A 71,402-nucleotide genomic window follows, 5' to 3' on the forward strand; every position below is an offset into this window, starting at 1 on the left:
GGGGGCCAGACCCCTGCCAGGGCTGGGCCCTATAGAACCCAGGCTTATCCTCCACCTGACCCTGCCAGGACCTCCAGCACTGAAGAACAGCGAAGTCTGAGGTGGTGGGGATCCCCCACTGGAGAGCAGGAAGGCCTGGGCCCTGAGGGGCTTGGGGAGGGGTCATCACCCCCTCTCCTAATCCATCTTCAATATGAAGAGGTTTGGGGCACACTTCCTGGGGAGGGAGCACAGGCCTGGAGGAGAAGTCCCAGTTTGGGCCTTCCCCAAACTTCCATCTTCTGGGCCACAGCCTAAGGCCAGGCATCCAAAAGTCCAAAAGTCCAGCCGGCTGGTCAGAGTCCCTGCACAGTCCTTGGGGGGCACCCACCCAGTGGGAGTCGGGTGTCAGACCTGCACGGGCAGCGTCTGGTTCATCTGTAGCCGCATGTCCTGGATACTGCTAAGGATCTTCTTCTGATGGCCAGCCAAGGTGACCCCGATCCGGAGCAGGTCTCTGCAGAGGGACCAAGGCCAGGGTCAGTCCCTCCCCTCCTGCCCACCGCTCTGGGCCCTGCCCCTCCAAATCTGAGGCACACTCACTCTGCAGTCATCTGAGCCACCAGGTCAAAGGTTGCAAACCCCGCGCTGACAAAGCTCTCCTTGTACCGCCCCATCTTGATGGCATCTAGCCAGTCACCAACTGTCGTGAAGGTTGTGTAATCCGGGACCGTGCGGTCCAGGAGGGGCTGTGACATGCTGTGGGGAGAAGACAGAGACTTGGGTGAATCCTAATGGCAAGGGAAGCAGGGGTGGGGCTGCTGGCCCAAGAGCAGAGTGGGAACATGGGGTGCCTGGATGGTTCAGTCGGTTAAGCGTCCGACTCTTGATTTTGGCTCAGGTCATGATCCCTGGGTAGTGGGGTCGAGCCCTATGTCGGGCTCTGTGATCAGCAGGGAGTCCGCTTGGGATTCTCTCTCTCCTTCTCCCTCTTCCCCTCCCCCCTGCTCATGTGCTCCCCCCCCAATAAATAAATAAATCTTCAGAAGCAGAGTGGGAGCAGAGGCAGAGATACTGACCCAGACTGGGCACTGGCAATGACCTTGAGGCTGGCAGCATTGCGGATGAGCTTGTCCAGGGTGTTGACAATCTGGGAAAATTTGGGCCTGAGGTTCCGGTCCCGCACCCAGCAGTCCAGCATGAGCTGGTGCAGTGCTGTGGGGCAGTCCATGGGTGGGGGCAGCCGGTAATCCTGCTCTACGGCATTGATGACCTGAAGAGAGAACAGGGAAACCTGGAGTGAGCCACCACTTCGCTCCCCAGCTGACTCCCACCCACCTGGCCACTCTGGCTGGCCCCACTCACATCCTGGTTGCTCATGTCCCAGTAGGGTCGCTCTCCATAGCTCATGACCTCCCACATGACGATTCCATAGCTCCAGACATCACTAGCAGAGGTGAACTTCCGATAGGCTATGGCCTCTGGGGCAGTCCAGCGGATGGGGATCTTCCCGCCCTGGTGGGGGGGGCACACGCCCTTCACCCTATGACTCGGGGCTGGTCCCCAGCCCCGAGCCCCTGCCTGGTTGGCCCCGCCCCCGGTCTCCCTCCCAGCTGCTTCCTGTACCAGGGAGCTGGTGTAGGTAGGATCAGAGGGATCATCCTCCAGGAAGCGGGAGAGGCCGAAGTCTGAGACTTTGCAGACCAGGTTGCTATTGACAAGAATGTTGCGGGCAGCCAGGTCTCGGTGCACGTAGTTCATCTCGGATAGGTATTTCATGCCAGCAGCAATGCCCCGCAACATGCCCACCAGCTGGATGACCGTGAACTGTCCGTCGTTGAGCTGGAGGCAACGAGCAGGCTCAGGTGGGCCCATCACCTCCCTACTGGCCCAGGGCCCGCCCGAGACCTTCATGCCCGCCCCCCTGTGCCTCCACCTACCCTCTCTAAGGCCTTGGAGACCATGCCTCACCTATCCCTGTGACTATGTGCCGAGTGCACTGAAAGTAAGCGGCCCACTGTGTGGCGGGTATCTGTATACAACATCCCGACGGACCCCGGTGAGGATCCAAATAGCTCTCACCGCTTTCATTTTATAACTAAGGCAGCTCAGACTCAGAGAGGTTACGTAAAGCCTGAGCTCACACAGGCAGAGTCGGGATGGGAACTTGGGTCTTTCTGGCTCTGAGGACCTGGCTGTTTCCCTGCACCAGCTCTGTGGGGCAGGGCAGGGAGAGGGGCTGGGGGCTGGCTCTTACCCGGAGGAAGGAGTCCAGGGCACAGTTCTCCATGAACTCGGTGAGAATCATGACTGGCCGACTTTTAGTGACCACGCCCTCTAGTCGGATTATGTTGGGGTGGTCAAACTGACCCATGATGGAGGCCTCACTGAGGAAGTCCCGCCGCTGCCTCTCTGTGTAGCCCACCTTCAGCGTCTTGATGGCCACGAACACCTCCCTGCGGCCTGGCTGTTTCAGCCGACCCCGGCACACTTCCCCAAATTCCCCTGCAGGGCAGAGGGCACAGGTAGGAAGGGGCTTCTGGGATTGGCCTTGTATCCAGTGCATGCTGGCCCCTCCCTGGGGTAACACCCCCCACCCCCGACACCTCTCCTCTCCACTGTACACTAGGGGACTCACCAGCTCCAATCACCTCCTCGATCTTGACACAGGAGACATCGATTTCCTTGGCAAACTCTCGCACAGCCTCATTAGGGTCCTCATACGTAAAAGGGTCAATATAAACCTTCATTCCAGGAGCAACTAGAGGGAGAAAAGGCAGGCATGAGAGAGGCCAGATCTTTGGCCTGCAGTGGGGGTCAGTGAGGGAACTCCTCAGGCTGCGCTCTCAGGCCCACCGTACTGCCCTACTGCCCCTCCCCCCCAAACCCTGATGGGAGCACATTTCACACCCTCCCTCCTAAGTCTTTCCTCCCTGCTGGAGTCCCAACCCGCCCCTTCTCCACCCCCTCACCATTCCCTCCATGAGAACTAGTGGCCATAAAAGCTAGACACCTAGGATTCTTATTCTTCTTTCTCCCTCATCTCTCATCATGTCAAAACATCTCTCAGATTCATCCCTCTCCTCATTCCCACTGCCCCTGACCTTATCCAGGCCTTCAACACTCAGACTATTGCAATAGTCTCCCAGCTGGGCTCTCTGCCTCTGGACTTTTCCCACCAATCTATCCTGCATACCTGTCTCCCTAAAACAATACTCACATTGTATTACTCCCCAGCTTGAGAGCCTTTTGGATTACCTATGGTGGAGTCAAGTCCAAACTCCTCTGCCTGCCTTTCACGACCCTCCAAGGACTGGCCACAACTACCCAGTCTCGCTCCCCAGCAGCTGTCAAACCAGTCTTCTCACTGCCCCCACAGTCGGGCACTCTCCCCACCCCACCCACTACCTTCCAGAGGCTTCTCTAGCCAGGAATGCTCTCCCCCACCTCCCTAAACCCTGTTCAACCCGCCTGGCTCAGCTCAGCCCAGGCCACCTCCTCCAGGAAGGCTTCCTTTTTTCTGAACTCTTACTGCCCTTTGTAACAGGAACACCCAGCTTAACACTAAACTGTCCTCTCATTTTTTCCTATGTGTATGTATCTTGTCTTTCTCCTAGGATTAGCTGCCTTTGAGGAAAGGGGTCACTTCTCATGCATCTCTGGGGCTAGCAGGAGGGAGGTAGGGGCTCAGGAAATGGCACTTGAGTGGAAGCAGGAGGGGCTATCCGGGATAGGAGTACGAGGGATGAAATCCCAGGCAGGGGAAAAGGGTATCTCCAAGCCCTGCAGGGACCAAGGGAACTGGGGGGCGGCAGGATGAGGATGAAAAGACAAACTCACCGTACTGCTGCAGCTTCTCGGTATACTCGGAGTCAGAGCCGCGCCGCTGCTTCCTGGAGGGGGCAGGGCAGGGGTGCGGCCTGAGACAAGCCCGACAGCTCCCTCTGTCCAGGGGACCCTCGGGCTCCCAGGAGGGGCAGGGTGCACAGGGGATGGCCTGCTGCCTGGCCCCACAGGTAGTGGTAACAGCAGCTACTAGGTCTCTGGGCAAGGGACTCAGTGGACTCAGTCCCCGAGGGGATCTGCCAGGGGATGGGCAGGGGATGGGATGAGGACAGGGGTGTGGACTAGAGACGGCCTGGGCAGCGAGGAGAGTCTGGGCCTACCAAGGGCCTCTGTGGCATGTGGGCTCTAGGGTGCTCCAGGGAAGCTCTCGCCAGCCCGAGGGAGCAAGCCGGGCCTGGGAGTACCTGAGGCAGACGACAGCGATGACCACGACAGCCACCACGAAGACAAGCCCAGCCGTGGCAGAACCCACGATGAGGGGAAGCTGCTCCTGGAGCTGCTGGGCACCGGAGCCTGGAGACCGGGAGGGGACTGGGTAAGTGGAGGGACAGAAAGTGAGGAGGGACGGAGGTGAGCAGGAACAGGGGCAGTGGGGTCCGTACCTCTCTCGCTGGTGGTCTCAAACTCAGCCGGACGGCTGTACTGCCCGTAGCCGGCTACGGTGCGGGCACGGACCTGGACCACGTAGCGGGCGTCAGGCCGCAACCCGCCCAGCTGCACCGAGTTCTTCTGGCTGGTCACCGTGGAGGCGATGCCCTCACTCTGCAACACCGCGAGAAATGAGGCGCCTCAGTGGCCCTGAGGCCCATCGCCCCTGCCGCCCCCCAGGGCCCACCTGTGGCTGCCTCAGTACCCAAGAGGTACTTGCTCCCAGGGGCCCCTGACGCTATCTGGGGGTCATCTTCTCACCCCAAGGCCTCCGCCTGCCCCCCAAGGCTCTGACCTTCTCAAAGTACTTCATCTCGTAGTCCAGGATGACTCCATTGGGCCGCTCTGGGGGTGCCCAGGACAGGGTCAGGCTGCTGCCGGAGCTGCTGTGCAGATGTAGTGTAGGCACTTCGGACGGGGCTAAGGGAAGATGGGGGCGGGGCTCACAACGGGCTTCTCGGGCCCTGGCATCCTTCCCAAGGACCCGGTGCCCAGGGGACCCCTGGTGGTCCATTGGCAGGCCCTGGGCAACCTAAGCTCCGTGTGGGAGAAAATGACCCAGGCCCTACCCTCCCGTGCCCCCTCCTCACCAGCCTGGTTGGTGGTGATATTCACAGCCGCGTAGCGGGGGGGCAGTGGGCTCTTGCCCGAGACACCGTTGACGGCCTGCACCTCAAAGGTGTAGCGTGTGTGGGCCAGCAGATGGCTGATGTGGACCCGGCGCTCTGTCAGGCCCAGCTGCCGAGGCACAAACTCCACATTGTCATCACAGCGAGAGCAGGCTGAGGCGCCCCCGGCCCCAGGGCCCCCGTGGCACTTCTTGCAGATGACGTTGTATAGGAGGTCGTCCCGGCCACCCAGGTCCCGGGGCTCGCTCCACTCGAGGATCAGTGAGGTCTCATTCACATTGGAGATCACACCCCGGGGGGGAGATGGCACCGCTGTAGGGAAGGTGGAGGGAGAGGGCAGTAAGCTAGGGCCCCAGCACCACCCTTCCACCCAGGGTTCCTGCGTACCGCAAGCAGCTTCCTACCGCCTTGCTCTTGACTCCGCGTTCATAAGCAGAATAGCTTTCCTACAATTCTCCACTGGGAAGACGCTAGTTAGCCTTCAAGGCTCAACCTGAGATGTCACCACCTCTTGGAAGCCTTCCTTGATTCTTCTCCTTCCTGTCCTCTGCACCCCCATAGCACAATTCCTGGGCATCCTTCCAGCCCGGCACTTAGCACATTATATGGTCATTATCTGTTTTTATATCTGTTTCTCCCACCAGGTGGCAAGCTCCTTTAGGACAGTGACTGAATCTTATTCTCCTCCACATCACTGGCACCTGGCACAATGCCTGGCACCAAAGGCCAGAGCAGGGAGGAAGCAGGGCACTAGGCTGCCCCAAGGACGTGAGGCCCCCTCTATGGTTGGGGTTGGGCCAGGAGAACAGCAGTTCTACACAGTGGGAGGAGTGAGGGGCTAGAGGCCCAATGGCTCCGGACGCCTGGCTAGGAGCTGGTGGGCGCTTCCTCAGTGTTGGTGGAAAGGCTGAGGCGGCTGACCTAGATTCTGGCTCCGGGCCAGTCACTTCTCAGCTGTGCCATGTTGCGCACAACATCGCACCTCCCCAAGCCTCAGTTTCCCTATCTGGAAAGCGGCCGTTCATAGCGACCGTCTCGGGCCCCCGAGCGGGGCCATGAGCTCACTTACTGGTACAGGCACTGTCTGCAGAGTCCGAATCCGCACGGTAGAAGTTACTGTAGCAGGTGCAGATGCTGGCAGCTGGCGAGGCGGTGCGGCTGTGGGGCGGGCAGGGGAGGCAGGGCCCCTCTCCCTGCTTCGCCTTGTAACTCCCAGGGGGACAGGCTGCGTGGGAGAAGAGGATGGGCATGCCCTTCAGATCGGTGAGACTCTGGCCCTCCCCCAGCCCTGGTCTTGGCCCCTCCAGCTCCTAGACTGTGGGGGCTACGCTGGGATTGCCTAACTCCGGTACAGCTACAAAAGGCCCTTTTGCCCTGTGGAAACCCCACGTCAGCGGATTCCTCCCCGCCCCGGCCCCCCACCCCTACCCCAGGGCCTCACGGGCGAAGACGTCAGCCCCATCACCTGGGCAGCCTGGGCTTGTTGAGGCACGGAAGGGAGAGAGAAGGAAGAGGAGGGGTGGGGAAGAGACCACTGGCAGGTTGGCAGCACCCTCTACTCTGCCAGGATGCTCCCGCCCCCTCCCTGAAAGTGGAGGAAAATCACTGCTAGGACCCTCATGGCGGCCCCGGAACAGCCAGAGGCGGGGCCTTGCTCCCAGGACCAGCCTCTCTCCCCACCCACCAGGAGCAGGGCAGCGGCTCCTTCCTGCCCTTGGGCAGGGGTGGGGGCTGAAGAGGGCTGAGAAAAGGAGAAAAAGACAGCAGGCAGGAAGGCTGGGGTCACCAGGAGTTCAGAGGCCTCAAAGCATCCACAAGGGGCACCCCAGGCCCCAAAGAGAGCCCAGAGCTGGGTACCTGAACATCCCTTCTCCTCAGTTTCCTCTCTTGTCATCTACACTGGGGCCCCTGGTCCTGGGCTGTGGGGTTCTGCCTGTCTATGACAGCCATAGGATTTATTATTCAAACTGGCATATTTTGAGAGCGAAAGGGGCCGCTAGTAATAATCATGTGATAATGAGCATAAGCCAGGACTGCCCCAGACATGTGAAAGCATATGGTCACTCTATCCATATATGACTGCCCCTGGGGAGGTCATCCAGAGTGTGGAATGCCCAGAGTTGGGGCTATGCTTTTCTCTGGGATTTAATCTCCCCCTCACTAAGGTGATATTCCACCCAAGCTCTTTTGAGCCAGTGGGGGAGGGGGCAGAGGCCAGGCCAGGCTGGTTGCTATGGGAACCAGCATGCATTTCCTGCCAAGGACCTGCAGAGTGTTAGCCCCTCTTCAGGCTGTCAGGCTCATCACCCCCACCCCCTTTCTCCACTTAGGAAGAGGAAGTCTGGGGCAGGTTCCCATAGAGAAGTGGAGAGGGGCCGGGCAAGGCACTATTCACCTTGCCATGCCAACACCCAACACAGGGCATCCCGGCCAGGTGGGGCAGCCAGCCCCTCTCACACCTCGCGCTGTGCTAAGAGCCAGCCCCCACCCTTCAGAGTTACAGGCTGCAAGTGCCGGGGCAGAAGGGATAGAAGGCAAGGCCCTTAGCATCTTGCCCTGCATGGTAGAGCACTGGACAAGGCTGTAGCCCCAACTCCCACATTCCCAGCTATGACACTTTGAGTATAGTTGTTCTCGGAGACTCCGTTTCCTTACTGGCAAACGGAGGCTCGAATGAGAACCCTTCGTGAATGGGTTTTAGAGCCGGAAGTCTAGTACACTGTAAGGTCTTAGGAGTTTCGGCAAGCCACCACGGACAAGCCTCCTGAACCTCCTCCTATATGAAATAAGGACAAGAGAATCCCTGTCCCCATGCATCCCCTGGCTCCCGAGAGAGTCATGACTGACACTTAGGTGGTGATGGTGTTGCCATGTGCCAGGCACTTTTCCAAGAGCTTCACATGCATCGACTCACTTAAGCCCACTACGAGTCCATAGAGGAAGCCCCACGATTGTCCCCATGCAGCACACGAGGAAACCGAGGTTCCAAGAGTTAAGTAACGTGCCCAAGGTCCCACCAGTGCTAAGTGACAGAGTTAGGACTCAGACTTCAGGGACTGGGCCCCCGACCACGGTGCTGTAAACACCGCCTCTCGAGGAGCAGATGAGACTTCAAGGTAAAAGGGCCAAGCGTGAGTGCCCACAGCCCCTGTCCCCACAGCTCGGAGGCCCAACTAGTACTTCCAGGGCGGGCTGTCCACTTGGGGCCAAACAAAGCAGGCATCTCGGCCGGCTTCCTGCCTCTCTGCCCAGGGGCCTCCTTACCAAGGATTCTCCATGTTTCTCTTCCTGTCTCTTTAGTTTCTTTTTTATCTCATGATGCTGGTGCGTCTCCTCATTGTCTCTCCTCTCCCTCCTCGCAGCACATTCTATGCACTCGATACCCCTCTTCCCTTCCCTCCCTCTGCCTCAGACCCGAAGCCAGAGCTCCTTGACTGGCACGCAGGAGTCCCCCCCACCCCCGGCCCCAGGCCAGCCCCCACTCACGGCGGCACTGGGACTCCTTGGCAGCTGGCTCGTGGCCGGTTGCACAGGTGCAGGCTCCCACGGGCACCATCCACTCCCCATCGCCGTTGCAGTAGAGCTTGAGTGGTACGGACACCTCCACAGCGTTAGCGATGCAGGTGCCAGGGGCAATGACCAGAGAGGTGGGCTCGGCCCCAGTGAGGGTCTCGGGGAAGAGGGCGAAGCCTGCGGTGGTGGACGCACACTTCTTGTAGAAGGCCCGCACAGAGATGAGCGACATGCAGGCGCCCTGGTCCTGGAAGGCCAAGTAGAAACCGGCCTTGGAGAGCGGCCCAAAGCTTCGCACCTTGGTGTTGACGCGGCCAGCGTCAAGCCGCGAGAAGCTCTCATCGGGCGCGATGGTGTCCACCTTCACGTAGGGGTTCTCCATCCAGAAGGGGGAGGAGGCCGAGGCCACATCACTGTCAGCCTCGTAGTAGAAGAGGTTGAAGGTCTCTTTGCAGGAGCCAGGGATGTTGGGGATGCTGTTGCAGTCACGCACGGTGAACTTGAGCTCCACGTAGACGCGCTGCACCTCTCGCCGCCAGATGAAGCCCGTGCGCAGCCAGTTGTTCTGGCTTGACTCCCGCACGTTACACACCTGGTACGTGCGGATGGGGTTCATGGCCTCATCGTAGCCACTCACCTCTTCCCACTGTGCATAGGCCAAGTGAAAAAGACAGAATGAGCGCCAGCACGTGCCAGGTGCTTACCACGTGCCCAGATCCGTGTTTACTTCACAGGGATGCTTCTGTGGTGTACTGGCTGGGCATGCAGACTACATGGGTTCAAATCCCAGTCCTTGCTGTGTGACTATGGGTCAAGCCACTTAACCTCCCTGTACCACCGTTTCCCCATCTGTAACGTGGCGAGAATAAAGCCATATAAGGAATAAATGAGTTTAAGTGAATAAAAAACTTAGAGCATTTGATAAGTATTATGGGACTATAATATTTATCTTTGTGCCTCAGTTTCACTGTCTATAAATGGGGCTGATTGGATGTAAATGACATGGTAGGGAATCAAATCAGTTTAATATATACAATGGGCCTGTAACAATGTCCCATACAGAGCACGCATTCAATGAACACTGGCTGTCACTATCACATTTAACCTTCACTACAACCCCATGAGAAGGTACATCTGTTGTCTTGCCCCCACTCTACAGAAGAGGAAGCCAAGACTCTCAAAGGTAGAGACTTGCCCAAGGTCACACAGTCAGGTCTGGTGAATGAGGGCCTGGAGCGCCATCCCACCCCAGTGTTCCAGAGCTCAGTGGAGTTGTGAAGGCCATCTAGGGAGGTTAATTAGAATATGTTAGAAATGTCAGAACTACAGGAATTTAACTGTTTAGAAATGGAAGCCCAGAAAAGTAAGTTGCCTTGCTAAAAGTCACATAGCAAGTTAGAGATCTGGAGCCAAGGTTTCCTGGTCCCCAAGACAGTGCCCTACCCAGGGACCCAGGAAGGAGGGAGATGGTTGGAGAAGATAGGCAAAGAGCTCTCAGGCAGGAGAGGGATGGTGACAGGCTGAAGGCAGGCTGAGGGGTGGGCAGAGGGAGAGTGGGACAAAGATGGTGTGTGTGGGGGAGGAAGACACAGACAGGCTGAAGGCTGAAAGGGTGAGAATTACCCATAGGCAAAGAAGGAAGGTGACAGGTGCAGGGATGGGAATGACGCAGAAGGTGAAACTGATAGGCAAGGGGGGCAGAGGCAGCCCTTCTCAAGCCCCGGTGAGGCGAGGGGAATGGACGCTGGTGGAGGAAGTGGCCTACTTGACAACCAGCACTCAGGGGAGATGGTGGGGAAGGCTTACCCCACTTTCTGGATGAGATGTCCATGCCAACTCCGATGTCACCCATTTTGTGTCCATGAGGGTTTCTGGGGAGCAAGAGAAGAACAAAGGTCAGAAGCCATGCTCAGGATGGGGAGAAAGAGGTCGTCCAAGAAAGGCCAGGACACCAGAGAATGATTCCCACCAGGTACCAGCCCATCCCATCCCACCCCACCCCCAAGTCCTCGAAGCTCTCAGCCACCCTGCCCTGGAGAAGAGCCTGCAGCCATCCCCAGAAACGTGATAGCCCCAGAGACGTGAGCCGTCAGGTCGGCCAGTCGGAGGTGGGTGAGTGCTACCGACACCAGCCGGGGTTCCAGAGGTAAAAGCCAGGCCCAGTTCACACACCTACAGGCTCGGCTAATCTCCACACAAGGGGGTAGCAGGCCCTTTATCCTGGAACAAAGGACCGTGTCCTTCAGACGCTGCTGCCCAGGCCTCCCCTGACTCCATTCCCAACACAAAGGCCCGGCACCACACATGCCCAGGGGAATGGGAGGGCAGCTACACGGCAGAGCCTGCTCCCACCCAGCCTCCCACTCAAACACCTCTGGGGGATGGGGCACGAATACTCTGAGGCTGGGCTGAGGGCCACCAAGACAAGCTAGTTCAGTTCTTTCCACAGTCCTTGGATAAGGACTGTTGGTGTACCCCTTTTACAGGTGAGAAAACAGAGGCCCAGATAAAGTAAATATACGGTCTAAGGTAAAACTGCTAGGACTTGGGGTGAAGGGTTGAAAGGTAGCAGACTCCATAACTAACCCCTTAACCAGAGCACTCTGACTACAGTGTGAAGGGAAGAAGAAAGAAAGCCTAGAAAGCTCCTGTATATCCTATAAGTCCCAATCCAGCTGTCACCTCCTCCAGGAAGCCTTCCCTGAACCACCAAATTAGGGTTAGATTCCTTCCTCTGTGCATCCAGGGCCAGGGGCTTTGTCATAGCACCGATCCTGTTCCAAGCTTCAGTTTCTTATCTGTTTCCCCTTGCTCACCCATAGGAGGGGCCCGTTAACGTTTCTGACATAAACTCACTCCCTTAGGAATCAGGTTCTGGGTTCTGACTGAACAATTCTGCTCTCTGAGAGGAGAGAGACGCCAACTCCTTTCTTAGAGCCTGGGAGACAGGGCAGCAGCAGTTCTCCCCTCTGCCCTGAGCTGGAAGGGGGCAGGTTGGGGCTGCCCAGGAGGAGAAAGACCCAAACCCCACAGGTTCCAGGCTTATGGCCTTCACTGGTTTCCTGCAGTCTGGGTCTGAGCTGAGGATGGTGGGTGAGGCAGCTGTGGCCCCAGACCCTCATGTAAGGCAAAGGGGGAGTGAAGCTCCCTCTTCTTCTATTAGAGGTGGCTGGTCCCTGGAGGACCTGGCTGCAGGGTGAGCCATCCCAGCCTCATCGGTCGGTGGCCCGACAGGCCTCTCTGGCAGACAGACAGACAGACACAGACATTTGGCAGGGGGCTAGGAGGCAAGGAGAGATGGGCAGAAGCAGGGGCCCAGAGACAGACAGGGAGAGAGGTGGTGGAGCAGGGGCCTCGCCAAGGCGGACGGTGGGTGGCTCCGAGCTGGAAGGACGCGCAGAGCCCGCTGGCTAGGACCAGCCGGTGGGGTGGTCAGCTGAGGACTACAGAAGACGGTGAGCTGGAGAGACAAGGAGGCCCGAGGAGACAGAGACAGAGAGGGAGGTTTCCAAGTAGCCTCTTCCCCAGCCAGCAGCCCAGAGTATTCCTGTCCCTGGAGCCAGTCGAGCCCAGTGCACCCCCTCCCCCCCCAAACCAGCCAGCCAGCCAGCCAGTCCGCCTGCTTGTCTGCCCGCTGCCCGCCACCCGCCCGCCCCGAGCAGGCAGGGGCTCCCACCGCTCCCTCGAGCTGCCTCCCTCCTCCCTCTCCCTCACTTCCTTCTGCTCAGCCTGTGCCAAACCCATCTGGAACTGTTTAAACCCAAATATTCAGCCCCCTCCCCCCTCCAGCCAGATTCCTCCACAGTTTAAAACAAGCCCTGTGCTGGCTCTGAGAGGACTGAGGGGAGGGAGGGGACGGTGGGGACCAGGAGGGGAGGGGGTAGGCAGGGGTGGAGGGAGGCTCTTCATTTCTGTTTAATTTCTGGGGAGCGGGAGAGGGAGGGGGCGGGGATCGGCCCTTGGCCATCGCTCAGCCTTGGCCATCGCTCAATCTCGGCACATTTTTCCCATTAATGAGGAGAGGACTTGGATTTTGAGTCATGTGTGCCCGAGGAAGGGCTCCGGTCACCCTGGTGGGGAGGGGGCTTGCTCTCTGGGGAGGGGAGGGGCCCGCTCCCTTCAGCAAGAGGGAGACCCTGAGGTGCCTGTGTCCCAGCCTCAGGAAGGGCATGGGGGGGTCTCAGCATCCATCTGTCTGTGGCATGGGGAGGGACAGACCCAACCCGACAGAGCCCACCTTCCTCTGCTACGTGTGTGCCGCACGCGCGTGCACGTACGCAAGCTGGGGTGAAGAATATGAGGTACAGGAGTAAGGACAAAAGAGGACTGAGTGAGCAGTTTCCAAGCTCCCCAGCTGCCAATTGCACCCCCATCCTCCTTTGCCCCCCATGTGGCTGCTGGAGGGAGACCAGAAGGCAGACAGCCACTCTCTGCTACAGGGCTCTGTCAGGCCGGAAACCCCACCGGCCCCTCCAAAGCGAGCAGGGAAGTGGACAGCAGGCCTGGGGGCTTTCTGGAACTGGGGCTTCAATGCTCAGAAGTGAACCAGCACCCCTTTCAGGTTTCCAAAGGGCCACAGAGAACGGCCACGTGGCGGCAGCTGTGTGGCTCTTGCCTGTGCACAAATACACACCCGCACAAGCATTCCCCAGTTCTCAGTGGCTGGGCTCATTCTCTGCCACTGGGGCCAAAGAATGACAAGTCAACACATATGGTGGACAAAAACACACAAAGCCACAGCCTCCCGCAAACACACACACACACACACACACACACGCACACACACACACGGCTTCATACACAGCCACGGTCTGTCTTTTTCAGACACACAGATGCATATGGTACAAACAGATTAGTCTCCCTTAGACATTCACATACAGTGAAGCTTCCCTACACACGGATTTGGTTTGTCTTAGGCAAACACTCACTCTTAGAGTCTTCATGTGTGCAGATTTCCAGAGACCTCGGCGTACGCGGAGGGCACGCACACCAAACAGTACATTCTCCTTACACACCCAACTGCCCACGATTGCCAGCCCCAAGTCACAGTCTTGAGTGTAGCCAAGTGCAAACCCAAACACCAGGTTCTCCATACAGACTCGACGACGTGCTCTTACGCAGTTACGCCCAGCGGGCATCAGCTGCACACGCTGATGTGCGTGTGCACTCCAACATGCCACAGGAGCACGCAGTGCTAATGCCCACGTCTACGGTGTGGATAAAGCCTCAGAGGTGCATCCTCCACGCACATGCAACACACGCACACACACACATTGCAAGCATGTTCTTTCTACGAGCTGAGTCTTCAGGTGGGGTGGAGGATGGGCTAGGAGAAGGCAGTGTCTGCTAAGAAAGCAGAGGGACTGGGCCAGTCTTGGCCAGAGGTGCAGGGAAGGAGCAAACCCCAGACCTGCCTCCCGTGGCCCTGGCCGAGGCCGGAGCGGTCACTGGTCACGAGGCTGGGGCTGGGGCAAGGGCCTGAAGATGATTCTGGGTGTGGCTGGGTGTAGCCTCCCCAGGTACTTCCTGGCCAGCACAATGGCACTGTCCTCAGCACTGAGCCCTTGGAATGGGGTGGCATCATGAAGAGACTCAGCCCCAGGAGCTTTGGGCAACACTTCCACACATACATTGGGCACCCAGCAAGAGGAGAATATCGTGGGCACCCAGCCTGTGTCTGAGGGCCTCACTGGGCAGCTGGGAGCCAGCCACCAACCCTGGTGAAGGGCCAAGTACACACAACTTTATGGAACTGCCAGACCCCACAGCACCCCAGGTCCCAAGTCACACAGAGCACACTGCTCTGTGTCAGTGAGACCCAGGGAATCAAAAAACCCCAGAGACAAAAGCAAGAAGCCCAAGCTCCAGATGAGGGACTTTAAGGCGGTGGGGAAGGTCATGCTCCTGGGCTGGGCCAGCGGAGTGTGCAGGGGCAGGTGGACCGAGGGGCAGAATCCGGACAAGAAGGTGCAGAGCCCTGCCTGCAAAGAGAGGGAGAAAAACCCCACGCCGGCCCTGAGTTGGTCTCCCTCCTCCTTGATGGGGTCCCGACCTCGGCCAACCAACCCAAGGGCTCTGTCCCATCTTCTCCCATCTTGCCCCTACCCTGCGTGTCAGTGGGTGCACATATGTGTACCAAGCTGCACACTCAGGGTGGTCAGCCTGAGGAGGAGGGGGGCCTGGGGGAGGGTTGCTATGGGACCTAGAAGAGCCTAACTCACCCCCCCAGCTACCTCTCCCTTTCTCCGCCCATGGCCCCTTGGCCCTCCATTCTAGGATGGAGGGGAGGGGAGCATCTCAAAACAGAGAACACATTTTGTTTTCCATTCCTCTCTTCAGATCGTGGGGATTTATAATTAAATAAACCTGAGAGGGAGAAGGGAGGAGAAAGCACAGAGCAAGGAGCCCAGATGCCTCAGTGTTCATCCATGCCCCCACCCTAGTCCTGGCCTTGCCAGCCAGCCAGGACGGATGGACAGCTAGCCCTTCAGTGAGGTCTCTGAGCCCTTCCCTGGGATCCCAGCCACAGTGGCTCTGGCCAGGGGTCTGGGGGCAGAAGGCAATAGGAGATCTGGGGCCAGGGCAGCCCTTGGGGCAGGGGGCCTCTCCCACCCCATCAGGTGCCCAGCTGTACCCAGTCTCCCTCCCCCCCCCCCACCTCCCCAGCTGCCCAATCCCGACAAACCAGTTTGACTCAGCACAACAGGCAGGGCTACAATTTTCAAACTATGCAGGCCTGGTGATTCAGCCTCTTCATGCTGTTTAATTAGTGTAAGGCCGGGTGGCGGAGGCCTTGCCCACGGCAGCTTAGGCTTTAGCTCCCCGCCGCTGAGGCCACAGAGCGGGAGGTAGCAGCAGCTCTGGCTAAAGGGAAGGCAGTGACGAGCAAACTGGTTCCCCCAAATACCTGCCACCGTCCTTCGGCGGCAGCTCTGAGGTGCCAGCTCGTGACAAACAGGGATGGGGTGGGGGCGCCAGAGGCAACTCTAGGAGTGAGCCAGCCCAAAAATCCCAGGCCTGGCGTCCCCTCTCAGTCCCCTCTCAGCGAGCACCTCCTCAGGGGCCACTGCTGCTGCCTCGGCAGGCGAGAGGGACTCACACACCGCCTCCTTCCCTCGCACACCAGGGGCACTGAGGCCGTCCCCACCTCTTGCACCTGGCAACCGGTTCTCTTTCCTCACAAGGGTAGGCTCTCTGCAGACCTCCCCGTCCCATCTAAGGGGTAAGGCCCCTACGGCCCAGACTTCCTTCCTCATCCCACGCTTGTTCCTGGTCTGCTCACCTTCCGGTTCGTGGTCCTGAAGGGGAGAAGGATCTTGGCTCGGGGGCCTGGGAGACACTACTCGAAAGGAGAGTCAGCAACGAGGTGGCCCCGTTTTCTTATGACTAAGGGTAAATCAGTGTGTGTTTGCAGGGAGAGGTAAGCAGTCAGAGGGCAAGGTGAGAGGAGTTTCCTCAACCAAGGAGGACGAGCAAGGACCCTGGCTCCATCCTCATGGAAAACTGATGAGGTCCTTGGACGCAGTGTTGGTGGACCCCAAGTATGTAGGGAGGTAGAGCAACCAGATGCTAGACAGCACCTAACCAGGGGGTCCATGACGAAACAGTACACACAGCTCAGGACTCTGGGCCTAGATATAATGGCCCCCGGATGCAGAGAGCCAAAAGGCTCCCCTAGGCCCAGGGCAAACCAAATCCTGGCAAAGCCAAATGGAAGGTTGGAGCAAGGAGCCTGGATCCCCTGCCTGTAAAGCTTGGGAGTGGGGAGAGTCCCAGCTAGCCCTGCCAGGTGGCCATAGCCCAGAACCACCAAGTCTTCCCACCTCACCCTTCAAGCTCCAGACAGGGCTGGGGGATGGGCAGGACACAGACAGCTGCCCCTGACCTCGCTCTCATCCCATCCCATCCCATCCCTCCCAGAGCTGAAGGGAGATGGAAGTGGGGAGACAATTTTCTCTTCAGACCAACCTTCCCCCGTCACACCGCCCCCCTCACCCCTTCCTCTAACCTCCCTCCAGCAGGTAAGGCACACACCAGTTTCACTTCTGTCCCTCCTCAGAGAGCAGACCCTAGGATAACAATAACAGCAGTTAATCCCTGAATAATAATGGCTGTGTGCTAAGCACCCCACACACATTAAGGACACAATCTTCCCTACAACTCTAGGATAGTGGGTGCTATTACTGACCCATCTCACAACGAGGGAGAACTGAGTGGGCAGGCGTACTTCTGTGTGGGGGTCTGCACCCCAAAGCATCTCTCTTTTTCCTTTCATTCTCCCGCACACAAACTGAAAACCCTAAGGTCTGAGGTATGGCAAAAGTAAAGGAACTGGTAAAAGCCACACATGGAAGGCACTGCTGCTTCCTTGGGGCATCCCACACTGGCCTGGCCTGCCAGCCACCACCTGCCCAGTCGGGGAGTAGCCCCAGACACAGCCGAGGGGGGAAGGAGGGACAAGGCTGGGGCCCTGCCGCCCTCTCTTTCTTGGGCTGCTACTGCTCATGGGCCCTCTGTCTCCTGGTCAGCCCCTCAGCGTTCTGGCCTGGAGGCCTGGAGACCTGGATGCCAGCTCCCAGCTACGGCCTGCCACTGAGGGTCTAGCAGATGGTGAGGGGTGAAGAGGAGGAAGAAAGGGAGGAAGGAGTGAGCCTCTTCGGGTAGCCCTTGCTCACCTGACCCAAACCACACCCCCTCCGCCCCACTGGGAGCACCAGCACCCACCACACCTGACAAGGACCCCGCGCCTAGCACACACACAGCGCCCCAGAAGCGCCTGTGCTTGCGTCGCCCCTCCTGGCCTAAGACACAGAGACATAGACCTGGGAACTCCAACAGGCTCCCTGGCTCACACCCTTGAGGCAATCAACAACAAAGCCCCACACTGGTTTCTCACGCCTGAGATCCTATCACACACATGTGGGCGCGACCTCAGTGTGTCTGCTTGGATTTGCATGTGTCCACCCGTGTGAATCGGTCTGTCAGGGCTGGTGGGCTCAGAGATAAAAGGGGGTGGGGGTTCATAGGAACATTTCTTCCATAGAGAACACCGGAAAGCACCAGAAGATGCCTTTCTTTCAGAACTGTGCTCTTTCTTCCTTCCAACCTTTAAGTTTACCAATTGTGAACATACAAACAAACCAAGTTACACAGAATTCATATTTTTGTTTCTGTACGAAGAAAGTGACTAGTTGGCTGTGAAAGAGGCCGAAAATAAAAACTGGCTATATTCCAATTTCCCCCAGATTTCTGTGGTGTCCTGCCCTCCACATTAAGGAAGGTTTTTCTTCTCTCATTTAATGGCTTCAGTTTTTTTGGAAACTCTGTGTGTGCGCGTCTATTGTTCGTGACCAGTGTCAGCGCCTCTGTCTCCCGCAGGCTCGTGTCAAGTGGCCACATGCGTGTGAGCTCTCCCACCAGGGCCAACAGCATCCTGTTCCCCCAAGTACAGTCGCTTGCAAGTTGGAGCTACCCCCCCCCCCCCCCCCCCGCCAGCACCGTCTGGGTCGGCTTCACACAACCTATTGAGAAACTCGGCCTTTCCCCACCGGCAAATGGGGCAAACCCCTGAACTTCGGGGGTTCAACGGAGACCCGAGCACTCGGATGTCCTGCTAGAAGGTGGAGGAGAGCCGCAGAGCAGCGCGCACTGCCCGTGCACGCAGCACCTCGTGGGTAACTGGCGCTCCGTAAACCATAAACAATAACAGGCCCCCGCCTCTCCACCCCGCAGCCATCCCCTGACAAAGCGGGGTGCACGCACTCACACCTCTCACAGTCAACTCCAACGGCTTCCTAACCAACGCCGCCCCCCAACCTGGGAGTCCCGCTTCGCCCCCACCCGCCACAGCCCCGCGGCAGCCTCAGAGGCCCCCGCCTCGCCCGGTGGGTCGCCCACACTCCCTCGCCTCCCCGGGCCGCTGGGGGCCCCGCTCCTCTGCGGTGAGTGCGGGGTTCTCCCCCAAGAGCTCACAGCGCTGCCGTGACTTTCGGGGACGCTCAACCCGAGTCCAGCTGCCCGAGAGCCACGATCCGCGTACCGCCGGCCTCGGAGCCAGCTGGAGCCTGCGAGGCGGCTCCGGGGGCGTCCTCCCCACCCCATCCTCCGGCCCCCGGAGCGGCGGCGCGGGTGACGGAGCCTCCTCCGACGTGCGCCCAGCTGGCATCTGACCCACCCCGCGGGTCCCCTCCGGCCTACGCTCGGGTGACCCCGGGCACCGTAAGCCTTGGACGCGCCCCCCGACGCCGCTCACCTTCCAGCGCCCGGCAGCCGGTGGACAGCAGCAGCGGCAGCAGCAGCAGCGGAGGGAGCAGCGGCAGGAGCCCCGGCGGCGGCGGCGGCGGCGGTGGCGGCGGCGGGCGGGCTCGGGCCATGGCCGGGGCGGGCTCCGGGAGCCGAGCCGGGCCGCGCCGGGCCGCGCCGGCGGGGCTGCGGGCACCCGGGGAAGGTCCGCTCCTCGGGCTCCGAGGAACGTTCGCGTACGGTCCCAGGAGATCCGGGCAAGGAAAGGGTGCGATCCAGGCGGGCGGCTCCGGGACCGAGGCGGCGGCCCGAGCCTGGCGATGCTGGGGGATGCAGGCAGGTCGGACCCGCGGGAATCTGGACGGACCGGTCCAGGAGGATCCCGGGCGCTGGAGAGCTCGGAGCCGAGAGCTCCGGGAGGCGGGCCGGAGCGGAAGGGCGCAAGTGGTGGTAGTTCGGGGGCACAGTTATCTGGCGGTCTGCCGCGGGCCCGACTCGGATCCGGGGCTCCGGGTGCGCGCGCCGTCCGGGGTCCGAGCAGGGATCTTGCTGCGCCGCTCACCTACTCACTTCTGCTGTCCCCAGCGCCGGCTCTGCCGTTCTGGGCGAGAGGGGCGGGACCGGCCTCCTGCCTGTCAGCGCCGTGGCCCCGCCCCTAGCCGCGGGCCGCCCACTCACAGACCGCCAGGCGCACTGGTTCGGCCTCGGGAGCTCTCTGCTGGAGTCCAGTTGGCGGCGCCTCCATCAGGCCCACCTTCAGGGTCTCCGAAGCCTGGAGTGGGCGGGGCCAAGGAAAAGATGAATTAGATTGGGCGGAGCGATGCCGTCAATCAAACGGAAACCCCGCCTCCTGTTTCCAATTGGCCACTAGTAACCGAACCTGAGTGTGAAGTGATGCCAGTCACATACAACAAGCTGAGGGCGCCCCCCTGTGGTCTACACGCGCCCAGGGACGCCCCCACGTGGCTGTCTTTTCTCCAGGCACCTCCAGACCCTGAACTGAGTTTAGGCACTATCAAGGGGGCGCCCATCCGCAACACATCCTGCGACCAGGGCCTTCTGCTCTTTTATTTATTCATTCATTCATTCATTCAGCCGTTCTTTGAGCATAGACTCTATTGCTGCCGGCGCTACGGCAATAGACAGAGGCCTGCGTTCTCTTGGAGCTAGTTTAGTGATGGAGGCAGGCATGAGGTCATCACGGCAGAGCATAATAGGTATTATCGTGGAGGAAAGACAGAGTTGCCAGAGAACATGTGAGGGGAATAGCTACATCTGGCCCTGAGTAAATGACATTTCAGCTGAAATATGAAAGATGAGTAGTAGGTGAAAGATATGTGTTTGGAGACGGGGTTGGGTGGGGTGGCTGTTTCGGACACAGCAAACACACTTTGTGTGAAGTCCCAGTGGCAAGAGAAACTGATTTCACTAGAAGAATCTGAACGAAGTTCAGAATATCTTGAGTGTAGAGTTAGATAGAGGCAGAAAGGAGGCTTAGAAGTAGGTGTAGGGGGCCAAGAGGAATTGTTTTTAGACTCATAAGTCCTTCCTGAGAGCTGGAGCTTGAAGCAAAAGCTTTGCCTTATCCGATTAGCATGGCTGCCCTGGGAAGTAAGGGTAGAAATAGGGAGATGGAGAGGAAGCTGTGCAGTGGTCAGGTAGAGGAAGGTGGTGGCTTGGACTAGGGTGGAGACTGTGGGGATGGAGAAAAGTGGGCAGGTCTAAGATGTTTTAGGAGGTAGAATTCATGAGATTTGTGACTGAGTAGTTGAGAGATATGTGGTGGATGGAGCCATGAAGGAGGAACCCCCCCCCCCCAGGTTTCTGGAGGGCAACGAACTTCTACCCCATTTGCTCAACAAATGTTTACAACGGGCAATAAACACTGAAAAAATAGGTCTTGTTTATTAAGCAGAAGGTGTTATTATAACCTCATTTTACAAACAAAATTGACATCTAAAAAGGCTTGGTGACTTGCCCCAAGTCATAGTGCAAATAAGTGACAGGGGTGGGATTTGAATCTAGGACCATATAGCTTTTAGACTCCCTAATTCCACTTCATCAGAGACCTTAGGATCACCTACGTGCTTTTTAAAAACTCAGAATCCTGAGCCACCCATTCCACCTTGGACCTTGGGACTCAGAATCTCTGGGGTATGGGGCCCAGGATTCTGCATTATATTTTATTTTATTTTATTTTTATTTTTATTTTTATTTTTTTAAGATTTTATTTATTTGACAGAGAGAGACACAGTGAGAGAGGGAACACAAGCAGGGGGAGTGGGAGAGGGAGAAGCAGACTTCCCACAGAGCAGGGAGCCCGATGTGGGGCTCGATCCCAGGACCCTGGGATCATGACCTGAGCCGAAGGCAGACGCTTAACAACTGAGCCACCCAGGCGCCCCAGGATTCTGCATTTTAAATAAGCATTCCAGGTGCTGCTGATGCATGCTGACATCTGAGAATGACTATCACCATGCAGCCTCTCAGTGTCCTAGCTGGAGAAACATCCTTCCATGAGCCCTCTCAGGGCCTTCCCCAGCTACTCTGAGATTCCTGGGGGACAATGTAAAAGAGGAGACTCTAGGTGGCCTCAGAAACAAGATGGTCATAGTTAATCCTCTGGATCATGAAGTGCCTCAGTTCCAGTCCTAGAAGCTCCATGAGAGCAAATGAAGTCATGATCTGGTGCTTGACGACATTGCTCTGAAAGCGGTCCATCCTCCCAGCCAGAGACAGGGGTATGTGTGGGTCCACAGGGCTGAGGTAAGGGGTGGCCATGAGACAGAGGCCCAGATTCCACCTCAGCCTCCCAGGCACTTCTACCTCCAGATCTGTTCTCAAGCCCTAGAGACCTCTACCAACATCATTCAAGGCTCTAGACCACAGACGGGATCTTGGAGCTCATCTTGTGCAACCCTCCCATTGTAGAGCTAGAAAACCTGAGGCCCAGAGAGGACTGTTTGCCCTACAGTCCCCTCTGCCCTTGGGTGCTGGTTGGCATTGGGCAGGGTAGTATTTTGGCAGGTGGCCTGACAGCAACACCTCTCAGCCGAAGCCCTGCTCGTTGTAAGGCGGATCTGTGAGGCCGGCAGTCCTGTTTGCTCAGCAGCTGTGCCAGGCTAGGCCTCGCCCTGGACAAACACAGCCTGCCCAGCGGCAGGCACCAAGCTCCTTTGTTCTTGCGCCTGATAGCAGGGCTAGCAGGTAACAGAGGGCCCGTCCTCACCGGATGTTGGCACCATGGTTCCCACGGGAATGCTTCCTGATCAAGAGGCCGACAGGCTGAAGGGCACCCAGGTACTGGCTACAACAGCCTGGGGCAGGAAGGTGACCACCTGGCAACAGAGGGAGAGGAGTGGGGGGCAGGTGGAGGCATGGGGACCGAAAGCCAGGCCAGATCAGGAAAGCTGGGCCACCTCCATCTCTTTGGGGCTAGGCGGGCAGAAGGTCCTAACCTATCCTTCCAGGCTGAGAAGGTGCCAAGGAACCCAAGGAGCAGCCTCTGAACTTTGATTTGGAATGAAGGGAAAATGTTCAGAGGGAGGTCAAGGTCCCTCTCTCTGAGCCCATCATCCTTTGCCCATTTGAAACTAGGAGGAAGCTTAACGTAGAAGCCAGAGCTTGCTGAGACCTGAGTACAAATCCTGGCATGGTCATTCACCAGCTGGGTGATAAGAAGCTGAACCTTCCCGAGTCCAAGCATCCACAGGAATGAAGGTGGGTTGATGACCATACCTCCCTCGCAGGCCTATTGTGATACTCTGGCCACAGGGCAGGAGCACAGCAGGTGCCTGTTAAATGGTCCCCATGATAATTAATACCCAGTCCCCGAACCTCTCTGGAAATGCTGACAACTAGAGGAATGACTATGAATTGAATCGGGGCTTAATGCCCCCTGTGGCTGTGACCAACTTCAGACTCTCTTTTAAAAAGATAATAAATAGGGACACCTGGGTGGCTCAGTCGGTTAAGCGTCTGCCTTCAGCTCAGGTCATGATCCCAGGGTCCTGGGATGGAGCCCCGCATCAGGCTCCCTGCTCAGCGAGAAGCCTGCTTCTCCCTCTGCAATATATTGTAAATAAATAAATAAATAAATAAATAAATAAATAAACAATCTTTTAAGAAAGAAAGATAATAAATATGTGTCCCTGGGTTTGTGGGTTGGGGATTGTTGCAAGAAAGTTGAAACTGGGAAGGAGAGCTTGGGTGCAGTAAATGACGGTGGGATGGATCTGATGAGTGCTTTTTGGGCTCCAATCGAGGACCAGGGTGGGGGCAAGGAGACCAGTGAGGAGACCGCAGGCAAGAGTTGATGATGACCGAGCTGGTGGTAGCACAGTGGTCTGAACAGCAGCGTGGGTGGTCATTTACAGGAAGAGAAGTAAAGACTTGAGGAGGAGCCATTTGGTTGGGGAGGGGCAGGGTTGAGGACTGAGGGTGTCATTTCGGACTGGCTACGTTTAGGAGGCTGGTTAGAGATCCACATGTGCACGTCGAGCAGAGAGCTGGCTTCACCACTCCCACCTCCTCCACTGACCACACCCCACCCCCCCACCCCCGGCCTTGCCATCTACACAGCCTCAACTCTGGTCTCTCTCTGTCCCTTGGAGGCATGACCTCAGGGCCTTGGCACTGGCTGTTCCTTCTGCCTGGATGCTCTTTTTCCAGTTCTTACAGAGCTGCCGTCTCTCAGAATTTAGGTCTCCACTTAGAGGTGACCCCCTAGCCCACTTTGATTCCCTCCCTCGTCCTCCACACCGTCACTGTCTAGCCCATTGCACTGTTTCATTTCCTTATACTACTGAGCACTAATTGAGATTATACTATTTAGTCATTTGTTTATACGTGTATTGCCTGTCTCCCCTTCTAGAATGTAAGCTTTCTTTTTTTTTTTTTTAAAGATTTTATTTATTTATTCATGAGAGAGCGAGAGAGAAAGGCAGAGGGAGAAGCAGGCTCCCAAGGAGCAGGGAGCCCGATGTGGGACTCGATCCCAGGACCCTGAGATCATGACCTGAGCCGAAGGCAGACGTTTAACCATCTGAGCCACCCAGGCACCCTAGAATGTAAGCTTTCTAAGAACAATGAATCCCCGGTGTAAGGCCCAGTGCTCTGCATGAAGTGGCCTCTCAGTAACAATTTACTGACCAAGTCAGGAAGTACGGCCACTAGGTGGTATTCATGCTGCCACTTCTTCTTCCCAAGACTTTGGCGGACATCACTCATTGATTCTGAACTTTTCCTTCAGCATGGTGTTACAGACAGCCCTGGTAAATCAGGGTTGGCACCTGAAGTCAAACCTACCTGCCATCCCTGTGGTGGACAAAGGTCCCCTTTTTGCTACCAGTGCGACTTTGTGTGAGTCTTTTTTTTTTTTTAGAGAGATTTATTTATTTTTAGAGAGAGAGAGAGAGAGAGAGAGAGCACAAGTGGAAGGGGGAGAGGGAGAGAGAGAATCCCAAGCAGACTCAGTGCTGAGCCAGGAGCCCAATGCAGGGCTCGATCTCACAACTCTGAGATCATGACCTGAGCCAAAACCAAGAGTCGGATGCTTAACCAGCTGCTCCACCCAGGCGCCTCTGTGTGTCTTTTAAAGTTCCTTGGACCTCAGTTTCCTTATCGGATGTCTCCTCCAAGATGTAAAGTTGTCTTCCCACCATTCCTTGATGGGCAGGACCTCCAGGCGGGAGCCTGCTGCCATGCAGACGCGCCAGATCCCGCAGACAGGGCGCTCCGTTCCCATCTTTTCCCTGAGTCACTCTGAGCTTTCCTCCCACTCTGTTCCCCTCTGCTTTCTCACCAGCCCCGGAAGACGGGGCTAGAAGGGACCGTTGATACCTGGCCCAACAAAACCCTCCCTTTCAGGTGAGGAAAGAGATCAGAGAGGGATTGTGCACGGAGCCAGGAATCCAACAAAGACTAGCTGTCCACACCCAGTGCTTTGGCAGCAGCAGTCCCTTCCCTGGATCGCTGGCGGGGCCAGGGCACTTGCTGTCAGCACCTCCTCGTCGTGATGGGGAGCCGGGGGCTCTGCTTCCTTGTACCCGGGCACCGTCCCAAGCCCCAGGAGGCGCGCACCCTGGCTTCCCTCCAGGCCCTGGCAGTCGGCGGGAGAAGGATGCCCTGTGGATTCCTGGCTCCTTCCCCCACTTCCGAGCCGCCCGTTCGAAAGAGGGGAGAAAGGTGCAGGCCTCTTCCTCCACGGTTGCTTTTGGAAATTGCCTCAAGTTGTTTGTACCCAGGCGAGGCTCTTAGCTGTTTCAAAGCCAATTAATGGCCAGTTGGCAGCTTCTCGCCTTCATCCTCTTCCGATCCAACCTGCATCATCCCCTCCACTCTCTTGAAGCTACTCCACAGCCTGTCTGACAAGAGCTCGGTTCTGGCTTCCCTTGAGGAAGGGTCGGGGAAGAAATGGATGAGTATTGACTAAACCTCTCCGTGATCTTAAGTGGAGGTGTTTTAAATGTCTCCCAGAGAGGGGGACGCTTCAGTTCCTTTGAGCCTGCCTGTGCGGAGCCCTGGGTTGCAAACTGTCTTTTCTTGGGGAGCAGCCGTACTCCCTTTTCTAGGAGCTATTTGGGGAAACTCTAACGTTTGCAGGAACAGAGAGCCAGCTCCCTGCTCAGGAGGACAGTGAGGACCCAGAGGGATCCAGAAGTGCTAATTAAGGACCAATATCCATAGACATCTGGGGAAAGTTTTAAAAAAAAATGGAAAAGGCTGGGGCTTTCAGGTTTAACGAGGAAGGAGGGACTATCGGGGACTCAGGGAAATTTGGGGAGACAGATTTTGACGTGATATTGACATTTCAGCCCACTTAGTGAACAGTTACTGTGTGCTGTGGGGCAAAGGCAGAGACAGGTACCGGCCCACCCTGCCCAGGAGAGGGGTCACAGACACCTTCCCGAGGTGGCAGACACTGAGCGGAGCCCAGGCTGAGGCCCCAAGAATAAGAGGAGGCAGCCAGGGGAGGATGACAGAGGGAAAAGACCAGGCAGCGGGGCTCCATGGCCCCAGACACACCATGCAATCACCCGGGGAGTTTTTGAAAAAGAAGGGTGCCCCCAGAAAGACTGGTTTGGGGGCAGGGCCTGGGCCCTGATGTCAAGTGGGGCTTATGTTGGGGGGCAGGTAGGGAGATCATAAAATACGTGCTGGGGGGACAGTCCAGGAGTCACTGGTGACTGTCAGCGGTAGCCACACGGTCACGTTAGGGAGTTTGGAGTTCAGGTGAGGGAGATAGGAAGTCCCTGGTGGGTTTTAAGCTTCACGCAAATGATTAAATCGGTCCCATTTGCTTTATAAAACTATGCCGTTTCGTCTAGCTTCTCCCCTTCCTTCCCCCATACTCGCCTGATATAAAAGGGTCCCTACAGAGGCCCACTCAGGACCACCGGGGTCAGCGAGACCTGCTGGGGGCTCTCCTTTCCTCTGCCCTCCCGGCCTTGGTCTCTGGGCAGTGTGGGTCCTTTGTACCCACCTCAGGGGGCGAAGGGTCATCGGGATGCCCAGCCCCTTCTCCCCGCTTGTGTTCTGTCCCCAGCAGCTGCCCGGGTACTGGCTCTGGCCAGTTCATCCTGGGCTCCTTCTGGCCCAGCCAGAAGTGGTGTCCGATCTGCCTTAGGGTTCCAGCAGACACAGCGCAAGCGACACATCTTCTCCTCTCTGTTTTCCAAAGCTCCCACTCTTGGGGCAGACCTCACAGCTGTTTCCTTGTCGGAATGCGTTTCGTCAGGCCTTCCCCGGTCTCTGCTGCTCCCCACGGCACCCTCGATGTGATGCCCCTCCTGCTCCCAGCTGGAAGTAGGGCGCAGGGAGAGAAAGCAGGGCTTCAGCATCCGTGGCACTTGGGTTGGAAACCTGACGCCACCTCTCAGGAGCTCTGTGACCTCGGGCAAGTCACTCCACCCCTCTGATTCTGTTTCCTCGCTCGTAAAACAGCAACACCAACCTCATGGGACAGTTCTGAGCATTAAGTGAGAGAAGTATATAAAAGCTTGAATGGAGTACCTAATACATAGTAGGTCTTCAATAAATGCTAGTACCATTTACTACTACTACTACTATTATTATTATTACTTGTGAGGGTGAGTAATAATTCCACCTACTACAGGGATACAACCATGAGCCAGATGGGTACGGTCCCAGCCTTCCTGGAGCTTCCCATCAAGGTGTGCAATGTTATAAAGCACACTGGGGAGCCAGCAAGGCCGTGCTCGGAAAACGCTATGGCTGCTGAAACGTGGAGACTGACTTACCCAGGTCGGAGGAGCGGGGAGAAGCGGTGGGGCCAGAAGAGGCCGAAAGAATCGCTCTGGTGTGCGGTACCGAATGAGATACCTTCCCCGCATCTTCTCACACAACTGCAGAACCCAAAGAGTATTCTCAGCTACTCCTCAATGCCGTGATCCCCGACTCGGTCCCCAGACCTCTGTCGGTCTCATACTACAGTGTCCCCGGGGGACAGCACCTGTGTCTGTGGCTCTTTTCCAGGCCCTAGACCCCTCCCCTGGACATCTCCATTTGGGTGTCAAAACCAACATGCCCTCACATCCAATACATCCAAAGTTATACTCATCTCCCTTTGCCCCCAGCCCCACTGCTTCCCTCTGGGTCTGGATGTCAGTGAAGGGCAGGCGGTTCCATCTACCAGGTGCCCACACACAGAAACCGGAGTGTCCGTGTAGACTGCTGTCCTTCCTTCACACATCCTCTTCATTATCAGTCATGACAGATTTTCAACTACTTAGCACTTCTTTTCCTGCTCCTGTTCTTCCGTGTCCTCACACCCATCTCAGCCACTGCCTTGGTATAAGGGAGTCCTTCCTCTCCTGCTTGTTTGGTGGCAGTTACCTAATAACTGGTCCCCAAACTTTTTTTTTAAGATTTTTTTTATTTATTTATCAGAGAGAGAGAGAGAGCACAAGCAGGGGGAGCGGCAGGCAGAGGGAGAAGCAGACTGCCCGCTGAGCAGGGTCCACACACAGCCATGGCAAGCCCTGGTCCTGTCCCAATCCGTCCCAAAGCCTGGCCTGGCTCTTCATCTTTTGCTTCAATTCTGTGAACTATGCAGTATCTTTCCAACATATTCTCTCTCTCCCTCCTTCCCTCTCTCTTCCAACCTCCTTTCTCCCTCTCTCCTTCTCTGCTTATGTTAGGCCTGTTTCTGACCCTAAATCCCAAGGTCTGCCCCATAGAGCTATAGCCAGGATGAAATGGGCCATGCCTATCAAGCGCCATTCTAAGAATGTTAGCTTAGGGGATGATGGATGGCCACCCTTCCCAGTGGTCCTGGAACCAAAGCCGGTGTGGAGGTGAGGCTCAGTGGGGGCCATGCAGTGGACCTTGGGCATCCAGTAGATGGTGAACCATGTGAGGGCAGAGACTGGATCTGATCTGCTCCCACAGACCCCCCAGGCCTGCACAGTGTCTGGCATTTAACAGGTCTTCAATAAACATCTGCTTAGTGTCGATGATGTTCAGAGTCTATAGATACAACCACCTGTCATTCTTGCAGAGGGGATGGTCCTTGTATAACCTGGCTGGCCTGTGGTTTAGAGGTGCCAGAGTCTTCCCTACTATAAGAGCAGTCCTGGTCTCCAGCTCAGAATCGGTCTTTTTAGGAACTTCTCAGCCTTCTGTGCTCCGGCCCTGCACGTCTGTTATTTCTGTCTCTTCAAGATCAGCTCAATCCCCCCACTTTGGGGAACTGCTTCTCCCCCAGTCAGCTAGGATCCCAGATTGTCTTGAACTGAATGGATGGGAGATGGGGGGGGGGCGCACGTGTAGAAAAGAAAGTGCCAGAGGGAGTCCAGCCATCCACAAGCTGTTAGCTGGAGCCGGCTGCCCAGTTCACTGGAACCCTCCGGTAGGTGTACCCCACACCATGGTCCCAGGGGTGATCAAAAGACCAGCAGGAGACCATGGAGCTGCCTTCGTTTCCCAGAGCTGAAATGGTGTGAATTGGGACTTGCTGGTTGCCAACCTCCCCAGACATGGAGATGGTCTGGACGATAGAAAATGAGACAGAGGAGAAAGGCAGAAGGGAAAAGAAGATTTGCCAGTGTTGCTGAGTTCCTCTCTCCAGTCTGCTTCCGGGACCAACCCCTTCCAGGTGAAGGGGTAGCTCATTCCTTCATTCAACAAACTTCCACTGAGCTGCTCGCGCATGAAATCATTAAGATACCGTCACTGTCCTTGCGAGAGTAACTGTGCTGTGACGGGCATGTGTGTGTGAATACACACACACACACACTCATCGTGGATCGTGGAGGAGGCACAAAAGCAAGAGGGTACACTGTCACCTGGGCCACCGGAGGGTGGGGCAGCTCAACCCAGACCCCATGGAGGTGGTGATCCCCAGAGGAGTCTTGAATGCCGCTGGTAGGAGTAATCCTCAATGGGTCTACTCTTTAAAGTGAGAGGCTAAGCTTCTGAGGCTGATCAGCTGGAGATCCTGTGTGGACTTATTTCTAAGAGGAAGCCTTTGTTGTATGAGCACACCGCAGATCTGTAGGCATTCGTTCCGGACGCAGCAAAGTGCTGGAAGGGATCCACCGAAGGCGGATGCCCGGAGCTGTCCCCCACCACAGATCTGCCATTGTGTCCAGTCATTTCCTCCGGAAGTTTCAGTGTTGGAATGCCGCCCTGACCTACCTCTTCAGGTTGATCAAATGGCCCAATTATCTAGCTAGGATCCCAGATTGTCTTGAACTGAATGGATGGGAGATGGGGGGAGCCTGCACGTCTAGAAAAAAAGTGCCAGAGGGAGTCCAGCCATCCACAAGCTGTTAGCTGGAGCCGGCTGCCCATAAAGGATCCCTTTGTTATTCCAGGAGGTGTTGTCACAAGAGCTTGGCCACAACTCACAAAAGCATATCCAGGAACTGTTTTCGTGAGGAGGCTGGCGGGGAGCACTGTCTGGTGGCCTGGAACGGATTCTGATCTTGAGGAGACGGGGAGGGACCTGGCACCACCTGTCCCTGGAGCTGGCTGTCCTGTGGGCAGTGACCGAGAAGCGTGGCCAGGACTCCGCGGGGAGAGCAGCAGAGCCTTCTCAGGGAAGGGGTTCTGGGCTGTGGTCAGCTCCCTCTGAAAGTCTCCGAGGGCTCCTCGTTCCATCCAAAAGCAGTTGTGGCTTTTCCCCTGTTGATTTGCAACACATGGGCTCTCGGGCCCTCAGTCAAATCCACACTGATCTCAGCAGAGCATCAGAAATCGGAACGGTCTGGATAGGAAATGGATTTGAATTGCCACTCTTATAGTTAGGGTGACTCTCAAACCTGAACATTCCCAAGAGTCAAAGAGGTGCTAGTAGTGATTCTACTGGGACAACTGTCACGAACAGGCAAGCCTAGAAGCTTGGGCTCCCTCTTTACTCCCTGGAACAAAAGGTCAAGGCAAAAGGATGATGCTTTGAAGCAGATCGTTGGTGGAGATGGCCAGTGGGCCCGTCCAAATCCCCAGCGTGCCTCATGTCTCTTACTCCCTATGTCACAGCACGATGTTCTGAATTCAGAACGGCAGAGACTGCCTTAGCGACCCCCTCCAGACTTTGCTGAGGACTTCATAGCCAAGAACATAGTCTAGATGCATTCCTGTGGAACTATTCTTCCATTGTCTTTACTACAAAAGTCTCCCAAGCACAGACTAGAAGGTAGGCTCGCGCGTGTACAGGTGAGAGTACGCTGCTAGAGCAGATGGGGTTTGAAGAGCGCACGCCCTCAGCCCAGTTATCCCGCTCCTGGGGGTACACCCTTGTGAGACTCTCCTGTGTGTGCAGAGAGAAAGCTGAGCAAAAATCTTTATAGCAGCGTTGTCTATAACAGTAAAAAATTGAGGGCAACCTAAGGGTCCATCGGTAGAGTCACAGATTTTTAAAAGGGATGATAAAAATAAACAATCCAATTTAAAAGTGGGTAGAAGATCTGAATAGACATTTTTGCAAAGAAGACATCCAGATGGCCACAGACACATGGAAAGGTGCTCCACATCTCTAATCATCAGGAAAATGCAAATCAAAACCATAATGAGATACCACCTCACACCTGTCAGAATGGCTAGTATCAAAAATACAGGAGATAACAAATATTGGCAAGGATGTGGAGAAGAGGGAATCATTGTGCATTTTTGATGGGAAAGTAAATGGGTGCAGCCACTCTGGAAAACAGTATGGGGGTTCCTCAAAAACACGAAAACGGAACCACCATGCCTTCCAGCAAGTCATAGCATTCTGGATAATTACCCAAAGGAAGTGAAATGATGATCTCAAAAAGATGTAGCTGCACCCCCATGTTCATGGCATTTATAATAGCCAAGACAGAGAAAGAGCCTAAGTATCCATTGACAAATAAATGGATACAGAACATGTGGTCATATATACAATGGAATATTATTCAGCCACAGAAAAGAAGGAAATCCTGCCATTTGCAACAACATGGATGGACCCTGAGGGCATTATGCTAAGTGAGATAAGTCAGACCGGGGAAGGACAAATACTCCATGATCTCACTTCTATGTGGAATCTAAAACACAAAAAAACAAAGAAAACAAACTAATAGATTCAGAGAACAGATTGGTAATTGCCAGAGGCTGGCTTTGGGTGGGGTGGGGGGTAGGGGGGTGGGGTGGCTTTGGGGGAGGGAGATGGGTGAAATGGGTGAAGGTGGTCAAAAGGTACAAACTTCCATTATAAGATAAATAAGCCCTAAGGATGTCATGTACAGCATCATGGCCACAGCTAATAAGACTGAATCATAGATTTGAAAGTTGCTAAAAGAGTAGATCTTAAAAGTTCTTGTCACAAGGAAAAGAAATTATAACTATGTTTGTGGTGATGGACATTAGAATCCTTGTAGTGACATGTCACAGTATATACAAATATCAAATCATTGTGTTGAAACTAAACACCTGAAACTAATACAATGATATATGTCGATTATATCTCAATTTAAAAAAATAAATTTTAAAAAGGGATGATAATACGTAAATTAGAGATATACGCATCAACGTGGATAAATGTCGAAAACAATTTTGAGAGAAAAACGCAAGTTGCAGGAGGATTTCTTTCGTGTGACACCGTCTGTGACACAGAAGGGGATTATGTGCCGTTGATGAGTTTTCATATAGATGGTAAACAAACATAAAGATGCGTGAAAGTGATAAGCACCAACTCCCAGAGAGTGGCTGCAGGGGAGAGGTAAGGGAATCAGAAGGGGAATACAGAAGCTTCCACTGTGTAAATTTTTTTAAGATTTTATTTATTTATTTTATTTTAGAGAGAGAGAGAGTGCACTCGAGCAGGGGGAGGGGCAGAGGGAGAGGGAGAGACTCTTAAGCAGACTCCGAGCTGAACGGAGCCCCCCCCCCCACTTGGAATCTCCAGAGCCCTTGACCTCACGGTTCCTAAATGACGCTGATGCCCAGCCAGGATGGAGGGCTCACTCACTCCAGTTCCTGTGTGCTCCGCCCTCCTCACTTACCCCACCAGTCCAAGCATCCTTGAGGTGCTGTAACTGCTAGCCAGCCCAGAGCCCCCACGTCCATGAACTTCTTGACAGCATAGTACGTGCCCTCCATCCTTATGGCCCCAACACACAGAACAGTCTCTGGCATGCTTTTGGAAGAGTGCCCAGAACTCTGCAAGAGAGAAATGAGTGAGGGGAGGGTTTCAGGGAAGGCAGACAGAACGTTTGGTGCCGACCCACAGAAAAGGCTGCCAGTCAAGTATGGAGCGCCTCACTGGAAGACGTGTTCCTGAAGAAGCAGAGGCTGTTTCTCTTCCTAAAGAGCTACTGCCTCTGTCCAGATTCTATTTATCTCGCCACCACCAATAAAGTGGGAATTTGCTCTTCACATGTCTTATTCCTAGAGATACACAATTCTAGTGCAGGAAGGTGACAGGAGATCACTACTCCAGCCTCCAGCCAACCTGAACAGAGATGTCCCCAGCAGCAGCTCTGCTCTCTCCATGGTGGGGCCGTACCCCTCACTGGGCGGACAGCTGGCACAGCTGTGATTACTGAAAATTCCATCCTTCCTTGGGTCAAAGTTCACGCTCTGTCACCCCTAGCGATTGGTCCTGTTCTGCCTTCTAGCGTGGCATCGTTCTTTTCTTCCACACATAGGGTCTTATAGGCCACAGGAAGGAGTTTGGGTTTTATTTCAAGTGAAGCAGGGGACAAATAAAGTATTATTAAACAACGCATGGCAATGTGATCTGACTTCCGATTTTAAAAGAACACTCTGGGGGGCGCCTGGGTGGCTCAGTTAGTTGAGCTTCTGATTTTTTATTTCAGCTCGGGTCATGATCTCGGGGTCGTGGGATCTAGCCCCACATCAGGCTCTGTGCTCAGCACGGAGTCTGCTTGTCCCTCTCTCTCTGTTCCTCCCCCCAACCCACCCCCACCCACAGCCTTCGCGTGCATGCGCTCTCTCTCTCTCATAAATAAATTAAATCTTATTTTTAAGAAGATTTAATTAATTTATTTATTTATGAGAGAGAGCTAGCACATGCGAGTGGGGAGAGGAGGGGCAAGGGGAGAAGGAGAGAGAATCTCAAGCAGACTCCTCACTGAGCAGGGAGCCCAACGAGGGGCTCAATCTCACGACCCTGAGATCATGACCTGAGCTGAAAACGAGTCTGTTGCCTAACCAACTGAGCCACCCAGGCGCCCCTGAATAAATAAAATCTTAAAAAAAAACCATAAAGAATAAAAGAACATTCTGGTACTGCATGGAATCTGGAGTGTAGAGGAGTAAGAGTAGAACCCAGAGGGTAGAGTAACTGGGATAATTCAGACTGGAGATAACGTGGCTTGGGCAATGGCCTGACAGTGAGGATAGATTTGGGACGTGTTTTGGATCCAGAACCAACAAGATTTACTTATGTATTAGATGTGGGTGTAAGAGATGTATTAGATTAGCTTGGTGTAAGAGAATTGTGACCTTTATGTGTCATCTTGTTTTAGGTACCCTTTAAAAAAAATTTAACAGAATCAGGGCAACTGTTGAGTCATTTCTGCTTGAGAAGAAAAGAAGAAAGGGTTGGGGAGAAAGGGAAAGGTTGGGCTTTCCCCTACTTACCCTACTTTCCTGGGCCAAATGGTCTCAGATCTGGTCTAGTGACATTAACCCTTCTCCCTGGCCACCCCAGCCTCGCCCACACACACCCTCAGTTCTTACTGAGCCTCCCTCTCTGCAAGGCAGAGCGACCAGCAGCAACGGAGACCAAGCCGGGCTGGATTCCCAAAACAGACTTCCAAGCAGTGGAACCTCAGACCTTAAGAAGTTCAGAGAAAATCCACTAGAGGGCACTGCAGCGCTGCCCAGAAGAGACTATCCCAGGACTGCTTTTTTTCCGCATTCAATTAGCAAAGTACTGCTGTATTGAGCACACATTTAGCCAAAGCCGTGGGTTAGAGACTAAGACACAGATATCAGGGCACAGGTGCTGCCCACAGTCGAGCTGAGGGAGCAGGGACGGGTTCCGAGCCGTGGAAGTGGGTGAGGTGGTGGTACCCAGGTAGGGGCTGTCTGTCTTCTTCCTGCTTCTGGGGACTTAACTGTAGGACATATGCATACATACAACACATTAACAATGCACAAACAACACACATGCATATACACACACACCACAAAAACCACGCGCAAACACCCGGCAGTCCCGTGAGGGCTGCACAGAACCTAGGCTAGAACTCCAAGAATAATGGGGAGCAGAGGAGTGGTGAGTTTACAACTCGAGAGCACAACCCCACAGCACCCAGACAACCCACCCACCACTAGAGTCACTGTAAAAAAGCCTATTAAAGTACACACATGTTCATCCCATGTGACCCAAGGGTTACATGAAGTCACCGACACCCACTAACACATTAGCACAGATTCACCGAGCGCTGGGGGTGGGGTGGGGTAATCTTTCGTCGGAGGCTCGCAGGGGAGAAGAATGATAGCCAGCCTTTAAGGATCGCTGATTACGTGCAGACACCGTTCCAGGGGCCTACGTGCTTTCTTTTCTTAATGCTCACAGCTCCACGGTACTACGGGCACTGACATGTTCCCAGTTTGCAGAGGGGGACACCAAGGCTCAGAGGGGAGGTGGCACGCCCAGGATCACATTGCTATGTAGGCAGAGGAGCTGCGATTAAATGCTGCCCCAGAGCAACTCACCGTTAGTTGGGAGACAGGTACATAAAAAGATGCAAAACAACATGAGAGGGGCCAGCAAAAAGCAACCTCATTTTCTTTCCGTCTAACAACTTACCATGTTTCATTTGCGGAGCTTCGTCTGAGATGGAAGGGGACTCAGCCTGCCCCACTCTGGAGTCTGCAAGTGGCCCTGTGTTACCTGAGAGGCTGGCAGCTCTGTCCCCTGAACTGTATGACCGGCCAACACTATGGTTTCGAAGCGTTCAGTGGCAGGGCAAGAGGCTTTGTGGGGTTGGGGGCAAGCTCCCAGGGGACACTCACAATGAGACCCCTTAGCTTTCCAGCAAGGCCATGCTATCTGCAGCAGAGAACTATTCATCAACCAGCAAAACAAAACAACCTTCCACGGGACACCAAGCGACCGTGCAGCCAGAACTGCCCGTCCTGAGCTGGGTCTGGTCAGGATGGAAGGCCCGGCAGGCCCAGCACCAGTCCCTTGTACGATGGAGATGGTACCTCCGGGACTGAGCAGAGGCAGGAACAGAAGGTACAGGCCAGCCATGCCATGGCCCCCCACCCCAACATTCTTGTCCCAATGTGCCTCCTTTAGCTCCCACCCATGGCTATAGGGATTCCTGTCCAACCAGCTGAAGGAGGAAGAAAAAGCCAGAGCTGGGGTTACGGCCAACTGCAAATGATGCTAAGTGTACTACAGCCTCTCTCAGGGGTGGCCTTGAAAAACACTGGGTGACAACCCTCCAGTAAATAGGCCGAGTTATGGATGGTGCAGCTCATCATTTCCTTTGTGTGTACAGAGAAGTGTCCTGAAGTCAAAATAGGTACAATGCGTGGATGGTGGCTAATGGCTTGGCTGGTCAGGGGCCTGGAAGGAAAAAAATAGGTAGATGAAGATGGGGAGGACTGGGGTAGAGGATATGGGTAGACATATGGGAGTAGGCCAAAGGGTGAAGATCTCTGTGTCACATGTTAACACCCACCGGAGAGCATCTACTATGGAAGAGGCACAAAAGAACCAAGTACACGAAATGACCTAGGCAATGGACATGGGTCAGTCTCTGTCATTAGACACCCCTGTGCTGGCACGACGGGCACAGTGGCCACAGTGCAAATATGCAGGTCACGCATGGGCGCAATGGCCTGATTCTCCTTACCTAAGCCCCATCCATCTAGGTACTTCCTCCTCTGAACCCCAACCTTCCCGGTCAGGGAAATTAGAGAGGTTCAAAAGAGTCACCACCAGGGGGCACTGGTTGAACAGCTACATCCTTGGGCAGGAAATGACCCACCAAATGTGAAAAAACTCCAATGTGGGGAGGATCAGTGTTCCTCTTTTCCTACTGACAGAAAGTAGAGCCATGGAAACTCCAGGAATTGGGGAGATAAAAGAGAGAATCAGTCCCTACCCGGGACGAGTCAAGTGAAGAAATCTCCTCAAATATCCAAGAGGAATTTAAGGAGCTTGAGTAGTGCTGAATCTGGGTAAAGGGAGAGGTTTGTACGTCTTCCTTCCTTTCCTTGCCTTCCTTCCCTTCCTCCTTCCTTCTTTCTTTCTTCCCTCTTTTTTGTGGTTTAAGAATACGTTGTATTATGTTAGGATTTTAAGGTTTTCAAAGTGCCCCCAGGTAGTGCTTTTTTAGTTTAGCCTAGCGTCAAAACAATCTTGGGAAGTAGGTCTCGTCCTCCTCATCCCACTGAGAGACAGGCTCAGAGGCCTTAGCTGACTTGTTCAAAGTGACACAGCTGGCCAGAGGCTAGCCCTGAGCCCAGGACCTTTCCAACTTGAATAACTTGGATTCACCCTCCATCTCAGCACAGTTGCATTTGTGGTCTTAAGCCAGAGCCTCAGGCTTTCTCCGTGACTCAGTTTCCATCTATGGGAGGGAGAACAAGGGGGGCTTAGTCACCACTTTTCCAGCTTTCATTAGGTGCGTACACCAGTGCAGCCAGTGGCTGGCTGGGACCAGAGCCCCCGGGCTTCCCCTCCCCCCAGATCCCTTTGATAATGTTCACAGCACACCACCGTGTGCAGGCAGACGTGGAGGTCTCGACGCTTACCTCAGGCTGGGCTCAGCACTGCCCAGCAGCCCTACTATAATCCTCCAGACCCAGTGACCTTCAACTCAGGCAGCATCTCCCAGGCTGCTTCTAAATGATGCCAGCCCGCCCCGAGCTGAGCGTACAGGTTCACGGGGCACAGAAGGCTCCCAGGTGATCTTACTGTAGGCAGCAGGTCAAGGACCCCATCCTCCCACAACTGGGGCAGAGCTGACGATCTGTTCACTTCTGGGCGCTCCTTTGCAAGCACAGAGGAGGGGCTTACATGACTGATGTGGTCGAAGCAAGTTTATCCCATGTCTTTTTTCATGAAGCTTCAGGGCAGTTGACATAGAGGGAAACTGAGGCACAGAGAGACACCCCCACCCCATCCCACCCCAGGACTGATAGAGGATCACAGACCAAGCCATGGAAGTTGAGGGAAGTCTCAGGCTCTTGTCATACTAGAAGCCACTCGGCTTAAAGGGCCCTGGGCTCAGGGCTACACTCTGCCTCTTTAACCAGCTGTGGGGCCTTAAGTCATTTAACTTCTCTGACCTCCTATTTCTTCATCTATAAAATGAAGATAATACCCATTTGTCAAGATCATTTTGAAGTACCAATTAAAACCATCTATATACAGGGGCCCCTGGGTGGTGCAGTCAGTTACGCATCCAGCTCTTGGTTTCTGCTCTGGTCGTGATCTCAGGGTTGTGAGATCAAGCCCCGAGTCCAGCTCCATGCTCAGCACAGAGTCTGCTTAAGATTCTCTCTCTCCCTCTCCCTCTGCCCCACCTCACTCTGTGCACTCTCTCTCTCTCTAAATAATCTTTTTAAAAAAAAACTACATACAGATGCTTTGATAACCTTGATAACCTTGAAACACTAATATATATAAACTAGTATGTTCTTCTTAAAAACTTTAAATTTTACTTATTTTTTGAAACAAGAAATAGATGTATATGGACAAAATTCAAAAAACTAAAGGACCCTCCCTCCCTTGTCCCTGGCAAAAATTTCTACCCCTAGGAGGTGACTGCCCTTACCAGCTTCTGCGTGGTAGCTAATGTAGTCCTAACAGGAGCTCCGCCGAGCCCGGCGATCCCTATATAGGACTCTAGGCCTCCCAGAATGTGCCACATTCAGGCTCATCTAATGTTATGGAGCACTTACTACATGCCAGGCTCTTTCACACATAGCCTCTTTTAATTATCAAGAGCAAAAGAAAAAACAGTGATAACAAAAACAAAACAGTGACACCACCAGGCCCCAATTCAGCTCCTCTACCTCATTTGCCAAACCACTGCGCTCCCGCCCCAGAAACCCGCCCCCACCCTACCCCCCCACACCCACCCCCACCCATGAGCCATGAGCTCACCCAGTCACTGTGGCTCTTGAGTCAGCCAGCTCTTCTTGGCTTGTCTTTGGTCATTGATATGCTTCATGTGTGTGAACATGGCGTCCTTGAGCAAAGCCCTTCCTTTCTGAGGAGACTGTGAGCCCCCTGAGGAAGGTGGCCATGTGAGACCTCCCCGTGGGCCTCCCAGCGCCCCAACCAGGGCGGCCCCATGAGCAGAGGACCCAGCGGCCCTGGCCCGACTGCACGGGCTTCAGCTCAGGGGGCTGCAATCAAGGCCTCTTTCCACGTAGCCCCCACCCCACTGCCCCATCACCCTGATCCTGTTTCCCCTGGGACCCTCTCCCCTGCCCTAGAGGGGTCTGCCACAATCCAAGTAGGGATGCCAGAGGCCACAGGGCCCTGAATGTAGAAGGTTCTCCTCAACCCAAGCTCTCAGCCTGTGTCTCGCTGTCTTGAGTTTCACACAGTGCCCAAAGGACCACCAGAAAGAACACGCCACTCCTGATCCATAGAACCCGCCCCCACCCTTCGCCCCCTGAGAGCAAGATCGTGGCCTCCCACGGCTCCTGGAGCTGGAAGACAGTCATAGGGGGAATAGCCAGCCCTCCATACACCTCTGTTCCACTGGAGGGAAGGGAGCCTGGAGATCAGGGTTGGCATCTGGGAAGGAATTTCTCATTTAAACAGATGGAGCCTTTTGGAAGTCAGCCTCTCCCTTCTGAGAAGCTCAAGAAGGTTCTCCAGAATTGTGGCTTGAATGACAGGAAAGGGCAAAGATAGGGAAGGCCGGGTCAAGGAGAGGCTGGGAGGAGGCTGTAGGAGGAGGCTGTAGGAGAAGGCGAGGGAAGAGAAGGAAGGAAGGAGGGCTCCCCAGACACCTGGTGGGAGGGCTTGGAAATAGAGGATGAGCAAGTGACAGAGATGGGAATCTACAATAGATTTCCTGGTGGGTCGCCTCTTCTAGAAAGGTCATTAATCAATCAATCAACATTCATGTAACCCATCCCTCCCACTCAGCTTTCAAGAAAGTACAGATTTTCACCCTACCAGTTAACTTTCTATCCTGTTCCTTTTTTTTAACCTGACAACAAAGAGAATTTTAGAATTTTGGAATCATCTACATGAGTGGAATCCCCACTCCACCCTGACCCTGGCAAACAAAGAATCTAAAAAGACAAAAAAGATATAAACAGTATTAATGAGGCGAAATGAGCTATTTTGTTGGGGGTGGTTTTCTGCTTCTTAAAATAACGCATCCTTATTGAACCTCTCCATGCCTCAGTTTCTGCACTGGTACAGCGGGGATGTGAACAATATATACCCAGAGGTTTGCTGCAGGGATTAAACGAGACAAAGTATGTACAGTGCTGAGTGCGGTGTCTGGTGCACAGTGAGCACCAGGTAAATGGTAACTGTTCTTTCATAATCGGCAAATCGCTTCCGAAGCTAAGGTGCAATTTGTCGCAGTTTGGTCCCCTTCTGCATCTTGACTTTAACAGCTCCTAATTGTTCACAAGCTAAATGTTCACTCACAGGAAGCATGTCTCATAGCCTCTCTTTGAGATCAAGCTCCCTTAGTCAGTAAAAAATGTGATTCAATTTATAAAAGTTCTATTTTTGTCCTGCCATTTTTAGAACTATCTTTCTCTATTAGCTAAGGAATTGGACCAGATAAGCTGTGAGATATTTTCCAATGAAAAATTCATGACTCGGTTGCATAAAGTGAGGAACTCTGTCTACTCAAGTATCTTCAGGGCCAAATATCAACAAAAGCAGATTAATATTTTTGCAGAGAATAATTTGCAAACTGAGAGAGCCCAACCCAAACAGCATCCAGTGATGAATGTCTTATCAATAATGAGGTCATTTGTATGCAGTGCGTAATTCAGAGAGGAATCAGACTCTTGTAGGCTTAATTTAGCAAACTTTTAAAAATAAAAAAGAATCAATCCTAAGGAATCAATCCATAATGCAGGGGGATTAAAACCTTTAAGGTGTTCAGCAGTGCATTATTTAGAGACCCAATCAATACATAATCTAAATCTTTCACAATATGAAAATGGTTAAGTAAAGTTGGCTCATCCAAACGTTTGAAATATTATGCAATCTTCAAACAAAGTGGTGGTTATGGCCACCTGCACTGGTCTTAGGCTGCCTTCGTTCAAATCCAGGCTCCACCACATATGAGCTGTATGACTTGGACAACTTACTTCATTTCTCCGTACTTCTGTTTCTTCCCTTGTAAAATGGGGATTAAACTAGTATGTATCTTTGAAGATTAAATGTAAAGCTCTTAGAACAGTTGCTGGTGAAGAGTAAATATTTAACAAGTGTTAGCTAATATGTGATGTTAATAACACAGTGTGGTAGAGACTGCTAACTTAGTATCCAATCCTTTTCCTCTTCTTCTGGGGCTCCTGGCAAGACTACAGTTACCGCCTCCCTTTCAGTTAAGTGTAGCCATGGGGCTAAATTCAAGCCAACAGAATGAGGGCCCATGGGATGGGGGCCCCTGCCAGGCCTGGCCCTTAGAAACCTTCCATGCACAATCTCTAAGCTTTAACTCTGCTGCTGGCTTGGTGGAGACAAATGCAATAGCTTTGGAAACCATATTATGGGGATGACGGAGGCCAAGATTCTTAAATCACCACTTGGAGGAGAACTGCGTACAGATCATGAGCATTCATTTTGGACTTCCTGTGAATGAGAAACCTTTTTATATTAAGACAGTGGAATTTGGAGATTCGTTGGTTACAGCAACAAACCTTAACTACTTCACAAAGGAGGGTTTCTTGCATTAACTGAAAAATATAAGAGATAGATGATATGCTAGACACTGAGATGTCCCCCAGTATTTGTTCTTGGTTTCCTTTTTTTTTTAGTTGAGGAACACTTAAGTACAGTGAAATGCAAAGATCTCAAATGTGTAACACAAAAGGTTTTGATGAATTTTTACTCCCATGTAACCAGTACACTAATCAAAATGTAGACTATGTCCATCACCCCAGAAAATTCGCTTGTCCGCAACCCCACAGGCAAACCATTCTCATTCCTATCACCACAAATTAGTTTTACCCCTCCTTGAACACCATATGAATGGAATCATAAATTATGTACTTAACTCTGTCTGGTTTCTTTCACTCAACAAACATGTTTTTGAGATTTATGCATGTTGCTGAATATATCAGAGTTCATTCTCTTTAAATTGTTAAAGACTATTCCATTGCATGAACATGCCACACTTTGTTTATTCATTTTCCTGTTGATGGACACTTGGATGATTTCTAGGTTTTTACTATTATGAAAAAAGCTGCTACAAACATTCACATGCAAGTATTCTTGTAGATTTTTAATCCTTTCTCTTGGGTAAATATCTAGAAGAGGGATTGCTGGGTGTGTTTTTCTATTGCCGCTGTAAAAAATTATCACAAACTTTGTGGCTTAACACAACACAAATTCATTATTTTATAATTCTAGCGGTCAGAAGTTGGACATGAGTCTCACTGGGCTAAATCAAGGCATCCCTTTCCAAGGGCTCTAGGATTGCTTCAGACAGATCTGGCAGCCAACACAAAATGCCGGAGATGGGGTAGCTTAAAGGACAGAAATTTATTTTCTCAGTTTTGGAGACTGGAAGTCTGAGATCAGAGTGTCAGCACAGTCGGTTCTGATGAAGATTTTTTTCCTGGCTTGCAGATGACTACCTTCTCACATTGTGTGTGCTCACAGAGGCTGGAGGAGACAGAGACAGAGAATCCTCTGGTGCCTCTTCTTTTAAGAGGCTATTTTAAGAGCACCAGTCCCGTGAGTGCCTCACTCTTATGACCTCATGTAACCCTTGTCACCTGCCAAAAGTTCCATCTTCAAATACTACACATTACAGGTTAGGGCTTCAACATCTGAATTACAGGAGGACACAGTTCCATCCGTAGCAAGGGTGAACCTGTTTTTGTACTTTTTTCAGCTTCTAGAAGCTGTCTGCATTCCTCTGCTCATGCCCCCCACACACTGTCTTCAAAGCCTACAAAATCCAGTTGTTCCACATCTCTGCCAACAGTTAGAATTTTCAGTCTTCTTAATTTTACTCATCCTAATGGGTGTGACGCGATACTTTATTGTGGTTTTAACTTGTATTTCTCTGATGACTAAAAATGTTGAATATCTTCTCCTGTGCCTATTGGCCGGGAGAATCTTGTTTTGTAATTTCTCTTCAAGTCTTTTATCTATTTTTAATTGGGTTATTTGTCTTATTATTATTGACTTATGAAAGTTCTTTATATATTCTGGATACAAGTTCTTTCTCATATACACGTATTACAAATATTTTCTCCTAGTCTGGATATGACTTCTTTTTCTTTTTCTTTTCTTTCCTGCCAGAAGAGTCTAGATGAGTTTATTATCATTCAAATATTTAAACAAACCGCGGTCTATACCAGCTGCTCCCCGCATCAGGCACAGCGTCTGCACTGTCTGATGTCCCCTCGCAGACCCAGCCCTGGGCACACCCGGCACAGCCCACGGGGCAGCAGGAGAAGCAGCTCTGGCAAGAGGCGCATTTGCACTCCGCGCTTGCGGGAGCTGGTGCAGGTGCGTGGGGTCCATGCAGCACAGAAGAGTCACTCGGGCTGGCTGGAGGCCTGGTGGTTTTGACTTCATTTTTTTTTTTTCTTTTTAAAGATTTATTTATGTGTTTGAGAGTGAGAGTGTGTGTGCATGCGCGCGTGCACGCAAGCAAGCAGGGGGAGGGGGACGAGAGAGAATTTTAAGCAGACTCCTTGCTGAGCACGGGGGTGGGGGGGTGGGGGGGGCAGGGAGGCAGCCCTCGATCCTAGGACCCTGCGATCATGACCTGAGCGGAAACCAAGAGTCGGGCGCTTAACCGAATGAGCCACCCTGGCGCCCCGATTTCATTTTCTTAATAGTGCCTTTTGAGGAGTAGATTTTTAAAATTTTGATAAGTCCAATTTATTATTTTTCCTTTTGGTTTGTACTTTTTGTGTCCTAAGAAATCTTTGCTTACCTCAGTATCACTGTGGCAGATTATACTTTCCAAATGTAACTGCAACAATAATTCCTATCCATGTGTTCCTTTGGAATAACATCTTGACACTATTTCCATTTTCCTTAAATGTTTGATAGAACTCTCTGATGAGACAATCTGGGCCTGGAGTTTCATTTGTGGGACATTTTTAAAAAATTATTATTAGAATTCAATCTATTTAATGGGTACAGGAATATTCAAATTTTCTTTTTCTTCTTGAGTCAGTTTAGGTAAGCTTGCAAAGAATTTATTCACTTCATTTAAGTTGTTAAATTTATTGGCATAAGATTGTTCATAATAGTCCTTTTTAAGTTTTTTTTTCAAGGTCTGAGAATTCTATTGGACTTATATCTTTTGTTCCTGATATTGGTCATTTGTGTGTTCTCTCTTTTTCCTGACCAATCTTATAAAAAGTTTATCACTTTTATTAATCTTTTCACAGAACCAATTTTTGGCTTTGTTAATTTTCTTCTGGTTTGACTATTGTCTATTTTATTGATTTTTGCCCTTTATTATTGCCTTCCTTCTATTTACTTTGAGTTTAATGTACTCATATATTTCTTGTTTCTTAAGTTGGATCCTTAAATCATTGATTTGAAACCTGTGTTGCTTTTCAGATATAAGCATTTAAACCTATACACTTCCTTCTAAGTACTGCTTTGGTGCATCTCACAAATTTTCCTGCTTTATATTTTCATTATCATCCAACTTTAAATATTTTCTAATTTCTCTTGTGATTTCTTCTTTGGTTTACAATCTATTTAGAATTACCTTGTTTGAAAACAAATTGAATAAACAAACACAAAGCAAAATCAGACATATAAATAAAGAGAACAAACTGATGGTTACAAGACCGAGGGGGTAAGGGGCTGGGCAAAATGAGTGACAGGGAGTGGGAGATACAGGCTTCAATTATGGTATGAGTGAGTCACAGGAATGAAAGGCAGAGCACAGGGAATAGAGTCAATGATATTGTAATACTGCTGAATGGTGACAGATGGGAGCTACACTTGTGGTGAGCACAGCATAGCATAGAGAGATGGTGAATCACTATGATGTACATCTGAAACTACTGTAATATTGTGTGTCAACTACACTTTGACAAAAAAATTTTTAAAGAATATATAGCTATTATTAAACAATGTGAATGTCAAAAATAAAAATAAAATAAATTAAACAAAAAGAATTACCTTGCTTAATTTCCAACTATTTGGGGATTTTTTAGCTATCTTATTGTTACTGATTTCTAATTTAATTTTCTTGTAGTCAGAGAATATACTCTGTAAGATCTCAGTCATCTCATATGTAGTGAGAGCGATATTATGCTCCAGCATATGGTCTGTTCTATTGAACGTTCTGTGTGCACTTAAAAGAATGTGCAGTTGTTGGCTATAGAATCCTATAAATGGGTTTCTATCTATTTTACCTTTTCTTGTACCTCACTTTTGTTGGCAATTAATTCTCTCAGCTATCATTTATTTTTAAATGACTTTACCCCATATTTGAGGAGTATATTCACAGAATGTAAAATTATGGATTGTCAGCTTTTTCTTTCAGCCATTTAAAGATGATATTCCATTGTCTTCTGGCCTCCCTCGCTTTTCGTGAGAAGTCAGCCATCATTCACACATTGCTCTCCTATATATAATGTATGTTTTATCTGGCTATTTTTAAGATTTTCTCTTTATATTGGTTTTCAACAGTTTGACTATGATGGGCCTGGGTATGGTTTTCATCCTGCTTGGAGTTCACTGAACGATAGGTGATGTTTTCACTAAATCTTGGAAAAAATTGGCCATTATTTCTTCACATACTTTTTTCCTGCTCCATTCTCTCTTCTCTTTTCTTTCTGAGATCTCTGCTTTGAATATGTTAATTACAAAGAGCAGATTTTGTTGGACAGCTAGTAATCACAGCTCTGGCATTCCAGCCAGCAGAAAAAGAAAAAGAGAAGGAGAGGCACACTCCTTTGCTTCTGCTCATTGGCTAGTTCCCTGGACAACTGTGTATCCAAATAAAATTCTCTACCTAGAGAAGGAAGGAATTTTGATTATATCCCCAGTGGAGTACCTGATACCACATTCCCACCACCACCACCACCATAAACAACTGTGAAACTAGACAAAATAAATGAGACAACTGGCAGTTGGACAGTGTATTGGACAACAGGCAGGAGCAGACTCTGATCCTTTAGAGAAAGGACACACATGAGGTGAATCCCACACTGGCCCCAGCTTTCTTCCTGGGGGCACATTGTGGGTCACAGTGCAGAGAGACAGCACCCCCAGTGTAGAGCACAACACATAGCACTCTGGCTGAGCTGAAGAAGCAGGAATTCAGGGATGCTAAGTTGGCTAGAGTTTTCAGGGCAGGGTGACAAAGATGTGGGAGCTGCATGGGGGATAAGGGTGCTAGAAACTCTACTCTGGGGTTCCCCACTAGCCCTTGGCTAAGAGTTTGGCTGACCGTGTGCAGGTCGGACACCGTAAGGCCTAGAAGAAAGTGGTTAGGATGGGGCTGAGAGCATATGAGAACACCAGAGGTTGCACAGTATTGGGAGATGGGGGAGTAAGGACCATGGTTTAGAGCAGGAACCACTCCTTAGGACTAAGGACAAAACCAAAACAGACCAAGCCTGAGAGTCAATAAAATCCACTAGTAGTTTAACTGCCTTCTAGAACAAAAAAGGACAGAGTCTGAAGCAAGTAAATTAAAGAACAAAATTTTCCTGTGTAAAAATCATGCCTAAAGGAAAACTTCTGACTATAGATACCTCCACATGGCACCAACAGGAAATAAATGGACTAGAAGCCTACTAACTCTTGGAGGGAATTTTATTGCAAACAAAACAAAACAAAACCCCATAAGTGTAACCTGGAAAATCCCGTGATTGTATTGACTCCTAAAGTAACTCCTACGCTCTCCCAAAAGGGGCTGTGAGATCTACAAGTCCCCCTAAAGGGCACACTCTCCGATGCCCACTTGGGATGAGGCCATGGAGGAAGACAGACAAGGAATAATCTTTCCAAAAACTAGCCTGTCCTCTCTGGGGTCAGTGGACAAGAGACTACCAGATCGACAAGCCAAGGCACTAACCCCACCGTCAGGGAAGGCAGTGTTTATAACTCCTGTGTGGTAGGATGTGATCATTGCTATGAACTAATGACTACTAGGTGTTTTCCTTTCTTCCATTTTCTGAATGGAGGTTCTGATTACTCATCCTATTTCTTTTCCACTGGTGCATATTGGGTGTGTGTATAATTGGAAGTAGGAGAGGCAACCTTTTTCTTGCTTATAGGTCACCAGACTAATAGTTGCTTCTGGACCTGGAGGAGAGGACCTTGCAGCCCACGGAGACCCTGAACTTTGGGCTGGAGAAGGGCAAGTGTGTTCTGTGGGTAAGATATGGATATCTGGCTGCCCAGCTGAAAACTTTCACAGCCTCCCTTGCAGCTAGGTGTAGCAACATAACCTAGTTCTGGACAACAGTATGTGAGCACGTGTGATGTGCGTGACTTCCAGGTCATGCCCTCAAAGGAAATGGGGTAGGGTGTGCCTTGGATATATTGTTGTCCCTCTTCCCAATAGCTGGAATGCCTCCGCGTTGGCAGGAGCTAGAATAAATGCCTAGACCATGAGAAAGAAGTCATGTGTTGACAACAGCAGAGCAACAAGAGAGAAGAGCAACAGTCCTGTCCCCTCAGGCAGCCAGAGCAGACCTGCATGGCCCACCTGGGTTTTCATCTGAAAGAGAATCCAGCTTCTACTGTGTACGCCACTGTATTTTAGTAACTCTTAATTACAGTTACCCTACCCGCTATTTTAACCCTTATATTCCTCCTCCTCCTATTAATTCTCTGAGGTGGCATTTGGTTACAGGGGAGACAGGGCTTCTAATGTGGTAAAGGAGGAGGGGAGCCTAAGTTCCTGAGCACAGGTCCTTGGACCGCACCAAAGCTCCTCCAATTTCTGTAACCATGCTTCTTGTTGACCTGGTCACCAGGCAAGCATCTTGCTGACATTTGTTGCTTACATCTATAACTAAGAAAGTCAAGATTTTTCTTAGCTCCCTTGGAGTCCAGTGGTCCTTTCAATGGACTCTTCTCCACTTGGGTCCTACAGGTGCTCTGAGCCACCTTGAGACCTGTCAGCAACTCACATTTGGCTCCCAGCCAAGGTGACTACCCAGTCCTCCGTATAGGGTTATATTTTCCTTCCCAAGAGTATCCAGGAAATTCTGGACATCTTTCATGCCAATGAATGCCAGGAAAGACTCTGGGCAGCCAAATGCTGGCCTTCTCTTTGCCTAAATAGGCCCCAAACTGAAACAGGGTCAGAAGCCTCTCTTCTGCTTTCAGTGTTTCCTTCAATCTACCTGTCTGTAACTTTGGGACAGTTGGGACACACATCTCTCACCAACCGCTTTTCCTATTCCCACCTTTCTCTTCCTTCCACAATCCTTGGTCAGGGGGGTAGGGGGTGCAGCTATTTTTCCCACTTCCTCTTGGTAGTAGTTCTCTCTGTGTAGATGTTTATGATCAAGTCCACCTAGGTGGGTCCTTGATTTATTAAAGGGCAGTATTTGGGATAAAACTATTTCTTTTCTTTCCTCCACAAAGGCTGGCATTTGAGACTCTGGTCTTGTGAAAGGGGTGAAAGAAATCGGGGTTGAGACTCACAGTTTTTCAGGGGCCTCTCTGTCCCAAACAGTTCCTGCCCCTCTTTCTCTGGGCGACAAGCTTCATGGCTCAGTCCTGGAGGAGAGAAGCTGAAATAGTGTGATTTATGGGAAAATAAAGATACATGGCTTTAATATTGTTGCTGTTGCATATTTTATCTCAGTTTGTCACTTGTATCTTCACTTTGTTTATGGTGTCTTTCAAGGGCAAGCCTTTTTAATATTTATAGTGTCAAATCTATCAGCTTTCCCTTAATGGTTTCTGGGTTTGGTGCCTTGCAGAGGAAATTTTTCTCTGCTCTAAGACTGAACAGAACTTTTAATAGTTGCAAAATATGCCATTGTGCAAACATGCAAATGTGCCCTAATTTATTTACAGATGAATATTTAGTGCATTTCTACTGTTTAAGCTATCATAGCAAATACAATGAACATCCCTTGGAAAATACATTTTCCCTTCTGCAATTTAAACCATTTCTTTGGGATAGATTCTTACGGGGTTCATGGGTCTTTCTATTTTAAAAACCTTGGGGCGCCTGGGTGGCTCAGTCATTGGGCGTCTGTCTTCGGCTCAGGTCATGATCCCAGCGTTCTGGGATCAGGCTCCCTGCTCAGCGGGAAGCCTGCTTCTCCCTCGCCCACTCCCCCCTGCTTGTTGTGTTCCCTCTCTCGCTGTCTCTCTCTGTCAAATAAACAAATAAATAAATCTTAAAAAACAAAAAAAGCCTTAACAACAATTAAACATTTACCTCTTATAAAGCCACACAGGCCAACTAAAATGCCAAAATTACTTTCTTTTGCTAGAACCACCGGAGCTTAGTGTGATTATATTTATATTTCATATTTATTAGAAGCGTGGTAGTTACAAATGACTTTGATTAATAAAAAATGAGAAAATCAATTATTAGTTGACAAATGCAATTTGTTTGATAGACTAAATCTTTTAAAAACAGGGGAGAGCATAATAAAATCATTTCTTATTTTATTTTTAAAAATATTTTATTTATTTGAGAGAGAGAGAGCATGCACTGCGCAAAAGTGGGGGTGGGGGGGCAGAAGCAGAGGGACAAGCAGACTCCTTACTGAGCAGGGAAGGGAGCGCATCCTGGGGGCTCCATCCCAGGACCCCTGGGATCAGGACCTGAGCCAAAGTCAGGCACTTAACCCACTGAGCCATCCAGACACCCCTGTTTCTTATTTTATAGAAAAGTCCAGAGAAGAAAAAAGATCATCTCAAGGATATCCAGTTCATTCCCAGCAATCAGTTTCTAGATTTCATGTTATCAGGCCTTCTTTTGACCAATAAACTCATCATGGCCACCTCCCTGCCCCTCAACACATCGCCCCTTGTGCTCTGTCCAGCTTCCCTGCGAGCCCAAACCACTCCCCGGACTGCGGCCTGAGCCATCCTAGAGAGGTGTCAACTAGCCCAAACTCACACATGAGAACACGGAGTTCCAGACATGTGCTTGCACATGAATGGGAAAGCGAGGTTTCTGAACCTGGGTCCGCTATCCTGTGAGATACAGTACATTTCAGTAGTCAAGAAATTAGGTTCTAGAGTCAGACTTTCTGGATTAAAAAGCCCAGGCCTCTGCCTCTTACTAGATGTTGGCCCTGGGTAAGTTTATTTAACTCTCTGATATTTAATATCTTCTGCTATAAAAGGAGATAACGAGAGCACTTACCTCAGAGGATCAAATGAGGTGATCATTTAGAAAGTACAAATAATAAAATGACACGTAAATGGAAAGAGCTATCCATTCACATCACCAACGTCTCTAGGCTCAGGGCGCCCACATAATACAAGCAGTATAAGTAATAGCCAGTAAGAAAATTTCCCTTTGACACTGCCATTTAAACGTACTCCTAGAGTTTGCCATAACCAAATTTCCCTCAGTGGGACCTTGTCCCGTAAGCTCACTCAAATGAGCACAGATTACTGAGGGGATAAGGTGAGCCCCCCTCTCCCTGCCAAGTCCCAGGGGCTGCCCCACCCCCCACCCCGTGCAGCGTGTAAATAGATGCTCGGAGCAGAATCCGAGCAGAAGAGGAGCAACTAATCCAGTTTCCCACAGAGGGAGATCTGTGAACTTCTGCCGAGTCCTCTTTTTAAAATAAATAACTTCGATGGTTTTGAGAGACTCTTTTTCCTTACAAAGGAGAATGTGCTTATTGAAGAAAATTTAGAAAATAGACACAAACAAAAAATAGGAAATTAATATCACTTGTAATCCCGTCTCCCAGAAAAAGATACAGGTGATATGTTTTTGCACCTTTTCGTGTATGTGTAGGTGTATGCGTTGTGTGTTTGCGTAAGACACACACTTCAAAAAGAAAACGGGGTTCATCCCACATAGACTATTCTTTCACTTTATCATATAACCTAGATACTTCTCCATGTTGATACAGAATTCCTTTTTTCCCATTATTTTATTTGTTTATTTCTTTAAGGAGGCTACATGCCCGTGTGGGGCTTGAACTCACAACCCTGAGATCAAGAGTCCCATGCTCTCCAGACTGAGCCAGCCAGGTGCCCCTGATAGACAATTCCTTACCCTCTTCCTGCTCAGAGTGTGGTCCTGAATCGGCAGGACAGGCATTGCCTGGGAGCTTGTGAGTAATGTAGAATCTCAGGTGCCACCTCAGATCTGCTGACTTGGGAAATCTGCGTTTTAATACACTTTCCCAGAGGATTTACTGGCCGGCAGGGTTTGAGGAGCATGGCCTTACAGCACCATTTTTATCATTTCCCATAACATGGCGACACCATAATCTATTTCATCTCTCACCGGTGGGGATTTTTCCCTGTGACAAGAAGCTGGTCCCTGGAGGATCTTGGGCTTCCCAAAGCAGTCCTTGTGCGTCTTCAGATCCTCCCTGCGCCAGGGTGCTCTTCCCTCACTGGGGGTCCCCCCTCCCTTCTCCCCACTTCCCAGGTGACCCCTTGGCCCCTTCAGAGTCTATCCCCAGGAAGCTCCTGACAGCTGGGGAGGCGCTGTCCTTGCCTGTTCTCCACAGCTAAGTGCACACTGCCCACCTCTGTCACCACCTTCCCCCACCTGGCCTGGAGCTGCAGACCTCTGGGGCCCCGTGCAGGCTTCAGGCTGAGCTCTTTGGCAAACGCCAGCCCAGGTCCAGCAGGGGGTAGCCACCGCACCCCCCCCCCCACGCAGGCCAATGCCTCCTCCCTCCTGAAATTCCTTTCTTCCCGCTATTCCACATTCCCTTCCTGCTCCTATAACCCCCAGCTCGATCTGAATGCGCCCCCAACCGCGGGGTCTCCTCTTTGAGCCCTACCCCATCTCCCTATCCCTCCCTGTCTCTCCCTTCCTCAGGTGCCCCCTCAGGTTCCTACCTCTCTAGTCCGGAAACCTGCCCTCAGCCCCTCCCCTTCCCACCCCACCCCCACCCCCACCCACCCCCGCTCCGGCCTCCCCTCTCCCACTCCCTCCATCCCTAGAAACAGCCTCCCACTTCTCACCCAGCCCTTCACTCCTCCCTTTCCAACTTCCTCAATTCCCACCTCCCCCCCAAATTCCAGCGCTGCCCATGGGAAAGGACAAGCTCCTCTGGTCCCACCCTGCCTGTGTGTGGCCCGAGGTGGGGTGGGGGGCCGCCCACCCCGCTCGCCCGGCCCGGGAAGGGTGAATGGAGCCCTGTGTGCCCGCGCTCCGTGGGCGGGACGTCAATGGCCAGTGTGTCACTGGGGGAAAAGAGGCCCCAGGACGACTGTGAGGCAGCCCTGTAAATTAGCCCCGGCCCACAGGCCCAGGCACGAAGCCAAGGCTACTCGGAGGCAGGAAAGAAGGATAGTGAGAAGTAAACTATGCCCCCGACGACCTCGCTGTGCTTTCGTGGGGGCTGCGCTCCGCGGATCAGAGCCACCGTCCCCACGGCGTTGAGCGTGGGAGGAAGGGCTGCGTGGGCGGGGCCGGACCCTCCGAGCTGCACCTGCCGCGGCGCCCCGCGGGGGAAAGACTGGGGGCCCCAGGGCGCCCTCAACAGTAAAGCTTTTCTCCCTTTATAAACGAATGATAAGCAGTTGGGGGGCAGTGTTTCTCAGAGTAATACAAATAAGCTTCTATTTTCACCGACAAAAATAGTAAGGTTTTTTGTTTTTTGTTTTTTGTTTGTTTGTTTGCGAGAATATTTAGTTCTGAGAAAGCTGCAGAAGAAACAAGGCACCGAAGCACTGCTGGGGGGTGTGAGAGCGAACTGGTCCAGCTCTTGGCAAAATGTGCTAATAAAGAGCACTAAGAAGGTTTGAGTGCTCGTACGTATAATATGATACTGTAATTCTGTCTGTGAAAATGTATCAGAAGGAATAATCCTATATATTCCCCCCAAGTACAATTATTCTTTATACTGAAAAATGAGAAAGTGCTTAAGTGACAGAATATATATGGGATAATCACAAGTATATAAAATAAGCATAGAAGAGAGACTGGAAGAAAATCAATTAAATGGAAATGGGTGAAGTGGGAGATTTTTCTCTTTATTTTTTACTGTTTTATGAACTATCTCAGGGATACATTGAGATATAAGAATAGTTTAGCTATCACTAAGCATTAGAAATGCAGCATCTTTCCTGATGAAGCCCCTCAGGGGCCCTCCTTCCTCCCCACTCTCACCCTCACCCCTGTGGTAACCTCTCCATACACTTTTATTATATGTGAACAAATTCTCGAACATCATATAATACTGTTTTAAATATTTTAAACTTTACATACATGGTAAAGTACTACACAAATACTTCTGTAAATTGCTTTTCTCAGTCAACATGGTGCTTTTGGGATTTATCCATATTGACTCATGTTGATAAATCTAGCTCAGGTTCATTCAGTAAATGAGTTAATATTTATAAAGAACTTAGAATAGAGCTTGGCCTGTGGTGCTACATAAGTTTTGGGGTTTCCTTGATAAATAAAAATTCATTTTCATGGAAGTATAGTATACTATTGTGTTAATATTATATTAAATTTATTTATCCATTCTCCTATTGATGAAAATTTAGACAGTTTGCATTTTGTCCTGATTACAAACAGTGCTGCTATGGACAGTCTAGTCCATGTCTCCTGTGCCTGTGTGTGAGTTCTATAGGGTACACCCCTAGGATTGGGGCTGCAGGATTGCAAAGGATGCCTAGCTTCAACATTACCAGTTACTGCCCACTTGGTCTCCAAAGCAATCGTAACAGCGACGGATGAATTACTGTGTTCCAATCCTCATCAACACTAGTTACTGTTGGATTTTTTCCCCCAATTTAATGGGTTTGTGGTATTATTTCCTTATAGTTTTAATTTGCATTTCCCTGATTAGTATGAGGTTAGAGGCTAGGTATCTGTTCATATGCTTACTGGTCATTTGTATATTTTATTCTGTAAACTCATGTCCATAACCTTTTCCTATTTTTCTATTGGTAGTTGTAATTTTCTTATTGATTTTTAAGAATTCTTTATATATTTTGGGGCGCCTGGGTGGCTCAGTTGGTTAAGCGACTGCCTTCGGCTCAGGTCATGATCCTGGAGTCCCGGGATCGAGTCCCGCATCGGGCTCCCTGCTCAGCAGGGAGTCTGCTTCTCCCTCTGACCCTCCCCCCTCTCATGCTCTCTCTATCTCATTCTCTCTCTCAAATAAATAAATAAAATCTTAAAAAAAAAAAAGAATTCTTTATATATTTTGGATACTGTTCCCTTTTCAGATGGATATATTGCAAATATTATTACCCCGTGGCTTATCTTACAACTTTTTATGGGGTCTTTTAAGGCACAGAAAATGCTAATGTAGCTTAATTTATCTATTTCTTCATAGTTTTTGCTTTGGGTGACTTGGTTGAAAGGTCCTAAGTCTTCCTATATTTTCTTCTAAAAGTTTTAAAATTTTGCTGTTTTGTATTTGGTCTTACATCCACCAGATTTGATTCTTTGTGAAACGAGTTACAGAGAGAGATCTTCTTTCTCATATGGATAACGATTGTGAAATCCTAGCTTTGTCATAAATCAAATTTCCCAAAATGTGCTGGTCTGTTTCTGGGCTCTATTTTATTCCTTTGGTCTATTTGTCTATCCTTGAGCAATACCACACTCTTTTAATTACTGTAACTTGATAATAAGTCTTGATTTCGGGATAAGCATGTATTCTCACATTTTTTCAAGACTACCTTGACTATTTGGGGTCCTTTACATTTTCACATATGTTTTAGAGTTAGCTTCTGCTACAAAATCTTTGTTGGGGTTTTGATTTAAACAATGACTTCACAGATTAATTTTGGGATATTGACATCTTTATGAAATTGGGTCTTTCTAAAAATATATATAAGCATGACAATATCTCCATTTATTTAGGTCTTCTTCAAAATCCTACCATAAAGTTTTATATGTTTTCCACATACATCTAACACCCTTAATAGGTTTATCACTAGGTACTTTAGGATTCATTTTCATAATTGAAAAAAACACCTTAACTTATTGTTTTAACTGTGTACATTTTTTTAGTGTTGAAGAATTTAAATTAACTTGCAGATTGGGCTCATGGCAAGATGGTCTACTTTATAACCAGTTTTCTCAGGTTTGATAAAAAGTGTTAGAACCTGGGGCACCTGGGTAGCTCAGTCGTTAAGCGTCTGCCTTTGGCTCAGGTCATGGTCCCAGGGTCCTGGGATCGAGTCCCGCATCGGGCTCCCTGCTCTGTGGGAAGCCTGCTTCTCCCTCTCCCACTCCCCCTGCTTGTGTTCCCTCTCTTGCTGTGTCTCTCTGTCAAATAAATAAAAAATCTTTAAAAAAAAAAAGTGTTAGAACCTTTGGAGGAAGGAAAAAAGCAAAATAATTTTTTTAATGCACTTGAGAATTGAAAAAAAAAACAGGGAGGGAGAAAAGTGTACAAGGAGAGATTTATAAAAAAAAATCAAAAAGTACAAAGTGTAAAACCATGCAATGAAATTCAATGGCCCAGGTTCTCAGACCCCCGGTAGCTTTTTCCAAAACATCTGCGGCTTACAGATCCTTGTAATATGTTAGTGTCCTTCAGTTATGTATATGGTTGATGCTTTCTCCAAATCTATCCCATCCATTTTTTATACAAATGGAAGCATAAAATACACAACAGCAACTTGCTTTTTTCATTGAACAATTTATATGTAATCTCTCTAGCTCATTATGAAAATAGCTACACAGTAGTTCATTTTCAGTTCCCTATTGGTGAACATTACGTTGTTTCCAGGCTTCCTCAATAACAACACTGCAATCAATAGCCTTAAAGTATATATGACTGTACACATACCAGAATGTAACTATAAGATGGACAGACAGTGATGCATATGTAATTTTGATAGACTTCACCAAATTGCTTTGTAAAAAGACTGCAACAATTTACAATTCCAACAAATGCAAGAGAATGCCTGTTTGCATTGCCCTCATTCATGCTCACACTTTATATTATCAAATTTCTTAATGAAAAACATCTCATTTTTATTTTCAATTTGCATTTTCTCATTTATGGGTGAAATGGAGTTTCTTTTCTCTTTCAACCATTTGTGTATCTTTTTCTGCCCTATGTCCATTTTTCTATTTTTTTCCTTTATTGATTTGTAAGCTTTCACAATATATTAGGGAAATTAGCCATTTATCTGACATGTGAGTTACAATTATTTTATTATTTTTCTAATTTTCCATTTATTTTTTATTTTGTATTTGTGTTTAATTCTCCATGCAGAATTTTGCTTTAATGTCCATTTTTTTCCTTTTAGTTTCTGAGTTTTGCCCCTTACCTAGAAAGACTTTCCCCTTTCCAAGGTTTTTTATTTTTTAATTCTTTCATCTTTTATTCCAGTACTTTACATGCATTTTTACTGTGAAATATACATATATATTGTTTAATTAGCTTGTCAATTCCACATAAATCTTTGTTGGGATATTGATTAAAACAATAACTTCATAGATCAATTTTGGGAAGTTGACATCTTTGGTATTGTATTTTCCTATAATAAACATGATATATATCTCCACACAGAAAACTGAGATTTTATAATTCATTACACACAGCAAACTGAAATATATATATTATATTGCATAATAATATATATATATGTAATACTGTCAATGCCCGAACACCCTAGAAGCCTTCCCTGTGTCACATTGCGCTCTATGTAGATTATAACCTTCTCCTTCCCCAGTAGAAGGAAGAATTTCTAATTCCTGTAATACCTGATTTCTGAAAAAAACTGTGTATGTATCACTAAACAATATATTTTAGTTTTGCCTTTTGTAAACATTATTCAAATGGAATGATATGATACTATGTGGGATTTTTTTACTTTGCTTCTTTCACTCTTTGTTATGCTTGTGAGATTATGTCCTGTTGTTGCATATAGCAATGAAATGAGCAAGTGAGATCTTATTTGGTATATTGACCTTGCTTCCAGTATCCTTGTTAAATCTACTTATTAAATAAATATATTGTCCATAGATTACTTTAGATTTTCTACGTACACAATCACATTGTCTAAATGTATAGGGCACTAAAAGATAGTAAAGAATTTAATATTTTCTTTGTATACTTTTTTACTCTAATTTTATTGTTATACATAAATAGTAGTGTTCATTTCTAAAGTCTTTCACATTTTCTACTTTTTTTAATGATGTATTTCATATCTACAAAAATACATAAGCATGTATACCAAAGGTATAAAGAATAATAAATATCTGTAACCATCAGCCAACTTAAGAAATAGAGTATTACTGCATTTTTAGAAGCCCCCATATGCCCTCTCCTTCTCAAGGAATTATTATTCTGAATGTTGTGTTTATCATTCTCTTGCTTGTTATTACAGTTTTACAACATATGTAGGTAACCTTAAATGAAATGTTACCTTTCGTATGTTTTTCAGTTTCATATAAATGATATAAAGAAAAATACAAACATGTAGAATACAAATTAATGACAGTTTTATTTCCTTTTTAATTGTATAATTTTGTTCTTTGTTTTGCCTTATTATACTAGCTAGGACATCCAATAATATGTTAAACAGAAGTGGTGAAATTGGGTATCTTTGCCTCATTCCCTATCTCAAGGTAGAGAATGAGGTAAAGACTTCTAATATTTTATCATTAATTATGATGTTTGCTATAAGTGTTTTTATAGGTACCTTTACCATATTAAGGAAGCCCCCTTCTATTACTAGTTAGCTAAGATATGTTATTTTTAAATCACAAGCCTAGAAGCTAAGGAACAGAAGAATAACAACTATAGATATTGAAAGAAAGGAGAATCACCCAAGAATCATATACCCAGGCAAGAAAGCATTCACCTGTCCTGTAAAAGAAAGATGCCAAGAATGTACTCGAATCAAATAAGAAAATAATCCAGACTTCAACATAGAGTAAGATGAGAAAGGAAGGGACACAGTTATTGAGTAATGAACTTTGTATTTTATATAGTTAACATCAAATGAATGATAAGAATGTGGTTGATATTTGTAATATAAGTGCTAAGTAAGAACTCTCTTTTTTTTAGATTTATTTATTTATTTTAGAGAGAGAGTGCACGGGCGGGGCGGGGGGGGCGCAGATGGAGAGAGAGAAAATCCCAAGCGACTCCCTGCTGAGCACAGAGCCCATGACCCTGAGATCAGGACCCAAGCCAAAATCAAGAGCTGGTCGCTCAAACAACTGAGGCACCGAGGTGCTTCGTAAGAATTCTTTTATCAAACAGGAAAAACTTAATGTTAGTTATAAACCAAGAAAACCAAACTGTCTTAGAAAAACCAAGGAGTTTGGAAAGGTGGGAAGAGTGATGAGGCAAAAATGTTTTAAAGGTTTTACCTTGCGGGAAGGAGACACACAAAAAGTGAGTACCTAGGTGGTATGAGAGGAGGGTTGTTAGCATGTTTTGATACAATTATAAAGAAATATACTTTTTTTTTTAAAGTAATCTTTTTTTTTTTTTTAAAGATTTTATTTATTTATTTGACAGAGAGAGACACAGCAAGAGAGGGAACACAAGCAGGGGGAGTGGGAGAGGGAGAAGCAGGCTCCCGCTGAGGGGGCAGCCGGATGCGGGGCTCGATCCCAGGACCCTGGGATCATGACCTGAGCCGAAGGCAGACGCTTAACGACTGAGCCACCCAGGCGCCCCAAGAAATATACTTTTGATTAAAAAGCCCAGTAGTATTTCCAAATTAACAAAGAGGAAGGAAGAAATGAATGATAATGGGAATAAGCCAGGGAAAACAAAAAGATGAAAAATTAAAATAAAATAAGATGGAAAGAATAAAATCAAGTATATCAACTATTATACTAAATGTGAATGAGCTCAATTTTCATGTAAAAGATAAAAACTGTCAGACCTAATTGAAAAGCCAAATCCAAATACATGTTTATAGGAAGCACACCTAAAATAAAGTGATACAGAAAAGCTAATGAGTTGGGGTGACTGGGTGGTTCAATTGGCCAATCATCTGACTCTTGATCTCAGCTCAGGTCTTGATTTCATCTCAGGGTCCTGAGTTCAAGCCTCTCATTGGGCTCCATTCTGGGCATGGAGCCTACTTAAAAAAAAAAAAAAGCTAATGAGTCAAGAAATACCAGACAAATGCAAACAAGGGAAAGCAGAAATGACAAATAGATGATGTAAAATTTAAAATAAAAAGTATTAAAGAAGAGAGATATTATGTAATAATAAAAGGTACATTTAAAGAAGAAAGTATTAGTCATAAACCTCCAAACACTAAACATCATAGCAGCCAAATATATAAGGCAAAAGCTGTTAAAAACACAACGAGAACTTAATCTTAAAACATGCATGTGCAATTATAGTGGAAGATTCTAATATACATCTTTCAAAATCTGACAGATTTAGAAGGTGAAAATTTAGCCAGGACATAGAAGATCTGAGTATTACAGTCAACCAGCTCAATGTAATAACATGTACAGAACTTTGCAACCTACAAACACAGAATGTGCTTTTTTTGTTTGTCAATAAAACATGTTCATATTTCTGTAATATATATATATGGTATTTATATATAAATCCATCATCTACTTGGCCACAAATAAAACTTGACAAATTCAAAAAAGTGAAATTTTTTTAAACACTTTTTTAAAAATTTATTTATTTGACAGAGAGAGAGACAGCGAGAACAGGAATACAAGCAGGGGGAGTGGGAGAGGGAGAAGCAGGGAGCCCGATGTGGGGCTCCATCCCAGGACTCTGGGATCATGACCTGAGCCGAAGGCAGATGCTTAACGACTGAGCCACCCAGGTGCCCTCAAAAAAGTGAAAATTTTATAGTATATATTTTCTAATCAATATTTTAGAATACAAATGAATAATACTCTCCCAAACTATTGACTATTAGAATAAAAGTAATCTCTAGATCAATATGTAAATCAAAATTGAAATTAAAAACAATCTAGAAAGTAATGAAACCTATGTTTTGGTATATTAAACCCATATTCAAGAAAAAACCACAGTCTTAAGTACTTTCATTATTAAAGAAGATTGAAATTAAGAACTCATTTTAAGAAATTAAAAATGAACCACAAATAATCTCGCCAAAGTAATTAATAAAAAATAAAAGCCAAACTCAACACCAAAACCCCAAATAATCTGATTAGAAAATGGACAGAAGACATGAATAGACGTTTTTTCAAAGAAGACATACAGATGGCCAACAGACACATGAAAAGATGCTCAACACCACTCATCATCAGGGAAATGCAAATCAAAACCACAATGAGATACCAACTCACACCAGTCAGAATGGCTAGCATCAAAAAGACAAGAGATAACAAGTGTTGGCAAGGATGCAGAGAATAGAGAACCTTCATGCACTGTTGATAGGAATGTAAATTGGTGCATCCACTGTGAAAAACAGTGTGAAGCTCCCTCAAAAAATTAAAAATAGAAATATCATATGATCCAGTAATTCCACTACTGGGTATTTATCCAAAGAAAATGAAAACACTAATTCAAAAAGATATGTGCACCCCTATGTTTATATGTTTATTGCAGCATTATTTACAATAATCAAAATATGGAAGCAACCTAAGTGTCCACTGATAGATGAATGGATAAAGAAGATGTGGGAGGTGTGTGTGCGTGTATATATATATGTGTGTATATAATATATATATCCACATACACACATATATACAGGAGAATATTACTCAGCCATAAAAGAGTGAGATCTTGTCATTTGCAACAAGATGGTGGACTTATTATGCTAAGTGAATAAGTCAGACTAAGAAAGATGAGTACCATATGATTTCACTTATATGTAGAATCTAAAAAAAAAGCAAGACAAATGAATAAACAAACAAACAAAAAGCAGAAACAGACCATAAATACAGAGAACAAACTGATGGTTGCCAGGGTACAGGAGGGTAGGAGGATGGACAGAATGGGTGAAGGGGAGTGGAAGATACAGGCTTCCGATTATGAAATGAATAAGTCACGAGGATGAAAAGTACAGCATAGGGAATATAGTCAATGCTATTATAATAATGCTGTATGGTGACAGATGGTAGCTATCCTTGTGGCGATGTACAGACTAGTGTAATGTATAGACTTGTTGAATCACTATGTTTGTTTTTTTTTTAAAGACTTTATTTATTTATTTGAGACAGAGAGAGAGAGCACATGAGATGGGGGAAGGCCAGAGGGAGAAGCAGGTTCCCCGCCGAGCAGGGAGCCCGATGCGGGACTCGATCCAGGGACTCCAGGATCATGACCTGAGCCGAAGGCAGTCGCCTAACCAACTGAGCCACCCAGGTGCCCTGAATCACTATGTTGTACACCTGAAATAGTGTAACATTGTGTGTCAACTATACTTCAATTTTTTAGAAAAAACAATTTTTTAAAGATTTATTTATTTATTTGAGAGAGAGAGAGCAGGGGGAGGGGCAGAGGGAGAGGGAGAGAGCAGACTCCTTGCCAATTGTGGAGCTTGATCTCAGGACCCTGAGATCATGACCTGAGCTGAAACCAAGAGTCAGATGCTTAACTGACTGAGCCACCCAGGCACCCCTAGAAAAAAATTTTTTAAGTGAAAACCAAAATTAGTGAAATAAGGAAAGATATAATGGAAAGAATAAATCCTAAACCTAATTTTTGTATTGTGGTAAAATATACATAATATATTTGTCATTTTAACCATTCATAAGTGTACAATTCAGTGGCATTAAATACATCATAGTGTTGCATAACCATCATCACTAACTATACCCAAAATGTTTTCATCATGCCCAACAAAAATCCTGTACCCATTAAACAACAGCAATCCCTTCCTCCCTCCCCCAACCCCGGGTAACCTCTATTCCACTTTCTGTCTCTGTGAATTTGCCTAATCTAGGTACCTCATATAAGTGGAATCATACAATATTTGTCCTTTTGTGTCTGGCTTATTTCACTAAGCATAATGTTTTTAAGGTACATCCATATTGCAGCATATATCAAAATTTTATTTCCTTTTATGACCAAATAATACTGCATTGCATGTATGTTCCACATGTTGCTTATTTACATTTTGCTTATCTGTTGCTGGACACTTGGGTTGTTTCTCCTTTTGGTTATTATGAATAATTCTGCTATGAACAAGTGCACAAGTAACTGGGTCGCTGCTTTCATCTTTTAAAAGTATACATAGGTATGCAATTGCTGGATCATATGGCAATTCTATGCCAAATCTTATTTTTTGTAAGATCAACAGGTATTTCATGCTCACCATTAAAGACAAAGGAGAAAAATCAAATACAAACAATATTAAAAATAAAAAAGATCATATAACACCAGGTATAAAAGAAAGAAAAATAATTATAAAACAATATTACATACAACTCTATGAAAACCAACTGGAAAATCTAGAGAAAATTGTTGAATTCCTAGGAAAATACAAATTGACACCAAAAGAAATAGAAAACTTAAATAGATCAGTTACCACAGAAAAGACTGTAAAAGTAAAAGTAATATAGGACTAGAAGGATGCCTCTTAAATATGATAAAGAATATTTACCAAAAATTAATAGCAGATAGCTTACTAAAAAAAAAACCAGTAAAACCCTCAAGCTATTTTCATTCGAATTAAGCACAAGGAAGAAATGCTCACTATAATCATTATTATTCAACATTATTTGAAAGGCCCTATTGCATTATTAAAACAAAATGAAATTAGAAAAACAAATTCTAACAGCAGAAAAATCATCTACACCAGCAAATAATATTATTGTATACTGAGAAGGACCCAAAACACTAGTAAAAAAAAAAAAAAAATTTATTGGAGAAGAAATAAATAAGCAAATAAATAAGATATTTATAGATTGTAACAAGTACTCTGCAGGAAATAAGCAAAGTAATGACAAAGGGTAGCTAGGCAAACGGCTCTAGACAGGCTGGCCAGAGGAAACTTTTCTGTGGGCGAGCTCCTGAAGCTAGACCCAAGCAATGAGGATGAAGAGCTAATGGAGGGCATCCAGCCAGAGGGAACAGTGTGTGCACAGGTGAGTTTGAGGAACATCAGGAAGGCAGCAGGTAGGAGGGAGGGGAGGCATGAGATAGGTTTGGGTAGGGGTTAGGGGGCTTGTGGGCCAGAGTAAGGGGGTTGAATTTTACTCTAAGTGCCTTAAGAAAACATTGAAGGGCTTTAGGCAGAGGAAAAATTTAGGTTTTTAAAATATGACTGATGTTTCTAAAAGAACATTTTGTCTGCTTTGTAGGGAGGAAGGCAAGAAGAGCACAGGGAACCAATTAGAAAGCTATTGATGTAGTCCAGGTGGGAAATCACCAGGATCTGACTTCGAGTGGCCATGGGGTGAAGAGAAATGGGTAGATGTGAGATGTATTTTGGAGCTGGAACACAAAATGGGATGGGTGTGGGGGGTGTTAACTTTTTCCTGGTACATCTTAACAAACCTCTTTGTTTTCAAACTCTGTCATTTTGTTTTAGCTATGTATCTTATAAACAAAAAGTACGTAGGTTATCATAGGCTTTTTTACTAGGGGATCTTTTTAAGATAGAGGAATTTAATCCATCTGCAATAATTATGATCTCTGATATATGTTTTCTACTTTTTCTTTTATATTTTTTAGTTCCATGATTTCCCTTCCCCTTGGTCTATTGTTCCTGATTCTTGAAGGACTGTTGGAGTCTTGTGGGTTTCTTCTTTTTTAAAGCTCTCATGATTTGGAAGTTTAACATTCTGTTTCTAGTCTTCTGGTCTAGTATCTGTTCAGGGTCTCAAGAGTCATTTTAAGTATTAACCTCACCCCTCTGCTGATCTCCACCCCCCACCCCACCCCCCATCCTTTTCCCTTTAACTTCCTCAGAAATCTTTTCGATCACTTCAACTCCTTTTTAGAAGTAGTGAGTTTCCATAGGACTAAGTGAAGCTGCCCGGTACATATATATTCATTTCTCCCTTTTCCCTCAAGGACAATGAAGACCTGAAAGGAGCTGAGGCCCGAGTGGGGGACAGGGGACCGCAGGAGGAGGCTTCCGGCCTTCCTGGGTCGGGGCTGACTCAGACCTGGCTCGTTCGAGGACTGTACCATCCCCACTCTCCCAGCCCAGCCCCGGCCCGCACACTCCCAAGGCGCCACCGCCCCCGGCTCTCTGCAGGCCGGGTCCGGAACTAGGGGGTTCTAGCACTAGGGGTTTCCTTTGTACCTTCGCCCCAGACAGAGCCGCGGGACCTCCGGAGGTTCAGAGCTCAGCCACTAGGGGGCATCGGCGCGCTTCCCCGAGGAGAGCGTCCCAGGAGCGTCAGGGTTGTCACTCAGCGCTGCACAGTCGCACGTCGGCTTCGACGGGTTCTGAGCCAGGTGCGGGAGATGCAGCCTGGGGGGGGCCCACAGCCCGGCCCGCGTGGAGATGGAGGTGGAGCGCAGGCACGCCGCCCGACATCCACACCCCCACCTGCAGTCCGAGGGTCTGGAGGAGGCGGGCGGGGCCCGAGCCCCGGAAGCTGCGCGGTTAGAGACCCGAGCCAGAGCCCGCAGCGTGCGGGACCCCGTGGTTCCCGGTTCCGTTCGAGACCCAGAACTCCCTCACCCCAGCCCAGAGCAGTTATCTCAACGCTGCCCCCGTGCCTGAATCTCTACCGTTAGAATCACTCCATTTATTAAGGAAGACCTGTCAGGGGCACAGGTGTTAACCACGTTACCCAGGGACAGCTCATTAACCCTCTGGGACGCAGTGACGCGTTAGCACACATTAATTTTGCACCGAGGTAGGATTGGCGCGGAGAGACCTTTGGGCCATAGGTCTTGGGGATGTTGCTATTATTACCTCAAGGACTAAAATAATAGTCATTGTTTATTGACCCGTTCCTTGCCAGGCAGCTTTGTCCCATCATCTCTTTTAATAAAGCAGCATTTTGAGATCACTTGGTTAAGGTGAGGTCTGCTGCGTTTCTCCAGTGTGAGTTACTATTTTTCCCCTTTGTAATTAATAAATATTGAGGGGAAGATACTTTGAGACTATGACATATTCTGTTTCCCTTCATGTTTGCCCCCTGACTCTCAGTGTCAGCTTCTGGAACCACTCCATGCTGTCACTGATGGTTTGGGCACTTGGCTCACAGCCTTCCTGTCACCCCAAATTCTGCCATCTGCCTGAGTAAGTGAAGGCATTAACCTTCCCTCGCCCCCCAACTCCCCTTCTCTGCTGACTGCCTCTCACCCTGTACCCGGCTTGACACTCCCCTGACTCAGCCTCCTCCGCCCTCATTTGACCGGGCTCCTTTCCCTCCCTCCCGGCTAGAGGACTGTTCTTGGCAGTTACTTCGCTGCCGACTTCCCACACCCTTCAAACTCTGCAAATAATATCCCTTATCACTTCCCTGGGAACAACCAAGCCTTAAGCCCAAACAGCTTCAACTCCCTAATCCTTTCTCTATATTCTCCAAACATCTCCACCTCTACAGTCATCCTCCTTCTAGCCAATCTCAGACCAAGGAAAGGCCTTTTTGAGGCCAGCTGGAGCTCTGAGGGCAGCCTGTCTAGAGTAGAAAAGACAAGGACTTTGGGGTAAGTCAAGATCTGGTGTGGATCTTCGTACCCCCATTTACTAGCCACACTTTACAACCAAGTTGTTTTGTTTTGTTTTGTTTTTTTCCTTTGAATTCCCTGAGCATCAATTAACATATCAGCGATGTCTGAATAGAAATGCTAATTGTTAAGGACTTTAAGAATTAATATCAATGTGTGACAACTGCCTGAATCAGATTCTGTCATGTAATGCTCAGTAAATGGTAGGTATTGTAGATATTGTAATTATTCACAGTATGGGTCCCTGTTCCTCTAAAACGTTCAGGCATTACCTCTTCTCTCCTGTGTTTTCAACCTGTCACTCTCAACGGGTTTCTTCCCTCAGCTTATAAACAAGGTCAAATCTCTCCCATCTTCAAAAACAAACAACAAGAACACCTCTGTAAAGAAATCCACCAGGTCGCTCAAGTACTCTCACACCTTGTCATGGAAGGAGAATTTCCCAAGTGGGAATTCTTGGTTTAACCAATGCCTTTGAGATTTCTATTTCCTGTGGGAATCCCTCCTTTGGCTTTTTGAATCAGAGGATTGGCTTATTTCATCAATTCTGGAAAATTCTCAACTTTTATCTCCTCAAATATTGCCTCTCCTCCATTCTCTCTCTCCCCTCCTTCCAGAACTCCAAAGAGACATATATTAGGTTTCTGTACTTTCTCTTATTAATCATCTCTTCTGTATTTTCCATCTTTAGGTCTCACTGGGCTTCATTCTGGATGATTTCTTCTGACTTATCTTCCTTTCCATTGACTGTCTATTATTAACCCTTCTACTGGGTTCTTAATTGGATTATTGCACTTTTTAGTTCAATAGTATATAATTTTTTTTAAGATTTTATTAATTATTTATTTATTTGAGAGAGAAAGAGAACGCGAGTGGGGGGGAAGAGCAGAGAGGGACAAGCAGACTCTTCACTGAGAGCGGAGCTGCACATGGGGCTCGATCCCATGACCCTGAGATCATGACCTGAGCCAAAATCAAGAGTCAATCACTTAACTGACTGAGCCACCCAGGTGTCCCTCTAATTGTTTTTTTTTTAATCTGCATTGTTGCTTTCAAAATTTCCATATCCTTACATAAAACTTTAAGTTCTGCTTCTATCTCCTTGACACAGTATGCATTGCTTTATTAAAGGTTGTACCTAGGAACCCTAATCTGAGCTCCTGGTGGGTCTATTTCTATGGTTCATGGCTTCTGTTTATTCTGAGACATGTTGTTTTGTCTCATGTACCTTGTGTGCCTGTGTTCCTTCTGGACATGTTATATGAAATGACTATTTTGAAAATTAATTTGAGACCTAGGATCTTCTTCCAGAGAAGATCCACCTTTCTTCGGCCAGCACCTGAGGGCACTCTGTCCAGGAACAGGGCTTGAGAATATTCTAGAGGGTGGGCTCTGTATATAAACAGAGGATGGCCTTATACTAGGTTTTCCCCTTGGTAGACAGTGTCCGCCAACTGTGTCCCTCGAGCTCTGCAGTCTAGATTCTGAGGATTGGCAGACAGCCCCTGCATGTCTTTAGGACACTATGGAAAGCAATATTGCCCCTCCCACTCACCCCAGAATCTTGGCCTATTAGCTGCCTTCTCCCAGACAAGGAGACAAGGAGCAAAGATTCATCCATTTAGGCTCTTACCCCTCCCAGTTCCTCTCAACTAATTCCTTTTTTTTTTTTTTTTTTTTTTTTGGTTAGGCTTTCAATGTTATTAAGAAGATGGTTTGAGGTCTTCTCTAACTTCTGTCATTTCTCTAGAGGGAGAATGGTTTGTACCTTAGTTAGGGAAAGCAGATGCCAGGAAATTGCTAATACCCTTCATACCACTTCTGTGCTGGCTGAAATTAGATCCTTCCTTTTATTCATCCACAGTTGAAATTCATATGGGAAGACTTTATAACATGGAGAGCAATTTACAACTAGCCACTAGAGATGGCCTAGCACATGCCCCTAGGTCCCCTAGAGGGCTCTGGGCCCAACCAGGAGGCCATCTTCCTGTCTCCCTGACCATCCATCAGGATATATAAGCATCGCTGGAGTGAGTGCGGGGCTTCTGGTGTGCTAATCTGATATGGATTTTATCCCAAGGTCCATATAAGTGGGTGGACAGGCTCTTCTATGATGTGAGCAGACCTCTTTGAAGGGAGCCACCTGGGAAAGGGGCCTATTCTTAGGTAGGTAACTTACTCAGACATGATGCCTTCTCCATGAAGCCCGCTCTGATTTCCCTGGACAGGGTCTCTCCCTGCCTTGTCTCACGTGGCCCATTCTCAGTGCCTGCTATGGAGTCCACATCACCCTCTACCTTGTGTGATCAAGATTTTATGTACACACCTTGCTTTCTCTTTTGTGGTGTTGGTTGTTTTGTCTGTTTCATTTTGTTTGCCTTGGTTGAAGAGGCTTGAATTACTCCTATTGCTCAGCCCATGCCATATGCATGAAATCCTTCAGTTATTTTATTGATTAATGTGTCCTCTTTTGTCCCTCTTCCTTACTCTCATTCCCCTCTCTCTACAGGTCATTCTTTTACTGTATTTTTTAAAGATTTATTTATTTATTTAAGAGACACAGAGAGAGAGAGAACGAGCAGGGAAGGGGCAGAGGGAGAGGGACAAGCAGACTCCCCACTGAGCAGGGACCTCAATGCAGGGCTCGATCCCAGGACTCCAGGATCATGACCTGAACTGAAGACAGACACCCAACCGACTGAGCCACCCAGGCGTCCCCATTCTTTAACTGTATTAATGTTCATCTTTGTTTTTTTTTTTTGAACTTTTTTTTTTTTTTTGAGAGACAGAGAGAGAAATAGAAACAGTGAACGAGTGAGCAGGGAGGAGCAGAGGGAGAAAGAGAATCCCAAGCAGGCTCCACACCCAGCGCAGAGCCCAACACGGGGCTTAATCTCATGAGTCTGAGATCATGACCTGAACTGAAATCAAGAGTCAGATGCTTAACCGACTGAGCCACCCAGGTGCCCCCATGGTCATCTTCATTTGAATGTGTTCTTGTAAAATGTGCTGTTATACAATATATCTTCTTATGTCTCCTCTTGTCTATGCTTGTAACATCAGGCCTGTTGCCATGTGACACCTAATTCAAGGCATCTAACCTCTCTGTAACACCCCATCATGTGCCCTGGCTCCACTGTCCCAGCACTGGACACTCAGGTTACCTCCAACTACTAGCCTATAGAAACATCCTACAAGGAACTTCTTTATAAGTGTTCCCTTATGTGTTTGTATGACAATTTGCTGGGTTGTACATCCAGGAGCAGGATTGCTAGGTCATAGGACGTGCAAATGTAGGACTCAACCAAGTAGAACCAGACTCCTTTCCAGAGTGGCCATACCCATCTACACTTCCACCAGGGATACATGATTGATTTCTATGTCACCAAATCCCCTCCGACTCAGCATTACCCGGCTTTTGAATGGTTGCCAGCCGAACAGGTGCCAAACGATAACTCACAAAGCTTTGAATTTGTGTTTCTCTGATTATCAGGGATTTTGAGCATCCTGGCTGTATCCTTAGTAGCTTCTTATGTTTCTCTTCTGTTGTTTGCCTGTCCATATCCTTTGCCCATTTTTCTATTGAAGTTGCTGGGGGTTTTTTTCCCTTACTGATCAGCAGGAAGGGGGGGGCAGATAGGGGGAGGAAAGAAAAGGAAGAAGACAACCAAACACATCTTTATCTAACACGGTGGAGCTGGGGCCAGGTAAAGATGAAACCCCTCACCTTAGACAGGGTTTTAGCCTGAAATCATAGAAATGATCTCTGGTGGATTTAAGCAGAAAGGAGAGTTATTAAAGGGATGATTTGGATTTGGGCAGAGTCTAGGGCAGGTGGTTAGGGTCTGTGCCCACTTCAAGAGAGGCCACTAAGGACAAACCTGGCATTTCCAGCTCCTTGTGGGGAGCTGAGCTCTGGCTCCTGCATGCCCATTAGGTGAGAGAAATCGGGTTCAGATGCTGGGCAGCCAAACAGAATAACTATGTCCACTAAGCTCCTCCTCTTCCATATCCATCTGTGTCCCCTGGACTGTGTGGGCCTGGGGTATGTTTGGAAAAACAAGAACTTAAACTTTGTTAATAGAGTACAGAGATATCTGATACCCTAGGAGTCCCTGACTGAGCCATTGCAGGAAGGAATAATAGAACACCACAGAGAATGCTTGCTACAAAGAAGGAAGGCATCTCATATGCAAACCCCACTCATCTTCAAACTCTGGGGGGCCAAGGGACTTAGTGGTTTTAGAAGAACTGGGAGGCTGGTCCTCAACCTTACCTGAACCCAGCCTACTATAGCTGCACTTTGAGAAGAAAGGCTGGTGGAGGACCTAAGAGAGGGGCCTCACAGAGTGTTAGAGACCTGCAGAGCTCAAAGAATCTTCCTGTGAGGCCCCTCTCTCCAGTGGAAAAATAGCTGTTTCTGTCCCACTTGGCACAAGCACCATTCCCCGGGGAGAACTGGCAGCAATGTAGACCAAGCAAGACCAGGACCCTCCTAGCTGTTGAGGCCATTCTCTGTGGATCCCCAGCCCCAGAGACCTACCACGGCTGGCAACAAGAGTGGACCCCCACGGTGCTGGCAACACCACAGGCCAAGAGAGGGCAGGAAGGCGGTGGTCCTGGGGCTGCAGCTTTTCAGGGGGCTACCGAGGGCAGCAGCTGCAGAACCAGTGCCCAGCAAGCAGCGTGGACAGTCCATCCGCACGTGACCAGCAACATGCTGGCAGAGTAACCAGAACGGATTCTTGGGCAGTGAGATTCCATAATCATCCTTAATGTAGGAGCTGAAGGGAAATTCTGCAGGATTCTAAGACCCTCTGAGAGAAAGTGGAGGCTAAGAGCCATTAAAACGTAGATGCTCATGTTAATCAGCCTGCACTCATAGCCCCGGGCTGCTGAAACCTGGTGTACTGGTACCATGGCCATAATGAAGAACATAGTGGTCATGTTGTGTACCTTTCTCATGTATTAGCTTAACGCCTGGGTGGAACAGAGACATGAGTGAAAGCACGCATGGGGCGCAAAGTGGTGTGAAGGAAGCACCTTCTTCTGTCCCCTGTGAGCACCTACCTGAGAGGTGAGCCCACCTCTTCAGCCATTGATGGGCTGTCCTCACACTCCTGGCAGCATAGAAAGTGCAGGCCTTCCCTGTGAAAAGTCCTGGGCTCTTCTCCTCAGGGCTGGTGTCCTGCCCTACTGGGACCATGTCCTACCAAGAGACATGAGGACAGAGGTGGTGGCAGCAGGTACCTGTGGCAGAGGTGGAGGAAGCTGTTGCCTTCTTAATAACATCCTTACTAAGTTCTCCTGTCCTCCAAGGATAAGCAGATTGTGACAGTGGACTGGGAAGAGCGTGAGGAGCTGGTCCCACTCCACGCGCTGGGGCAAGCAGGTCACTGTGTTCAGCCTTCTTCCTGCTGAGCTTGTGGTGGCCGTAATGAAACACGCATGGCTAGCACGGCAGCACAATGAAGCTGGGCTGGGCAGCCGAGACCATGGCCTTTGACAGAGCCTATTGGTCAGCCACCTGGTCACTGCAGCCATGTGTGATGATGTGTCTTCCAGCCACTGGAGCCCCTGGGCTTCCTCACCACCTTCTGCTGGCACCTGACCTTAAGGGCTTCCATGCTGGCACCGTCTACAGCCTCTGGCCCCATGGTCGCTCCTCCTAGCAAAGGGCAGGTACCGGGTACCACTAAGCCCCGTGGGCCCCAGTGAAGAGCTCGAGAAGCTCAAGGCAGAGCTCATGCTGCAGGATGGCGCATCCAGGCGCAGAGCTGTCCTTTGAGGATGCCCACTGGTGGGCAGACTGATGTGTCCTGAGGGCCAGTTTGACTTCCTATCTCTCCCATGAGCCATGTTCTTATTTACCTGGGGCTTTTAGCTTCTGGATGGCTTCAGGATCTTTCAGTCTAGCTGTCTCATTGTGCAAAAGTGGTTTCTGGGCCTCTCTGGAAGGTCAGAAGCAGAGACAGAGTCTCTTTCCTTGACAGGTTTGAGGGTTCTAGAGGATGGGCTGATATGGAGGGGTGGAGGGAATACAGGAAGGCCCATGAAGACTGAGCACCTGGACGAGTCTTTCCTGTTCTCACTGGTGTGATTTCTTTGAGGACGTTTAGGAAGAAGAGCGTGTGAGGGGCCGTATTCACACAGGCTCATCACTGACAATGTGCCTATGTGTCTGCATGTTTCTTGGTCCTCTTTGAAAACACTGTTAAC

The 71,402-nt window shown here is 49.2% G+C and overlaps 1 protein-coding gene across 1 annotated transcript; it reads right to left on the reverse strand.

The window, feature by feature from the left end:
• Nucleotides 1-239: 239 nt before the first annotated feature.
• EPHB3 (EPH receptor B3) lies at nt 240-19,462 on the reverse strand. Its single transcript, XM_036122529.2, has 16 exons — nt 18,868-19,462; nt 10,422-10,486; nt 8,589-9,261; nt 6,172-6,327; nt 5,064-5,414; nt 4,769-4,893; nt 4,428-4,587; nt 4,230-4,338; nt 3,820-3,872; nt 2,618-2,740; nt 2,237-2,484; nt 1,606-1,821; nt 1,345-1,494; nt 1,059-1,252; nt 583-738; nt 240-496 (listed from the first exon to the last, which is right to left on the reverse strand). Exons 1-16 carry the CDS (start codon nt 18,986-18,988, stop codon nt 388-390), a joined length of 3,009 nt encoding a protein of 1,002 aa, XP_035978422.1. The 5' UTR covers nt 18,989-19,462; the 3' UTR covers nt 240-387.
• Between the last annotated feature and the right edge of the window lie 51,940 nt (nt 19,463-71,402).

The sequence above is a fragment of the Halichoerus grypus genome, chromosome 1, assembly GCF_964656455.1.
Source record: "Halichoerus grypus chromosome 1, mHalGry1.hap1.1, whole genome shotgun sequence".
Taxonomy (NCBI): Eukaryota; Metazoa; Chordata; class Mammalia; order Carnivora; family Phocidae; genus Halichoerus; species Halichoerus grypus.

Excerpts from the sequence above, each read along its gene's own strand:
- EPHB3 (XM_036122529.2), bottom strand. The coding sequence starts at position 18,988 with ATGGCCCGAGCCCGCCCGCCGCCGCCACCGCCGCCGCCGCCGCCGCCG. Across the intron at positions 4,339-4,427 it reads TGAGACCACCAGCGAGAGAG|GCTCCGGTGCCCAGCAGCTC; the intron begins GTACGGACCCCA and ends CCCGGTCTCCAG. Across the intron at positions 2,741-3,819 it reads CGAGAAGCTGCAGCAGTACG|TTGCTCCTGGAATGAAGGTT; the intron begins GTGAGTTTGTCT and ends TTCTCCCTCTAG.